This window comes from Leptodactylus fuscus, chromosome 1, assembly GCF_031893055.1.
Source record: "Leptodactylus fuscus isolate aLepFus1 chromosome 1, aLepFus1.hap2, whole genome shotgun sequence".
NCBI lineage: Eukaryota > Metazoa > Chordata > Amphibia > Anura > Leptodactylidae > Leptodactylus > Leptodactylus fuscus.
In genome coordinates this window covers 297,642,603-297,714,691 of record NC_134265.1, presented here as the reverse complement: position 1 = coordinate 297,714,691, position 72,089 = coordinate 297,642,603, and positions in this window count along the sequence as shown.

Genomic DNA, 72,089 nt, shown 5'->3' with positions numbered 1-72,089 from the left:
TAATGAGTTACAGTAGTCAAGGGCAGAATGAATCAGAGAGACAATAAGTGTCTTTAGTGTATCTCTGGTGAGGAAAGGGCGTATTGTGGAGATGTTTTTGAGGTGGAGGTGACATGAATGTGCGAGTGATTCAATATGAGGGGTGAAGGAAAGGTCTGCGTCAAACATGACCCCGAGGCAGCGGTCATACTGTCTAGGAGTTATAGTAAGGCCTGAGACTGCAATGGATATATCAGGGACAGATCTATTAGATGGTTGAAAAAGTAGTAGTTCAGTCTTAGAGAGATTTAGTTTCAGATAGAGTGAAGACATGATATTTGAGACAGCCGAAAGACAGTGGCTGGTGTTCTGTATTAGTGCAGGGGTGATATCACAGGAAGATGTGTATAATTGGGTGTCATCATCATAAAGATGGTACTGGAAGCCAAATCTGGTGATGATTTGTCCAATGGGGGCTGTGTAGAGAGAGAAGAGCAGGGGGCCTAGGACTGAGCCCTGAGGAACCCCAACAGCAAGGGAAAGAGGGGAAGAAACAGAGCCTGCAAATGATATAATGAAAGTGCGGTCTGAGAGATAAGAGGAGAACCAGGAGAGCGCAGTGTCCTTAAGGCCGACTGAGCGGAGCATAGTGAGGAAGAGTTAATGGTCAACAGTGTCAAAAGCTGCAGAGAAGTCCAGAAGAATAAGAAGAGAGAAGTCACCATTAGATTTAGCCATTAGGAGATCATTGGAGAATTTTGTGAGGGCCGTTTCAGTAGAGTGCAGAGCGCGGAAACCAGATTGTAAGGGGTCAAGCAGAGAGTTAGCAGAGAGATAGGGGATTAAACGAGAATAGACCAGGCGTTCCAAGATTTTAAAGATGAAGGGGAAGTTAGAGACAAGTCGATAGTTAGCAGCACAGGATGGGTCCAGGGAGGTTTTTTTTCAATAGCGAGGTTATAACAGCATGCTTGAAAGAGAATGGGAAAATTCCAGAAGAGAGAGAGGTTAAATATTTTAGGAAGGTAAGTCGTGACAGCAGGCAACAGAGATTGGAGAAGGTGTGAGGGGAAGGGGTCACTACTGCAGGTTGTAGGGTGAGATGAAGAAAGTAGCTGAGAGACTTCCTCTTCTGTAACAGGTTCAAAAGATGAGAATGGACAGTCTGAAGTGCGTTTGGTGAGGGGATCAGTACTATGGTAGGTGTGGGAAACAATGCTACCTGGGGATTGGGCAGTTATTTCCTGACGGATCTTATCAATTTTATCATGGAAATAAGTGGCCACGTCATCAGCACTAAGGTCTGTGAATGGCGTTTGCACCTTGGGTGTGAGTAAGGAGTGAAAAGTTTCAAAAAGCCTTTTAGGGTTAGGCTGAAGAGAGAAGAGATGAGAGCCGTGAAATAGTCTTGTTTGGTGAGGTAAAGGGCAGATCTATATGTATATATAGATCTATAAGATAAAACATCACCAAATCTATCTATCTATCTATCTATCTATCTATCTATCTATCTATCTATCTATCTATCTATCTTAAGCTTGTGTGAATAATGTCTCTGATTATACCGTCCCCTTAGGACAGTAGGATGCTCATTGTAAGGCTTATTTATTTTAAAGGGGCTGTCCAGCCACTTAATTCTAAAAGATACTGATTGGGGGCTGCCATCTTGCATGAGCGTCTCCTGTCTACTGTTGACAGCAATAAACTAGAGTTGAGTCTTTGCAATCTATGGGAGAATTTTCCAGACATTGTCTGCAAAGAGAGGGGAGTAGATAAGCCATGGACTCATCTATTGTCATTAAAGGACACAATATTAGGTCAGTAGTGTTAATTACAGAGATGCTAGTTTCTATTATAATCCTGTGTGTGATGTAACTGAAGTGTATGTTGTAAAGAAAACCCCTACAAAATCGTCAAGTGGCAGGCTACTATTCGGCTTAGTGGCCAGAGTGAATTTATTAGGCACTTATTAGGCCAGACTCAAAATTGCAGTATATAGTATGTTTTTAAATATAGATGATAGTGACATGGAAAATTAAAATAAAAATCATCAACAATTCTCAAAAAATATGTTTAACATATAAACTTTTGGTGACACATTCCCTTTATTATATCAATGAAATATAACATCTGTATATGTGTTTCACTTTGCAAATCACAACATTACCAAATGCATGTTATGCAAATTTCTAAAGTGCTAAAAAGCTGATGTAACAGGTCATACATTAGTAACATTTGGCAGCTGAACAGTCATTTTTCAGACTAGTCATAAAACAACCAGAATACAAGCATTGCAGTGTTTCCCTTCAAGCAGGCTATTGTCATGTGACCTCCGTTCATCTGACATCATTACTGATATAGCTTTTGCTGTATAGCATCTGATTAAGGCTCCCAGCCATAGTGGAGCCAAACTAAGTAGCCTAAGTGAGGTTACTAAAGAAAATTAATTTATCAGTGCTACAAGTAGGTGAGTGTTCCTGCTAAGAGGGTTTATGGAAGACTCCATCTGAAATTGTTGTTGGTGCTGTAATGGGAATCTCTGAACATATGAGAAGTAGTTAGAAACTATGACAGAAAAGGGAATTGTTCCAGAAACTAACATTAAGATGATTTGTCCTAGTTGTATGTCAACACATTCAATTTTATCAAGTATATTGTCATATAAGAACCTGTGCCTAATCTAGATTATTATATCATAGTGTGTAAGTAATAGAAGCATGGAAGGCCAGTCGCATTACATTGATAGCAGTAATAATGACAAATTTTATTTCTGCAATGTCTGAGGTTTTTATACATAGTTCATACATTTGACATCATGTTCCTAATCCTAAATCTTCCTCTTCCTAGGTAATGTTACAGGATCACAAATGCCGTGGAGACATATAAAACAAATATCCTTAACATAGATTAATGAATGGCAGGGGTCTTACGCCCTGGACTCTAACTGATCAACTGCTTGAAGAGGCAGCAGCATTCGTGTATGCACTGCAACCTTTTCAATAGTTACCAAGCACAGTACCATACATTTGTGCAGTGGCTGTGCTTGGTATCACAGCTCAGCCTATTTGCTTGAATGGGGCTGAGCTGTGGTTAGGACATCAGATTGTTAAATGTGATGTCATATAGCTCATGAGGCGAAAGCGGCACTTAGGGTGCGCTTCAACCTGCTGATCCATGGGGGTCCTATATGTGAGACCTCCAGAGATCTTCAATTGATGACCTTTCCAAATGTTAATTGTGTGGGTGTGTCACTGGGCCATGATTAAACAACATGGCTGGCATATGGATGACATCCATGTGCTGTCTGTGCCTCCATCCAGGGTCGTAACTTGAGGGGGTGCAGAGGGTGCTGTCACATAGGGCCTGGAGCCACAGAGGGCCTATAAGCACTGGCATCAGTATTGAGATTGCAGCTTCCATCTGGCCCATAAGCCAAGGAGACCCACAGATTACTGTAACCACAATAAGGTTGATTAAACTCCTTAGCACCCACAAACATCAGTATCAAGAATTCGCTGTAGGGATGAGGTAGGGAGCCCCGGACAAAAGATTGCACCTGGGCCCACAAGACTTTAGTTACACCACCGGCTCCATCCATTGAGGTCAGTGAGCACGAGCCACAAAACTAACAGGAATAGGACCTGTCCTGAATTTTTCATCATTTCATTTGAGTATCCCTACACCACACCAATGATTTCTATCGGCTGGCACAGAGATATAATGACTGAGGAATTACTGGTTGTGAAGAGATGTGCTGAGTGAAGCAATATGTTGGCTCTCTTTCCCTAATCCCCAGTCTGTGCCTGACTAATAAACGGAGCAGAGACAGCTCATTGCCTAGGTGTTAGACCACCACTCTTTATCTGGTCAGTGGTCAGGTTAAGTCCACACCTGATCTAAAAGCAGATAGCCACCTATTTTCTCTGCAAAGTACTCTCAGCTGCTGAGCCCTGATAAGGACTAGAACAATGCTGAGCCAGTGCTTTTGTTACTGCTCTATGTAAATCCAACAAAGTATACTGTTCATCTTTGGTGTACTCTGGTGGCCTGAAATGAAAAGTAGGAACTGGAAGGGAGAGGAGACAGGAGGGCAGGAGAAATCCTGAAATAGGAAATTCAATAGGACCTTCATTTTCCTGATAGGTGGAGATTTCAGAAGTGAGACTCCCAACTATCAGACATTTATAGCATATCCTGTAGCTACTGTATGTAATAATATCTGAAATAGAAAATCCCCTTTGATGATTAAGTTATCCATGCTAGTTGCAGAAGTCCCAAATTTTATATTCTATTGTAGGCGTGTCAATTCTTACCGTAAAGTTGTCCTTCTAATACATTAGAACAGAAAATAATATTTAACAGTCCCTTTGTGGGACAGAAAATGAATTATTTACTTGCAAGCCTTTTTTAATGCTGAAGTAGCCTGTTATCTGTATCTCACTACATGTGTCTAAATGTTACTTTTGCAATCTCTTCACTCTGTCACCCGCAGGATGTTCTGGAGCTTCATGTACTGCTATCTGGTAGTGTTGTATCAAACTAGGACAATTGTCCAAATAATGGTCACACTCAAACACCTCATCAACTTCCCTGTCCGCATGACATTCCTATCAATGTAGCAAGTTCCACAAGGCACTGATACTGACTACATTATGTGTTACTTGTCACTAAGAGGTTTCACACCAATAGTGGGAAATGAAATGTTTTATATATACATTTTGTTTTACTTTTGTTGAGTTCTATACATATCATAGTTTTCCACCGGCATTGTCTATTAAAGGACAGCTAATCGTTACGTATCATGATACCCAAAACATTACTTGCCCTGGGCACAAGGGGTCAGTCCTTCAGTTGGTAGACATGAACCACACACCCTTGGAGGCTCCTTACATTCCACGTGTCCTCAGGTTGGGTAAAATCAGCAACATTAATTGACATGATACAGGTTTAAAGGGAACTTGTCATCATGATGTTGCTGCATAATATGCAGGTGGCATGTTATAGAGCAGAAGAAGATGAGCGGATTGATGTATAGTTTTGTAGGAAAAGATTCTCAGTTCTTTCCATGCTTAGAAGGAGTAAATTGAGTGAAGTGGGTGTCCTAACAGTGATTACTAGCTATCTTTGTGGGCACTATCACTGTTAGGACCACCTATTGGACTCAATTAATTCTTATAAACATAGAAATAACAGAGAAATAAAAGGATAAGTGAAACATTATACTAAATATTTTCCCACAACACTATACATCTGCTCAGCTCCTCCTGCTCTATAACATGTAGCCTGCAGATTACATGCTATTTTCATTGTGACAGGTTCCCTTTAAACTCACTTAGCTCTGCAGGTCTTTTACACAGTATGTGAATGAGATTTGTTAAAATCTAATTAGCTATGCTGTAACCAATTCATTAGAATGTTTTATGATTCACAAAACACCTATCCCTGAAAACTGGAAACATTGTAAGGAAGCCCTCATTATATGTATTGTTTCCTGAAGGATACTGGAATACTTCCTGTATAATGGTCGGATACTGTATGACTTGCTGCACTTTACCATTTTCAATTCCAGCGATTCAGTATGTACTCTTCAGAAGTCTTTTTACTGGGAGCACTTGCAGAAATTATTCATACAATGACAATAATTATATAATTAATAGAGATGAGCGACTACTATTCAAAACTCCCGTTTCGAATAGCACGCACCCATAGGAATGAATGGCGGCTTCCATTCATTCCTATGGGTGTGTGCTATTCAAAATGGGAGTTTCGAATAGTACTCGCTTATCCAGGGGCGGATCCAGGGCCGGGCGAGCCGGGCAACCGCCCGGGGCCCCGCGCTCAGCGGGGCCCCGCGGCGCGGCCGGGACCTAACAAAATGGTCCCGGTCGGCACGTCCCGATTCCAACTGAGCTCAGCGTTAAAGCAGGAGCTGACAGCTGACAGCTCCTGCTTTAAACGCCTATGTATTTCAGCTCATCGGCGGTAGGACGCCGATGAGCCGAATGCATAGGCGTTTTAAACAGGAGCTGTCACAGCTCAGCTCCTGCTTTAACGCTGAGCTTCGGCATTTGTAGCCGCGATGTGATGACGTCATCACATCGCGGCTACAATATGTGTATGAGGGAGAGAGCTGCGGGGGAACGAGGAATGGTGAGTGTGTGTGTGTGTGTGTGTGTGTGTATGAGAACGTGAGAACGGCATGACAGTGGGACAGATGGAGGGGGGAGAACAGCATGACACTGGGGCAGATGAAGAGGGGGAGAGAACAGCATGGCACTGGGGCAGATGAAGAGGGGGAGAGAACAGCATGACACTGGGGCAGATAGAGGGGGAGAGAACAGCATGACACTGGGGCAGATGGAGGAAGGAGAACGGCATGGCACTGGGGCAGATGGAGGGGGAGAGAACAGCATGGCACTGGGGCAGATGGAGGGGGAGAGAACAGCATGGCACTGGGGCAGATGAACGGGGGGAGAACAGCATGACACTCGGGCAAATGAAAGGGGAGAGAACAGCATGACACTGGGGCAGATGAAGGGGGGAGAACGGCATGACACTGGGGCAAATGAAGGGGGGGGAGAATAGCATGACACTGAAGCAGATGAAGGGGGGGATGGCATGACCCTGGGGCAGATGAAGGGGGGGGAGAATGGCATGACATTGGGGCACAGACGGGGGGGGGGGAAATGAAACTGTGGGCAGATAAAGGGGGAGAATGGCATGAAACTGGGGACGAAGATGGGGGGGACATGAAACTAGGGGTAGAAGGGTGTATATGAAAATGGGGGGGAGATATAATTTACGGGTGACTGTAGTAGGATTATACTGTGTGGAATCACATGAAAATTGAATGAGAATGGGTGGAGTCAACATAAAAGTGGGTGGAGCCTAATTTGCTGCGGTGCACTGCGCACGCCGCACATTTTGTTCCCTCTTTCTGGTCTTCAACAGTTGGGAAGTACAGGTTAGAAGTGCGAGACCCCCCAGTAAGTAGGGCCCCGCCAAAGTCAATTGCCCAGGGCCCCACAAACCCTGGATCCGCCACTGCGCTTATCTCTAATAATTACCATATATATTCGAGTATAAGCCGACACGAATATAAGCCAACCCTCCCAATTTTACCACAAAAAACTGGGAAAACTTATTGACTCGAGTATAAGTCGAGGGGGGGAAATGCAGCAGCTACTGGAAAATTTCAAAAATTAAAATGGCCGGAGTTTTTGGATGCAGTAGTTGCTGGGGAAGGGGAGGGGGTGTTTTGGTTGTCTGTCTGCCCCTTCCCTGAGCTTGAGGACTGTTTTTTTTTTTCTCCACTTGGAATTCAGTCTGGCTGAATATAGGGTATCTGCAGTGCTCCTATTAACCCCTTCCCGACAGAATATGAGCAGTGCAGATACCCTATACTTAGCCTGGGCGTAGTCAGGCTGAATTCCAAGTGGGGGGGAAGGGGGAAACTCAGTCTCAGGGAAGGGGCTGTAAGATAACACTTTTTTCCCGCTATGGCATTTACTGTACAGGAAAAATATATTTATAGGTAGGTAGAGTGAGTGTTTTGGACAGTGGGATAACTAACATGTATGTGTTTCCCAGTATTAGTATTATATGTGTTCTAGGGAAGGGGGGAGGATTTACATTTTTAATACTTTTTATTTACTATTACTTTACTAATAGAGATGAGCGAACACTAAAATGTTCGAGGTTCGAAATTCGATTCGAACAGCCGCTCAATGTTCGTGTGTTCGAACGGGTTTCGAACCCCATTATAGTCTATGGGGAACAGATACTCGTTAAGGGGGAAACCCAAATCCGTGTCTGGAGGGTCACCAAGTCCACTATGACACCCCAGGAAATGATGCCAACACCTCTGGAATGACACTGGGACAGCAGGGGAAGCATGTCTGGGGGCATCTAACACACCAAAGACCCTCTATTACCCCAACATCACTGCCTAACAACTACACACTTTCCACATTCAAAAAAACCTCTATCAAAGTGGGAAAATACCTGGAAACCTTCTTTACTCCCCAAATGGATGGACACAAACCCCAATTTAAGCTCAACAAACAGTAACAACCACCCCTTTAAATCACGTTCCCCATGACAACCACAAATGGAATAGGCAATGGGAATTCCAAAAGCCCTCACCCTTAACTGTCATTTTGAGTGTGTGTGTGTGTGTGTGTGTGTGTGTGTGATGTGGTAAGACCTTCCAAAATTCACTTTTCTAGCCCTTAACATGAGCCCTTCCAAACAAAGTTACATGACCTTAAGCTGAGCTACCAGCAGAGATTGAGGCCCTTGGCATGAGTAGAGCCTTGCACCAGCAGTGTTTTTGGCACTTAGGGTGAGTTGAGCCTTGTACCAGCGTGTGTCCCTTAACATCAGGCGGGCCCTAAGTTCTGCGCTTTGCACAAAAGTTCCACATTAACTAGGCTGAATGGTACAAAGATTAGTAGGCCCGAGAACCAGGAACAGGTCTTGCAATGGCTGTCGGATAACGCTTAAAGCACATTGTCCACCAGCCAGTCAGCCTCTACCTCCTCTTACCCAACAGTCTTGTCCTCCTTCCACCCAAAATTCCCAATCTTCCCAGAACAATAACCCCAACTGTCCCTGCTCCCCAGAGCTGTTCTCCCTTCCTTTGACTGTACCGCAACCTGCCCCTCCATTTCGCGATTCCACGGACCTAACAGACGAGTATCTGTGTCCAGATGCTCAAACACTAGAGTCTCCTCCATTCCATCTCCGGTCGATTTGGTGGCGGATGACCAGCAACCCACCCTCATCGACGGTGATGAGACGCAGTTGCTGTCAGGGCAGCCAGTTGACATGCGCATTGTGCAGGAGGAGGAGGCGAGACAGGAGTTGGAAGAGGAGGTGGTGGACGACGAGGACACTGACCCCACCTGGACAAGGCAGATGTCAAGCTGGGAAAGTAGTGTGGATGTTGAGGCAGGTGCAGCACCAAAAAGGGTAGCTAGAGGCAGAGACATGTCCAGAGGCAGAGGTCAGCTGCTTTGCCGAAGCCAGGCCAGACCCGGAATGTCCGAAGATGTTCCCTTTTGTACCCAGCCCAGAAAAACTCCCCCATCGAGGGCACGTTTCTTGAAGGTGTAGAGTTTTTTCAAGGAATGCGCCGAGGACAGATATAGTGTCGTCTACACAATTTGCCTCTCGAAATCGAGTAGGGGCCCTGAGAAGAGCAACCTGTCCACCACTTCAATGCACCGTCATTTGGAATCCAAGCAATGGAATCAGTGGCAGGCAGCAACGGCAGGACAAACGTCGCCCGCCGTTCATGCCACTGCCTCTGCTCACAGTGCTGGCGATGCACTCCAGAGGACGAGCCAGGACATCACTTCATCTGCCTCCGCCACTTTGTTGACTTCTCCCTCATCCTCCCCTGTTTCTGTCTTATCTCCTTCTCCTGCACCATCAAAGGCACCATCAGGCGCTTCTTTACAACAACCCACCATCTCTCAGACATTGGAGCGCCGGCAGAAATACACCACTAACCACCCACCCACGCAAGCCTAGAACGCCAACATCGCTAAACTGCTGGCCCAGGAGAGGTTGGCGTTCCGGCTTGTTGAAACTCCCGCCTTCCCGGACCTGATGGCAACTGTGGCACCTCACTATGTCGTCCCTAGCCGTCTCAACTTCTCCCGGTGTGGCGTCCCCGCCTTGCACCAGCACGTGTCACTCAACATCAGGTGGGCCCTTAGTTCCGCGCTTTGCTGCAAGGTCCACTTGACCACCGACACTTGGACAAGCGCCTGTGGTCAGGGATGCTGCAGTGCTTATCTTTAATGACAGGCAGGGTGAATGTGGTGGAGTCTGTTCCCCGGGTGCAAACTGGGGTGGCCTATCTCCTCTCCCAGGCCAAAATTCATGGCAGGAGTAGACTGAAACCCTACGACGCTGCAACCTCCACCACAGCTACTAGCGGCAAACGCTAATACACTGGTGTGGGGAGACGTCAGCAGGCGGTGCTGAAGCTCATCAGCTTGGGGGACAGACAGCACAGTGCCTCCGAGGTCAGGGATGCCATCCTGGCTGAGATGGCATTTTTTTTTCCCTGCTACACCTGGGGCCTGGCATTTTTACGCCTGTGATAATGGCTGGAACCTGGTAGCGGCTCTGGAGCTTGCCAGCCTCCAACACGTTCCATGTTTGGCCCACGTCTAACCTAGTGGTGCAAAGTTTTTTAAAAACATACCCAAATGTACCGAAGCTACTGTTGAAAATGCGGCGCTTGTGCGCCCACTTTTGCAAGTGCACAGGAGTCGCTGCTAGCCTAAAAACACTCTAGCAAGGCCTACATCTGTCCAAACACAGGCTGTTGTCCGTCATTCACACACGCTGAAACCCTACAATACCATATCTTGAGCAGGGTGTGTGAGCTGCACAGACCTTTGATGGAGTTCCATCTACAAAACCCAAGGGTTCCTCAAAGTCAGCAACCAAAGTTTCTGCACCATGAGTTTCCAGGGGTGGCAGAGTTATGGCTAGGGGAAGAGGCATGGATAGGGATGATGTCTAGGGGCAAAAGCAGTGTGGATGTGGAGGCAAGCTAAGCAGGAAAAACTGGGGGTACAAGCTAAGGCATGGACTGGGGTGATGTCTAGGGGCAAAAGCAGTGTGGATGTGGAGGCAAGCTAAGCAGGAAAAACTGGGGGTACAAGCTAAGGCATGGACTGGGGTGATGTCTAGGGGCAAAAGCAGTGTGGATGTGGAGGCAAGCTAAGCAGGAAAAACTGGGGGTACAAGCTAAGGCATGGACTGGGGTGATGTCTAGGGGCAAAAGCAGTGTGGATGTGGAGGCAAGCTAAGCAGGAAAAACTGGGGGTACAAGCTAAGGCATGGACTGGGGTGATGTCTAGGGGCAAAAGCAGTGTGGATGTGGAGGCAAGCTAAGCAGGAAAAACTGGGGGTACAAGCTAAGGCATGGACTGGGGTGATGTCTAGGGGCAAAAGCAGTGTGGATGTGGAGGCAAGCAAAGCAGGGAAAATGGTGGCTAGAGGCAAAGGGATGTCCATAGGCAGCAAGGGCAAAGATGCAAAACTCTCCCGTTTCAAGAATTTTCCTGACTTGTTTCCCCACAAAACATTCCTGGGAGGAGGGCTGAAACATCACCCTCCTCCTCCTCCGCTGTTAGATTGACCCCAGCTACGAGCTGAAAACGCTGCAACGCTGGTGTGGGGAGACGTCAGCAGGCTGGGCTGAAGCTCATCAGCTTGGGAGACGGACAGCACATTGCCTCTGAGGTCAGGGATGCCATCCTAGATGAGATGGCAATTTGTTTATCCCCGCTGCCCCTGGGGCCAGGTTTTTTAGCTTGTTGGAGGGCTCTGGAGCTTGCCAGCCTCCAACACGTTCCATGCCTGGCCCACATGTTCAATGTAGTGGTGCAATGATTTTTAAAAACATACCCCAAATTAGCTGAGCTAAGGGTGAAAGTGCGGCACTTGGACACCCACTTTCCCAAGTCTACAGTACCTGGAGCTAGCCGCAATACACTCCAGCAAGGCCTACATCTGCCTGAAGCACCTACTGTTGTGCGAGGTCACCACACGCTCTAACCCTAGATACCGTATGTTCAGCAGGGTGTATGAGCAGCAGAGACCTTTGATGGAGTACCAGCTACAAAACCCAAGGGTTCCTCAGAGTCAGCTCCCTCACTTTCTGCACCATGAGTTTCCATGGGTGGCAGACTTATGGCTAGAGGCACAGGCATGGATAGGGGTGATGTGTAGGGGCAAAAGCAGTGTGGATGTGGAGGCAAGCTAAGCAGCAAAAACTGGGGGTACAAGCAGCCGGTGACATCATCACTGACAAGCACAGCTGTCTGTCAGCTGACAGGCTGACTTTCACCAAAATGAACAGACAATGGATAGACTCATCATATACATGTCAGTTACATGACAAATTTAGTGCAATTTGCAAGTCCAAGATGGTTTGGAGATCTGCGGAGAGGAATCTCACCACCTCTTGCGGGTGCCATCATTTGGAAGGCAAGCCCTGGGCTCAGTGGGTGAGAGCAAGCGCAGGATAATCGTCGTTTGGCCTGGCGGCCACTGCCTCTTCCACTGTTGACAGGGCTGGCGCTGCAGTCCAGACCAGGAGCCAGGACACCTCCACATCTGCCTCTGACACTTTGGGGAGTTCACCCTTATCCTCACCTTTTCCTGCCATTTCTCCTTTTGCCCGCGCCATCATGCGCCTCTTCCCAGCAACTCCCCATCTCCCAAGCCTATCATTTCATGCTAAAGTACAGCGCAACCCACCCACATGCCCAAGGCTTCAACGGCCTCATCTCAAGAAATCTGGCCCAGGAGATGTTGGAATCCCGGCTGGGGGACACTCTGCCCTTTTTGGGCAGAGTGTCTACTGCGCCACCGCACTGTGCCGTCCACACCAGCACTTTCCCCCAAACATGAGGCGGTCCCTAAATTCAGCGCTTAGCCCTAAAGTTCCATGTGACCAGTTACGAATGGACAAGTGCATGCGGACAGGGACGCTAACTTTCAATTTGGGCACAGTGGTTGAATGTAGTTGAGGCGTGGACCGGGTCGCAAAATGTGGTGGCCTGACTTGTCTCCCCACACAACATTCCTGGGAGGAGGGCTGAAACACCACCCTCCTCCGCTGTTAAATTGACCCCAGCTACGAGCTGGAAACGCTGCAACACTGGTGTGGGGAGACGTCAGCGGGCCGTGCTGAAGCTCATCAGCTTGGGGGCCAGACAGCACACTGCCTACAAAGTGAGTCATGCCATCCTCGATGAGACGGCAATGTGGTTTTTGCCACTGCACCTGGGCCCAGGCATGTTATCATGTGTGATAATGGCCGTAACCTGGGATTGGCTCTGTAGCTTGGCAGCCTGCAACATATTCCATGCCTGGGCCACGTTTTTAACTCATTGCTGCTAATCTTTTGAAAAAGGTACCCCAATGTTCCTGAGCTACTGGTGAAAGTGTGGTGCTTGTGCGGATAGTTTTTAAAGTGTATAGTTGCCGCTGCTAGCCTCTATGCACTCCTACAACGCCTGTACCTGCTGGAACAACGGCTGTTGTGCGACGTCTCCACACTGCTGGCACTAAACATATCATGTGTTGAGCAGAGTGTGTGAGCAGCACAGACCTTTGATGTAGTTCCAACTCCAAAACCCTCGGGTTCGTCAAAGTCAACTCCCTCAGTTGCTCAACCATGAGTGGCCATGGGTGGCAGACTTATGTGAAATCCCATCCCATCCATTGCACTGGACACGAAACATTAGCATGCGCTCAGCACAACTTCGGATATGGCAGATGCGTTAAGCAGGGTGCAGGGTACAACACAGACCAGGCCCGAGCACCAGGAACAGGTGTTAGAAATACTGCAGCATCTGCCATTTCCTTCCAATTTTGGGGTTTTGGACCCGCCACCAACTTGTCTGGACCTAAGTGGGGATCATGAGACACAGTTGCCATCAAGGCAAGCTGTGGTCATGTGCGGTTTGCAGTAAGGGGGCAGTGCGCAATTGGAAGAGGAGTTGGTGGATGACGAGGCCACCGACCCCACATGGACAGGGGTGATGTCTAGGGGCTAAAGCAGTGTAGATGTAGAGGGAAGCTAAATCAACAAAAAACCTGGGTAGAAGCAAAGGCATAAACTGGGGTGATGTTTAGGGGTGAAAGCAGAGTAGATGTGGAGGGAAGCTAAGCAGCAAAAACAGTGGGTAGAAGCAAAGGCATGCAAAACTCTACCCTGTTGGAAGACTTATTCCTAGGTCTGGAACACGTTAATGGCCCCCCTGGACAAATTACTGCCACTCAGGGGCCTAGTGTCACCAGGAGGGACAAGTATAGGCGCATGTTGTGGGAATACCTGGCCGACACCAGCTCTGTCCTCTCCGATCCCTCTGTGCTCTACAGCCTAAACTTATTTTCTCATCTTTTTTTCTGAACTGCACATCTCTTGCCTGCTTCCTTTGGGATCTTAGAAATGGTGGTCCACTTCCACAGATGGTAACTTCAATAGACAGTGTAACGGGAGTAGCTGAGGGATCGCTGTCTTAACCACTTTTTGGCACAAAATTAACTTCCAAAGCCAAATATGGTGCAAGTATATGATGCAAGGACACCTACACACCTATCTCTGACACATTGGGGAGTTCACCCTCATGCGCCCTTTTGGCCTGCACCATCATGCGCCTCTTCCCAGCCACTCCACATTTCCCAAGCTTTTCATTGCAGGCAGAAGTACAATACAACCCACCCCCATGCCCAAGCCTGTAACAGCCTCATCGATAAACTGCTGGCCCTGGAGATGTTGGTGTTTGTTTATGCTTCTGGAGACCCAGGCCTTCCGTCAGCAGATGGCAGCTGGGGCACCTCCCTATGCTGGGCCTAGCCGTTACTACTTCTCTTGGTGTGCTGTCTCTGCCTTGCGCCTGCATGTGTCCCATAACATCAGTCGGGCCCAGAGCTCTGCGCTTTGCTGCAAGGTCCACTTGACCACCGACACATGGACAAGCGCCTGTGGTCAGGGATGCTGCAGTGCTTATCTTTAATGACAGGCAGGGTGAATGTGGTGGAGTCTGTTCCCCGGGTGCAAACTGGGGTGGCCTATCTCCTCTCCCAGGCCAAAATTCATGGCAGGAGTAGACTGAAACCCTACGAAGCTGCAACCTCCACCCCAGCTACTAGCGGAAAACACTGTAACACTGGCATGGGGAGATGTCAGCAGGCCGTGCTGAAACTGATCAGCTTGGGGGACAGACAGCACAGTGCCTCCGAGGTCAGGGATGCCATCCTGGCTGAGATGGCATTTTTTTTTCCCTGCTACACCTGGGGCCTGGCATTTTTGCGCCTGTGATAATGGCTGGAACCTGGTAGCAGATCTGGAGCTTGCCAGACTCAAACACGGTCCACGCATGGCCCACGTTTTCCAACTTGTTGGTGCCATGTTTCTTTGAAACCTACACCATTGTGCCTGATATACAGGTCAAAGTGGGGCCATTTTCGTAAGTGAGAACTAGCCTCTGCTAGGCAGAAAACATTCAGAGCACACTCCTCTCATCTTCGCACCGTTGGCTGGCGGAGGAAGACGAGGGGGTTGGAGTGGCATCTGATGTCCCTATCCCACACGAGGCTAGAGGGTGCACTTCAGTGCATCCCATTGCTTCACCACAAATGGTGTGAAGGGGAGTGGAAAATGGAGGAAATGGAGAGTGACCCTTACAGTTGGGGCCAGCAAAGGCATGCCAAGTAACACACTGGCACACATGGCTGACTTCATCTTGGGTTGCTTTTCAACACATATTTCACATCATGAAGAACAAATAATACTGGATTTTTTCAAGCCTCGAACCCCGGTCTAGGTCTAATGTCTGTTCCTTTCTTATATTAGGGGAGAGGGAAAAAAAATTACTTCAGTGATACGTTTAGCGTACATAGACTGACTATTAATGTGTATCCCACTTAGTGTTGTTAGGGTTACACACCGTCACAACCTGGCTAAAGCTTCTATAGCTGTTAATAAAGTCAACATAACTTTACGGTATCCAAAAAGACAGCTGGTACCGACAGAGAGCAAGACAAATGTCACCCAAAGCTGTGAGCTCTGAACACCCACAGTGACTTTGGCGTCATCATCATTATAAGGGAGCGGGTGGTAATAAATAACTTGGCAGTGCCTAAAACCCAAAAAGCTTATACAACTATATTTACATTAAGATACACAAATGAAACTTTTCAGTAGCATGTCATGAGACAAGCTGATAAGCTCTTCCTTTGTGCAGTGCTATTTGAAAGTTAAACGCTGCCTTTATTTTAATTCTGGAGAAGGTGCAGACATTAGATTTAGAACATGTTGTCTTCATTGTCCAAATCCTCTATATAGGTAACGTGTTTTTCGGGCCGAGCTGTCTGGGAACGAGCTGGTGCAGCACTGACAACCTGGGTGAATATGGCAAGAGCCTGAGATGTAGGGTGAATGAATCCCCAAATTATTTGTGGAATTCCCAGTGAGACAATGGCACTGTATACCAGTAGCAAAAATTGTGGGTGCACGTAACCCCCATATATTCTTTGAATTCCCAGTCAGACAATGGCACTGTATACCAGTAGTAAAAATAGTGGGTGCACATAACCCCAATATATTCTTTGAATTCCCAGTCAGACAATGGCACTATATACCAGTAGTAAAAATTGTGGGTGCACATAACCCCCATATATTCTTTGAATTCCCAGTCAGACAATGGCACTGTATACCAGTAGTAAAAATTGTGGGTGCACATAACCCCAATATATTCTTTGAATTCCCAGTCAGACAATGGCACTGTATACCAGTATTAAAAATTGTGGGTGCACATAACCCCCATATATTCTTTGAATTCCCAGTCAGACAATGGCACTGTATACCAGTATTAAAAATTGTGGGTGCACATAACCCCCATATATTCTTTGAATTCCCAGTGAGACAATGGAACTGTATAGCAGTAGCAAAAATTGTGGGTGCACGTAACCCCCATATATTCTTTGAATTCCCAGTCAGACAATGGCACTATATACCAGTAGTAAAAATTGTGGGTGCACATAACCCCAATATATTCTTTGAATTCCCAGTGAGACAATGGCACTGTATACCAGTAGTAAAAATTGTGGGTGCACATAACCCCAATATATTCTTTGAATTCCCAGTGAGACAATGGCACTGTATACCAGTAGTAAAAATTGTGGGTGCACATAACCCCAATATATTCTTTGAATTCCCAGTCAGACAATGGCACTGTATACCAGTATTAAAAATTGTGGGTGCACATAACCCCCATATATTCTTTGAATTCCCAGTCAGACAATGGCACTGTATACCAGTAGTAAAAATTGTGGGTGCACATAACCCCCATATATTCTTTGAATTCCCAGTCAGACAATGGCACTGTATACCAGTAGTAAAAATTGTGGGTGCACATAACCCCAATATATTCTTTGAATTCCCAGTCAGACAATGGCACTGTATACCAGTATTAAAAATTGTGGGTGCACATAACCCCCATATATTCTTTGAATTCCCAGTCAGACAATGGCACTGTATACCAGTAGTAAAAATTGTGGGTGCACATAACCCCAATATATTCTTTGAATTCCCAGTCAGACAATGGCACTGTATACCAGTATTAAAAATTGTGGGTGCACATAACCCCAATATATTCTTTGAATTCCCAGTCAGACAATGGCACTGTATACCAGTAGTAAAAATTGTGGGTGCACATAACCCCCATATATTCTTTGAATTCCCAGTCAGACAATGGCACTGTATACCAGTATTAAAAATTGTGGGTGCACATAACCCCCATATATTCTTTGAATTCCCAGTCAGACAATGGCACTGTATACCAGTATTAAAAATTGTGGGTGCACATAACCCCCATATATTCTTTGAATTCCCAGTCAGACAATGGCACTATATACCAGTAGTAAAAATTGTGGGTGCACATAACCCCCATATATTCTTTGAATTCCCAGTCAGACAATGGCACTGTATACCAGTAGTAAAAATTGTGGGTGCACATAACCCCAATATATTCTTTGAATTCCCAGTCAGACAATGGCACTGTATACCAGTATTAAAAATTGTGGATGCACATAACCCCCATATATTCTTTGAATTCCCAGTCAGACAATGGCACTATATACCAGTAGTAAAAATTGTGGGTGCACATAACCCCCATATATTCTTTGAATTCCCAGTCAGACAATGGCACTGTATACCAGTAGTAAAAATTGTGGGTGCACATAACCCCCATATATTCTTTGAATTCCCAGTCAGACAATGGCACTGTATACCAGTATTAAAAATTGTGGGTGCACATAACCCCCATATATTCTTTGAATTCCCAGTCAGACAATGGAACTATATACCAGTAGTAAAAATTGTGGGTGCACATAACCCCCATATATTCTTTGAATTCCCAGTCAGACAATGGCACTGTATACCAGTAGTAAAAATTGTGGGTGCACATAACCCCAATATATTCTTTGAATTCCCAGTGAGACAATGGCACTGTATACCAGTAGTAAAAATTGTGGGTGCACATAACCCCAATATATTCTTTGAATTCCCAGTCAGACAATGGCACTGTATACCAGTATTAAAAATTGTGGGTGCACATAACCCCCATATATTCTTTGAATTCCCAGTCAGACAATGGCACTGTATACCAGTAGTAAAAATTGTGGGTGCACATAACCCCAATATATTCTTTGAATTCCCAGTCAGACAATGGCACTGTATACCAGTATTAAAAATTGTGGGTGCACATAACCCCCATATATTCTTTGAATTCCCAGTCAGACAATGGCACTGTATACCAGTATTAAAAATTGTGGGTGCACATAACCCCCATATATTCTTTGAATTCCCAGTGAGACAATGGAACTGTATAGCAGTAGCAAAAATTGTGGGTGCACGTAACCCCCATATATTCTTTGAATTCCCAGTCAGACAATGGCACTATATACCAGTAGTAAAAATTGTGGGTGCACATAACCCCAATATATTCTTTGAATTCCCAGTCAGACAATGGCACTGTATACCAGTAGTAAAAATTGTGGGTGCACATAACCCCAATATATTCTTTGAATTCCCAGTCAGACAATGGCACTGTATACCAGTGGTAAAAATTGTGGGTGCACGTAACCCCCATATATTCTTTGAATTCCCAGTCAGACAATGGCACTGTATACCAGTATTAAAAATTGTGGGTGCACATAACCCCCATATATTCTTTGAATTCCCAGTCAGACAATGGCACTGTATACCAGTATTAAAAATTGTGGGTGCACATAACCCCCATATATTCTTTGAATTCCCAGTCAGACAATGGCACTATATACCAGTAGTAAAAATTGTGGGTGCACATAACCCCCATATATTCTTTGAATTCCCAGTCAGACAATGGCACTGTATACCAGTATTAAAAATTGTGGGTGCACATAACCCCCATATATTCTTTGAATTCCCAGTCAGACAATGGCACTGTATACCAGTAGTAAAAATTGTGGGTGCACATAACCCCAATATATTCTTTGAATTCCCAGTCAGACAATGGCACTGTATACCAGTATTAAAAATTGTGGGTGCACATAACCCCCATATATTCTTTGAATTCCCAGTGAGACAATGGAACTGTATAGCAGTAGCAAAAATTGTGGGTGCACGTAACCCCCATATATTCTTTGAATTCCCAGTCAGACAATGGCACTATATACCAGTAGTAAAAATTGTGGGTGCACATAACCCCCATATATTCTTTGAATTCCCAGTGAGACAATGGCACTGTATAGCAGTAGCAAAAATTGTGGGTGCACGTCACCCCAATATATTCTTTGAATTCCCAGTCAGACAATGGCACTATATACCAGTAGCAAAAATTGTGGGTGTATATAGCCCCAATTCTATTGCTAGGGGACTTGCAGGGTATTTCTGAGGTGAAGGTGGGGGGGCACACCGTTGGAACGGGGATTTGGGGTGTATATATGGGGTATACGGGAATACACTGTCAGTGTGTTCCATTCAGGATCCTGGGAAAGCTGGGTTGCGGCGATTGAGCCCGTCAGTGCCACGTTACACTGACAAGCTTCTCCCTGGAATTGAAGTTATATGTAAGCCCAATATATTCTTTGAATTCCCAGTCAGACAATGGCACTATATGGCAGTAGCAAAAATAGTGGGTGTATATAGCCCCAATCCTATTGCTAGGGGACTTGCAGGGTATTTCTGGGGTGAAGGTGGGGGGGCACACCGTTGGAACGGGTATCGGGGGTATATATCGGGTATACGGGAATACACTGACAGTGTATTCCATTCAGGATCCTGGGAAAGCTGGGTTGCGGCGATTGAGCCCGTTAGTGCCACGTTACACTGACAAGCTTCTCCCTGGAATTTAGCTCTTATAAGAGCTGTTGGTTGTCTTCTCCTTCCTATCTAGCCTGTCCCTGCCTACCCAGAATCTAAGCCCTAGCTAACTGGACGGAAACCTCCGTCCCCGGTGAATTGCAAGCTCAGAATGACGCGAACCTGGGCGGCGCTGTTCTTTTAAATTAGAGGTCACATGTTTTCGGCAGCCAATGGGTTTTGCCTACTTTTTTCAACGTCACCGGTGTCGTAGTTCCTGTCCCAGGGGAATCGAGTAATGGCGCACTTTACCACGCGGTGTTCGATTCGATTCGAACATGCCGAACAGCCTAATATCCGATCGAACATGAGTTCGATAGAACACTGTTCGCTCATCTCTATTTACTAATACTTTATTTTTATTTATTTTATTTTTTTTAACTTTTTTTTTTTTTTTGCATTTATTAGACCCCCTAGGGGTCTTGAACCCCAGGGGGTCAGATCATTAATGCAATGCATTGCAATGCTAATGCATTGCAATACATTTAAAAAAATTGTCATTTCTTTTGCAGGCTGCATAGAGCATAGAGCAGCCTGCAAAAGAGAAGCACTGCCAGCTGGGAAGCCTTTACAGGAGCTCTGAGGGGAATCCTCGGCAAGAGCTCTGAAGGGAATCCCCAGCCGGCCGGACATGAAGGAGAACTGCAGCTGACCGGCGGCAGGAGTGCTGAGGGGAATTCCCGGCAGAGGCGCTTCTGCCGGCGGCCGGCCACAGTTCCTAGGATCGCCCTTGAGAGAGCGGTTGCTCCCGCTCCCTCCTCCCTCCCTTCCTCGTATCAGGACATCGTAGAGCAGTAAGTGTTAGAGAGGAGATGTTCTAGCTCCCCTCCAATCTCTGATTGCAGGCATGATTGCAGGGAGCTCCGAGGTGTCGGTTGGTATGGTGACTGCTCTGAAGCAGAGCAGCGCCATTATAGTTACAGACCCGGCATCCAGACCCAGCATACAGACACCGGGGCAGGTGCCGGGCCGCAGCATCACCACGCTCATAGCAGGAGTGTAGCGATGCTGTCAATTTCAAACTTCAGAAGTACTTACGGTACTTCTGCTAGCAGGGCCAGAATGCAGATACACGCTGGGTGCGGGCCTGAGCTTACGTGACCACGTCACCCGGCGTGTGATGGAATGGGGGGGGCGGGGTCTGTATTCCGGTGTATACCGTACGTACTTCTGCAGTTTGAAATTAGCAGCATCGCTACGCTCCTGCTATGAGCGTGGTGATGGTGCGGCACGGCACCTGTCCCGGTGCCTGTATGCCGAGTCCGAATGCCGGGTCTGCAACTATAATGGCGCCACTCTGCTTCAGAGCGGTCATCATACCAACCGGCACCTCGGAGCTCCCAGCAATCAAGCAATCATGATATTGCTGAATTACCGTAATGACCCGAGTATATGCTGAGGTGGACTTTTTCAGCGCAAAAACTATGTTGAAAAACTCAGCTTATACTTGAGTATATACGGTAATATAGAAATAGTATAAAACATAAATCTCAGACATGAAGAAAATTAAATACTTTATAAACTAGCTTGTCCCCAGCGGCAATTACAGCCTTAACCCTCCGGGGCATGCTTTCCACAACTCTTTGTATGACAGTTAGTGGTATTTTATTCCATTCGGCTTGGAGAAGACAGGTAAGTTCTTTCACCAATTTTGGTTGGCTGCTGCACCCCTTAGTTCGTCAATTCAACTCGTCTAAGAGGTGCTCAATAGGGTTCAAGTCTGAGCTCTGGGCAGGCCAGTCCAGTCGGTTAACCTGATTGTCACTGTACCAAGCCATGGTAGACCTTGCTACATGACAGCTGGTGTTGCCACCCTGGAAGTAACATTGGCCCGACCCATAGAACCGCTATAATGTAGGAAGCACACTGTTATCTAAAATAGTGCAATAGGCGTCGGCGTTGAGTTTACCATGCACTGGAGCCAAGGATCCCAGTCCATACCAGGAGAAACACCCCCAGACCATAACTCCACCTCCACAGAACTTCACATTCTCTGCAGTTCTTTTTTTTAGTTTTTCATTCTATTGGCTTTCACATTTGTTTTTTTAATGAACAATGAACATTAGGATCAAAAGAAGCCTTGGTATCAGTGAACCCCAGATCATGGGCTTGGGGTCCTTAAAGGCTCTACTGCCACACTAGAAGAAAATTGTATAGGTAATAAAAGGTATATAATAAGTGCTAGACCGTTTTATAAGATTTTTGCATTGAAGGTCAGAAGCTTCAAGTTTCACCTCAATGAAAATAATGCAAGAATTTTGGTTTCCAAATGAAGCTCATTTTCTCTTAACAAGTTGTGTGTTGTCTGCAAAAACAACTCCAGGAACTTGAGAATTTGTTATTTATGTAAAGTGACACATTACTTAGCTGAGGCTGCTCTGAAGGAGTGCAATGGTGAGGCATGAATACTTTAGCTGATAAAACGTCAGCTTTTCACCTACAGTACTAGAGTTCAAGACCACTTAGCTGCCTTAAGTGAAATTAATTTGGCAATGTCAACTATGTACTCAATTGATAATAATCCATGTAATAAAGATGCCAGGCATATTTTGTCCTTCTTTGGTGTGATTTGTGTCAAGTGTAAATCCCGTGTCTTTAGGATATCTTTACATTAGTGTAGCGGGGATTTATGGAATAGATTTTACTAATGAGGTCTGTGGTGTTATTAACTATAAACTCACAATGAATAAACAGTAATGGATGAAAAATGAGCTAGATGTGTATTTTACTGGTGGCCACTGGAATGATCAATTTTTCATCTTTATCTATTGCTATGTCTTGGCAATGAAAATAGAGAACTAGGCAACATATCTCCTGTTGCTAGCGATTTTCCTGGACGTCCTGACTTGTCATTATTTAGAGTGCAAATATTGTACAATCTAGCCCAGTTGGCATGATTTAAAGGGGTTATCGGGTATCTAACATTGATGGCGTATTCTTAGGATAGGTTATATGTATAACCACTTCACCTCTATTGTGTAATTGCATCTCCCCCAAGAGAGTTGCCACTGCAGCATAGTTGCCCAGGAGAGGTGAGGGAAGGTAAGTATAAGTGTTTATTATGCTTATGTGCCACAACCCAGATGGAGGGAACCAGAGGCTGAGCACACTCAACCAAGCACTCCAGATCCACTCCTGGGCTGTACATCGCTGAGGGGGGTCCTGCAGCACTACCTGGTTGGTGGAGGTAGTATGGATGGTGGAGGTAGTAGCTTCCATTTGGAAAGGGGAAGAAGAACTGGATATGGACCAACCTAATCGAAGATCAGGCTAAACACTCAGAGCTCACCCAAGGGACATAAAGTAAACCTTTTTTTTATTGTGATACAGCATTTAGACACATCACAATACATTTCAGACCCAGTATGGTTCTTTCTCAAGTGAAAAATACTTAGCTGGATGGCTGGATACTTCACAGCTATGGATAGTGGGGATAGTGGTGCATGGAGTCCTGACAGGGATCTGGTAACTTTTGCTTAGGTCCAAGTCAACTCCTCCTGTCAGTGTCCTCCACTGCTCCTCATGGCATGGAATCCAAAAGTCCAGACAGCTGAACTCCCTTCTCAGGGCTGTCTCTAAATGAGCCTCTCCTCCTAGAGGCTGTACAGATGGCCGTTGAGGTCCAGTCTCAGTGCTAGTGTTCTCCTCTCTACACAGTCCAGCATGAACTGTAACAGGATCACTGCCACAACTGAACTGACTTCTCAACAGTTGCCCTGGAGACCTAGGTCTCCTACAACAATGCGCAGTGGCCTGTGATTGGCCAGGGCTTAACCAAGGGTAAGGTTTGAAACACTGGGGGGAAAACAACAAGAAAGCTGTATAACAATGTATATACAGAGACATAGAACATAAAACACAGTGGACGGGACGTATCAACACAACTCAGAGACACAAAAGACAAATACTTAAAAGCAATAGCACTCTGGGATGCAGCTCCCTTGGTCCTCCACTTATTATACTCAAACCTGAAACTTTTGGAAAATTTGGGACGAATCTGGTTTGTTCTGAACTAGTTTGCTCACCTCTAGTTGACACTTTTTCAGTACTGGATATAATTTACTTATCTATACTTACCTCATAGATTCTGGGTCCTGTCTATGTTCCCGGTCAGCAGAGGTATGTCCCGGATTCAACTCATTTGCATCCAGGGGGATGTAGATGAGTTGAATACAATGGTGAAGCAGGAGCAGACAGCTCCTGCCTCACCACTGTGCCCCCTATGTGCTCCAACTCCAGGAGCTGTAAGCGCTATGTGATAATGTCACTCACATCATGCCTGCAGCTCCTGAGACAAGAGACTACAGACTGCACAGCAGGGAAGCGAGGAGAGTATCAGTGTGTTTTTATGTTAAACTTTTGCAGCTCAAGACCTACATTAAACTGAGAGCGTATATGTGGTGGTGGTGGGGGGGCAATATACTAGGGGGGCTTATGAGGGGGAAATGAAACTCGAGGGCATATAAAGATACATTAAGCTGGGGGCATATTAAGAGGGACATTAAACTTTGGGAACAGATGGAGGGAGGACAATATGGCATATGAAGAGGGACATTGAACTGTGGGTGAAGATGGAGGAAGACAATATACTGGAGGGCATGTGAGGGGAACATTAATCTTAGGGGGCAGATAGAGGAAGAAATTAAACTTTGTGGGAGGGATTTAAACTGTGAAGGCAGATTAAAATGGACATTAAACTGGGGCAACTAGAGGGGGACATTAAACCTGGGGGTAGCTGGAGGAGGGAATTAAAATGGGGAAAACTGGGAGAAGACATTAATGTCCCCCTGTAGTTGCCCCCATGGTTTAATGTCCCCCTCCAACTTCCCTAGTTTAATGTCCTCCCTCTAGCTTCCCCCAGGTTAAACTGGGGCAGCTGGAGGAGGAAATTAAACTATGGAGTAGTTGAAGGGTGACAGTAAACTGAGGCAGCTGGAGAGAGACAGTGAGATCAATTTGAGGAGAACATTACAATGTGGGGGTATATAATATTAGGGTGACTGTAGGAGCATTATACTGTGTGGGGAGCAAAAAGAGAAATTAATTGGAATGGGTGTAGTCAAGTTAGAAATGGGTGGAGCTAAATTTGCCATGTTGTGCTGCACATTTTGTCCCCCTTTCTGTCCTTTGAAAGTTGTGAGTTATGCTATTCTACATGAACTGCTTTATAGTTTTATGATTTTTGCACCTTATAAACACTGCTAGACCTACAGTGTATGAAGATTAGTACTAGTATCATGTAGCAATCATACTGTTCTCTGTATGTTGCGATTCCTATCCTACAGTACTTACTTTAGCCTGCCTGGATTGATGAGGCTGATTTAAAGTGCTGCATTACTGGGAAAGTACAATTCCCAGAATCTGCTGTCACCATAGGAAGAACTGAATCATCTCCACCAGAGTTCTTAAATCTGATTCTTCTAATCCATGTTATCATCACCTGACTAAAAGGCTAGCCCTCATGTCTGGTTACTGGGAAGATAAAAATCATCTGTCTGATCTGTTTGGTCTAAAAATCACTTTTATTGGACTTTTAATAGGTGATCTGTGAACTTTGCTCTTTTCCCTACGCTCAAGCAGCTCAGTATGTGTTTATATTGAGACTTGATGTTTCACAACTGTGAGTTGAGCTCCTAGCGGAAATGCTATCATTGTTGCTTAAACAAGACTAATAAATTATTTGGAAGCCATTAATCATGATATTTTGCTACCGCAATAGATTATTTAATTAATTCATTGTGAAATTATAGACATCACAGATGCTGAGAAATTCTACAAATATTCAGTTTAAGGTAAGGTTTGCACAATATTAATATATTTAACATAATATTTAACCTACAGCAAAAAAAAAGCACTGTAGAGATCTATATAATAATTGTTTAGAAAAAAAAAACACCTGGAAACATTGCAAAGAAGCAAATAGATCTTTAAAATTGCCCTATATGCAGTTCTTTCACACACTGTACTATTTCAAGGACTCAGGACAATAGGAAAAATAGGCAAACATAGGCTAGGTTCTCATCTCATCGCCTCTGCATATTCAGCCGAAAATCAGCGTAGAGAAAAGTCCTGCACAGAGTCTATGGGGTCCGCGTGTGTCCATGGGAAACTGCTGTTTTAGTGGATGGGATTCCATTGCTCTCCAAGTGTGTCAGCCTTCACATTGTACTTGCTTCCCACACCTCTCTAAATATCAGTGAACTGCAAACCCCTATATGACAAAATTTTGAGGGTATCTGCTGTACTTTAGGGTGTGAGAAGGAGTCATATATTTGTCAAGACAGCTCATAAAAAATGTGTGCTAGAACGCAAACACTGTATGTATGTAGTCAATGAGGAAGAGCACTTAACAAGAGCTAGTTACAGTGGGGAAACGTCTTGAATTGAGATCCCCATTAACAATGTGATATTTCTACTAATGTCTACTTGTGTTTTTTCAGGACCTTTAAAGTGATGATGACCCATCATTTGGATTAGAACATTAATTTATGATCTATCTTGGTTCAATACCCCATAGATCATCTGCTGGAAGCAGCAGCAGTGCTCTAGGAGTGCTGCTTCTACTTTACAAGTTATGTATTGTCATGTTCATCATTTACTGGGCCTGATCACAGCATAGTCCTATTCAAGTGAATGGGCTGAGCTGCAAAGCCAAGTACAGCCATTGCAGAAATGTTGTGGAGCTTTGCTTGGTAAGTACTAAACAGACTGCAGTCCTCATGCTACAGCCTCTCTAAACAGCTGATCAGCCAAGGACTCAGGTGTTGGACTCCCGAGAATCTTTATCTATTGACTTATTCTTTATATATTCATTCCTTTTCATGCAATCTTCACACCTCAATTGGAACAGTATCACGCTATGCACAACTCGGCGCTTTCTTTTTCCTTCTTTAGCACAATCTTCACAAGTCCTCAATATTCTTTCTACAGAATTATTATATAAATGGCATATTTTTTTTCTTGAGGCCTGCACTTATAATATAATTCACTGACTTCTCAATATAGAGTACTGATCTATCTCACAAGATTCACTGAGGGGAGAAATATCCCAAAGAAAGTACCATAGATAAATATAAAATTTCACCTTTATTGTTTCCAGATTAAAAAAATCACAAAAAAAGGTAAAAACAGAATTCCGGCACAACAGGCAGTTGTATCGCCAGATATTCAATGGGTGTGCACCGACTTTTGTGCCACAACCCTAGGGGGGTAGGACAAATCGGGGCGAGATACACCTATTCAGCCCTTTGTTCAAGAATCCTGTCTCCCTATAGACAAAATATGTCCGGAGTATATTGGAACTGAATAATAAATTGTCAGCCTCAAAGACCCAATATTACAAAGTGTGGGAGTATCCACTTCCTCCCTGAGGATACTGGCCTAACGCCACACCAACAGGGAGGGATAGCGGAAAAACTACACCACCGGGTCTAGAGGATTCAGTCCATAGCTCCCAGACATACATATAACTGCTGCGATTTTAGCCCTACGCGTTTCGTCTCATACGAGACTCATCAGGGGTATACAGTTAGAATGATGTTGCAAACAAGTGGCGCAGAGCCACATGATAATATAAACGTCTGGCGGTACGATGCACTGACCACCGGCAGGACCGCTCCTCAAACTTATAATATACTATTACTAGAGTAGCCTCTTAATCTGACAGATCCATTTTACATAACTTGTCATGAAATACATTTAAGTCCTTTTCTTAAAGGTTTTAATGAATCAACTAAAAAACATACTGAAACCATAGTCGGAAATCTTTGTTAATAAAATCATTCCATAGCTAGGTCTATTCCTAGGGTCCATGTTTTATCAACCCATCATTACAAAACACTCAAATAGAGAAATCACCCGGTCCAGATGGAATACACCCCCGAGTTCTGAGGGAATAGACTCTTGTATCTAATACGTAAGGATTCAGTAATGACTGGGTCTGTTCCACAGGACTGGCGAATAGCAAATGTGGTGCCAATTTTCAAAAAGGTGTGTAAAAATGAACCTGGAAACTATAGGCCAGTAAGTTTAACTTATGTGGTGGGAAAGATATTTGAGGGCTTTCTAAGAGATGCTATCCTGGAGTATCTCAATGAAAATAATCTTATAACACCAAATCAGCATGGGTTTAAGATAAGATAAAATCATCCTTTAATAGTCCCACAATGGGGAAATTTCAGTGATACAGTTTCATAGATGGTACAGTAGTATATAACAAGAGAGAAAAACACATACAAGCTCATGGCAGATAGAGAAATCCTAGGAATCATAGCAACTAAAAAGAAAGAAACACAGACACACTGCAGGATCATTTAGTTCTCTGTGCGGAGTGATGAATAAATTAATACGTGATTGGTGAATACAGCCCGACTGTGGTTGGAGGACACGAGGAGGGGGTCACAGCATGTAGGCAGAAATGTTTTTGCAGAGATGGGGACATATGCAGCTATCACAATAACATGTGGTAGGTTTTTGGTAGGTAGTGAGATCTCATGATCACAGCTGATAGTTTGGTATCTTGCATCAGCACTATTGTCCATTAACCACAAAAAATGCCCGACATGTCCTTCATCACAAGCCCTCCTCCTCTTTTCTTCTTACCACTGTGTTCTACTGCCCAAAGAAGTCTGAAGCCATCCAGGTAGACAGGGTGCTGCTCTCTTGCCAAGCTTCCATAAACACATGGGTAGGTGGGTGATGGTAGGTTCCCAGGTTGTAACAGAGTCCCACGAGTCCACAGTAAAAGAAAGAAATACCAGTCAGCTGTAGCATCTTCATACATCAGCAATAGACACCAAAAATCATCTCCTTGAAAGAAGAAGTCCACACTTTCATGCAGGTTTCTCCTCCATGCTCTTTAGCTCATGGGGGGATGATAACAGGCACATGTGTACACAGGAAACTCCAGCTGAATCAGGTCTTGAGTCTTGTCCATGCTTTAACAATAGAAACAAAAGGAAAAAAACAATCCACAGGGTCTTTCATTCGATTTGTAGTTGCTAATTCATAGTCCTAGTTTGCTTGAGTAGAGGATTCTTGAAGATACACATACAAGTTTATGAGGAATCGGTCCTGTCAGACTAATCTGATCAGCTTCTATGAGGAGGTCAGTTCAAGACTGGACATGGGTAATGCAGTAGACGTGGTGTAGCTAGACTTTTCAAAGGCTTTTGATACTGTTCCACATAAATGGTTGGTATGCAAAATGAGAATGCTGGGACTGGGGAAAACATATGCATTTGGGTTAGCAACTGGCTCATTGATAGGAAACAGAGGGTACTTGTTATGCTAGGTTCACACTAGCGTTCACCTGTCCGTTCTGAGCTTTCCGTCTTCTGTATGCCAGAAGTTGGAAAGCTCAGACCGGGTCCGCCATGAGCGGCGGTGAGCGTTTTATGCTCTCCGCAGCGAAACCGGATTTTTTAATCCGGACACAGAGTACTGCATGTCCGACTCGGTGTCTGGATTATAAAACCCGGTTTCGCGGCGGAGAGCCTAAAACGCTCACCGCCGCTCACGGCCGGACATCTTTCTCACCCATTCAAATGAAAGGGTGAGAGAGACTCCTGCAGGTTTCCGTCTCCTGCTCTGTTTTAGGCAGGAAACGGAAACCTGAACTACGGAGAGGAGAACGCTGATGTGAACGAGCCCTGAATGGTGAATATTCAGACTGGGTCACAGTCACCAGTGAGGTGCCACAAGGGTCAGTATTAGGTCCTCTCTTGTTTAATATCTTTATTAATGACCTGGTAGAGGGTTTACAAAGCAGTGTGTCCATATTTGCAGATGATACTAAACTTTGTAGGGTAATACTAATCAATAATGAGGAGGATAGTAGAATATTACAAGGGGATCTAAGGAATCTGGAAGCATGGGCGGAGACTTGGCAAATGAAGTTTAATGTAGATACAGTCCTATGAAAAAGTTTGGGCACCCCTATTAATCTTAATCATTTTTAGTTCTAAATATTTTGGTGTTTGCAGCAGCCATTTCAGTTTGATATATCTAATAACTGATGGACACAGTAATATTTCAGGATTGAAATGAGGTTTATTGTACTAACAGAAAATGTGCACTATGCAATAAACCAAAATTTGACCAGTGCAAAAGTATGGGCACCTCAACAGAAAAGTGACATTAATATTTAGTAGATCCTCCTTTTGCAAAGATAACAGCCTCTAGTCGCTTCCTGTAGCTTTTAATCAGTTCCTGGATCCTGGATGAAGGTATTTTGGACCATTCTTCTTTACAAAACAATTCAAGTTCAGTTAAGTTTGATGGTGGCCGAGCATGGACAGCCCGCTTCAGATCATCCCACAGATGTTCAATGATATTCAGGTCTGGGGACTGGGATGGCCATTCCAGAACATTGTAATTGTTCCTCTGCATGAATGCCTGAGTCGATTTGGAGCGTTGTTTTGGATTATTGTCTTGCTGACATATCCATCTCCGGCGTAACTTCAACTTGGTCACTGATTCTTGAACATTATTCTCAAGAATCTGCTGATACTGAGTGGAATCCATGTGACCCTCAACTTTAACAAGATTCCCGGTGCCGGCATTGGCCACACAGCCCCAAAGCATGATGGAACCTCCACCAAATTTTACAGTGGGTAGCAAGTGTTTTTCTTGGAATGCTGTTTCTTTTTGGACGCCATGCATAACACCTTTTTTTATAACCAAACAACTCAATCTTTGTTTCCAAAATGAAGCTGGCTTGTCCCAATGTGCTTTTGCATACCTCAGGCAACTCTATTTGTGGCGTACGTGCAGAAACGGCTTCTTTCTCATCACTCTCCCATACAGCTTATCCTTGTGCAAAGTGCGCTGTATTGCTGACTGATGCACAGTGACACCATCTGCAGCAAGATGATGCTGCAGCTCTTTGGAGGTGGTCTGTGGATTGTCCTTGACTGTTCTCACTATTCTTCTTCTCTGCCTTTCTGATATTTTTCTTGGCCTGCCACTTCTTGGCTTAACAAGAACTGTCCCTGTGGTCTTCCATTTCCTTACTATGTTCCTCACAGTGGAAACTGACAGGTTCAATCTCTGAGACAACTTTTTGTATCCTTCCCCTGAACAACTATGTTGAACAATCTTTGTTTTCAGATCATTTGAGAGTTGTTTTAAGTAGCCCATAATGCCACTCTTCAGAGGAGATTCAAATAGGAAAACAACTTGCAATTGGCCACCTTAAATACCTTTTCTCATGATTGGATAGATCTGGCTATGAAGTTCAAAGCTCAGTGAGGTTACAAAAACAATTTTGTGCTTCAGTAAGTCAGTAAAAAGTAGTTAGGAGTATTCAAATCAATAAAATGATAAGGGTGCCCATACTTTTGCACCGGTCAAATTTTGGTTTAATGCATATTGCGCATTTTCTGTTAGTACAATAAACCTCATTTCAATCCTGAAATATTACTGTGTCCATCAGTTATTAGATATATCAAACTGAAATGGCTGCTGCAAACACCAAAATATTTAGAACTAAAAATGATTAAGATTAATAGGGGTGCCCAAACTTTTTCATAGGACTGTATATGTAAGGTAATGCACTTTGGTCGACGTAATAGAATGTATGACTATGTACTTAATAGTAAATTACTGGGTAAGACTGCCAATGAAAAAGACTTTTGGTGGAGAGCAAGCTTACCTTTAGTGACCAGTGTCAGGCAGCTGCTGCCAAGGCAAATAAAATTATAGGATGCATCAAAAGAGGTCTAGATTCTCATGACAAGGACATAGTTATGCCTCTATACAAATTACTGGTACGGCCACACTTAGAATATTGTGCGCAATTTTGGGCCCCAATATACAAGAAAGACATAAGTGAACTTGAAAAAGTGCAAAGATGGGCAACCAAAATGATTAGGGGAATGGGTGGACTGGAGTACAACGATAGATTAACAAACTTGGGGTTATTCAGTTTAGAGAAAAGACGTCTACGGGGAGATCTAATAACAATGTACAAATACATGAAGGGACAATACAAAGAACTTTCTAAGGATCTTTTTACTCCTAGGCCAGTGACAAGAGGACATCCTCTACGTCTGGAGGAGAGAAGGTTTCACCAGAAACATAGAAGGGGATTCTTCACAGTAAGAACAACGAGGCTCTGGATGTCTCTGCCGCCGGAAGTGGTGATGGCGGATTCACTGAACAAGTTCAAAGAGGGCCTGGATGCCTTTCTTGAAGAGAAAAATATAACAGGTTATGGACTCTATATTTTAAGCACACGTTGATCCAGGGCTTTTATACTGACTGCCAGATTTGGAGTCGGGAAGGAATTTTTTTTACCCTGAAATAGGGCAATTGGCATGAGCCTCATGGGTTTTTTTTCCTTCCCCTGGATCAACACTGTAGGGATTGTAGGGTTATAGGTTGGATTTGATGGACTAATGTCTTTACGTAACCTCATCTACTATATATCATGATATGGCATCCTCCAGAGTCCAACAAATACCACTACATACCATGAATGTCATATTGTGACATCCGTGAATGTGAAAACCAGTTATTAAGAAGATAGGTGGAAGTGCATGTTAAGAAAAGGGTTAGAGTCCTACAATGCTATACAAGTTCTTCTAGGCTGCTAAAAGATAATTCGCTCAAAGGTGCATTGATGTCTTTGGAGCTCATTGTACAATGGATCTGCCATCAATGTGATGCTAGGTTCCTGAGCTGAGGTTTAAATTCTTAGGGTCTGCTTGGGGGCCTGAAAAATGGAAACCCAATCCACTTACAAAGCGGTTACCCACAGAACTGCTGCTTGCAGGACTTTTCTCTCTACACTTTTCAAGTGGATTCGGGGACAGAATCCCCAAATGGAGACTAGGTGCAGGTGTGAACATAGACTAAGTGTATGGTATCTATCTCTGCTATTTGTTTCCTTTTTGAGCATGTGCAGCCTATGGTCTAGGATATTATTGATTATTTTTGATAGGGAACATATTTATTCATCAATATTTTACTGTATCTAATAATAAATGTTACATTTAAATACAGGGAATATTGCGATTTTTCTTTTTTGGATTCCTGTGGTTGTATTGTTTTATATTTTTCTTTTGAAGTAATCCACAACAATGCTGAAACATCACTCAACTCTTTTAGTCTCTACTAGAGATGAGCGAACAGTGTTCTATCGAACACATGTTCGATCGGATATCAGGGTGTTCGCCATGTTCGAATCGAATCGAACACCGCGTGGTAAAGTGCGCCAAAATTCGATTCCCCTCCCACCTTCCCTGGCGCCTTTTTTGCACCAATAACAGCGCAGGGGAGGTGGGACAGGAACTACGACACCGGGGGCATTGAAAAAAATTGGAAAAAGTCATTGGCTGCCGAAATCAGGTGACCTCCATTTTAGACGAATAGTGGATTTCAAATCCGGGTCATATGAGAATGTGAACTTTGTGACTATGAGACAGGGATAGCTGTACAGGCAGGGATAGCTAGGGATAACCTTTATTTAGGGGGGAATGTTATTAAAAATAACTTTTTGGGGCTCTATCGGGTGTGTAATTGTGATTTTTGTGAGATAAACTTTTTCCCATAGGGATGCATTGGCCAGCGCTGATTGGCCGAATTCCGTACTCTGGCCAATCAGTGCTGGCCAATGCATTCTATTAGCTTGATGAAGCAGAGTGTGCACAAGGGTTCAAGCGCACCCTCGGCTCTGATGTAGCAGAGCCGAGGCTGCACAAGGGTTCAAGCGCACCCTCGGCTCTGCTACATCAGAGCCGAGGGTGCGCTTGAACCCTTGTGCACACTCTGCTTCATCAAGCTAATAGAATGCATTGGCCAGCGCTGATTGCCCAATGCATTCTATTAGCCCGATGAAGTAGAGCTGAATGTGTGTGCTAAGCACACACATTCAGCACTGCTTCATCACGCCAATACAATGCATTAGCCAGTGCTGATTGGCCAGAGTACGGAATTCGGCCAATCAGCGCTGGCTCTGCTGGAGGAGGCGGAGTCTAAGGTCGGACCTGAATGGAGACTGGTGTGGAGCGATCTTAGACTCCGCCTCCTCCAGCAGAGCCAGCGCTGATTGGCCGAATTCCGTACTCTGGCCAATCAGCACTGGCTAATGCATTGTATTGGCGTGATGAAGCAGTGCTGAATGTGTGTGCTTAGCACACACATTCAGCTCTACTTCATCGGGCTAATAGAATGCATTGGCCAGCGCTGATTGGCCGAATTCCGTACTCTGGCCAATCAGCACTGGCTAATGCATTGTATTGGCATGATGAAGCAGTGCTGAATGTGTGTGCTTAGCACACACATTCAGCTCTACTTCATCGGGCTAATAGAATGCATTGGCCAATCAGCGCTGGCCAATGCATTCTATTAGCGTGAACTGAGTTTGCACAGGGGTTCTAGTGCACCCTCGGCTCTGCTACATCAGATTGCTACATCTGATGTAGCAGTGCCGAGTGTGCATCAGATGTGTAGTTGGCCAAAACTGACTCAGCACTGCTAAGTCTCTGCATTCGCATAGGAATGCATTGGCCAGCCTTCGGCCAATCAGCGCTGGCTCTGCCGGAGGAGGCGGAGTCTAAGGTCGGACCTGAATGGAGACTGGTGTGGAGCGATCTTAGACTCCGCCTCCTCCAGCAGAGCCAGCGCTGATTGGTCGAGTTCCGTACTCTGGCCAATCAGCACTGGCCAATGCATTTCTATGGGGAAAAGTTAGCTTGCGAAAATCGCAAACTGACAGGGATTTCCATTAAATAAAGTGACTTTTATGCCCCCAGACATGCTTCCCCTGCTGTCCCAGTGTCATTCCAGGGTGTTGGTATCATTTCCTGGGGTGTCATAGTGGACTTGGTGACCCTCCAGACACGAATTTGGGGTTCCCCCTTAACGAGTTTATGTTCCCCATAGACTATAATGGGGTTCGAAACCCATTCGAACACACGAACAGTGAGCGGCTGTTCGAATCGAATTTCGAACCTCGAACATTTTAGTGTTCGCTCATCTCTAATCTCTACCCATGTTGCTGCCAATTTTTGGAGTTTGGAAAAATTTGTGAACCTGCTTTTAATGGATATGGCTAAAACATATGAAGTCAATAAGGGTTGTCCACACAATTTTGAGCATAAAAAAGTTAAACAAAATTTTTGCAAACTATTATAACAGGCATAGAAGAGAAGTAAATGCAGCAGTTCTGTTGTATAAGTTAACAAAATCCTTTATTTCATATTCCAATAAAAAATGATGTTGCCAGAAGTTATATAGAAAGAGGAGTCGCAGACACTGCTCGGATGACGGCACGTTTCGGATTTCACGAAGTTCTATTAATAGATTATTAGTCTATTAGTAATTATTTCATGTTATCATCTATTTATGTAGTTTGTACAGGTCAATACTTATAGAAATGTTAAAAACTGAATTATTGTTCTTCTCTAGTGACACTTTTGATCCGAGATGTTTCTCCTTTCCTGGTGGCCATTTAGTTCACTTAAGGAAAAAGTTAACAGCACCCAGAAGGCAGATGAACAGAAACAGAGATTTAGCAAGTAATATTGCAAACGACAATCCTGTTGAGATCCAGGGTAGCTGGTGAAAGTTTCTGTTTCTTGACATTTGTCAGGATCCCCCCCTGTGTGCAGGTGGAAGGATTGCTAAAATTAGAAACAAGTGTTCCAAGTAAGTATCTGATGAAGAAAAAGTGTCCATTTTGAATTTCTTCATATATATCTTAGCTGCTAATTTTCAACAAATATATGAATCAGATGGTCACCACATGATTTTTTTTGCTTTTACTACCCATCAAAAAAGGATTTAGGGAGTTTCGACAAGTCTCCTGCAGGAACATAGGAAATGAATTGGAAAACATTATTAAAACATTTGGTAACACTTTATGTTAAGAGCTTCAGCACTGTATTTTCCTTGTAGACACTCTGTAAATATCTTTGTAAGTCAAGCTGTATCATATGGGGCCATTGCTTTATGTGTGTCGTGTGAGATACATCAGTTATCGGAGTACAATGACTGACATTATATAACTCGGCAAGCAATGTGACAGCAACTATAAGCATGCCATATGGTAGACAGATATATATCAGATGGATTTATGACCCTGTCGGCTTATGGAACGGGACTTTATTATTACATAAACTCTTATAGAAAAACCACTGCATGAAAATAAGATAGACAAGTGAGACCAAAAAGCTATATAACAGAATGTAATCTTATAATCATATCATTACGACTACTCATGTTTCTGCTACTGCTATTATTACTACCCATAAGAATAAGGAGACTTCAGAATACGATCTATTTGACCGAGCAAAAGAGTTACCATTTTAATTTGCCCCATCTTACCAGACTTCTGTATTAGTTTTACTTCCATTTCCAATCACCTCACACTGCAGCAATGTTAGATCTACTCCCCCAGTGCCGCGCTTCCCATGAGGCGACCTGAAGCTGGACTGGCTTAGCACCGAGCGGTGGATTGGGGAGGCCGCTGAAGCAGCTCTGTTCCTCTACCTGCCTGCTCTCTGCCTGCAAATGCCGCTAAGCCCAGCCCCTTTGCTTCGCCACCCCCTTCACTCCACCACGCCCCCTCCGCTCCGCCCCCTCCTCCGGGGGGGGGGCAGCTTTCTGTCGTTCACCTCGGGCGGCGAAAGGGGTAAGTTCACCCCTGTACTCCCCACATCTAGTCTCCTCTTAATCTCACTGTTACTGTCAGCACTGTCCCAAGTATGGGGCACAATCTATATTCCCTATCAGGATATGTTTGTGAAGTATGGGAGGAAATTGGAGTACTCAGAGGGAACCCATTCAAACATACATGGTCCTTGGCTGGATTCAAACCTAGGACTCCAGCACTGCCGCTGAGCTGCCTTATTTACCTGACTAGATAAGTGTCAAATGACTGAAAATTTGTTAGAGAGGGGTCACATTACTGCACTGAGAGAAGCAGGATAGTCATTTTGATGAATTGGCTGCCATCTAAGTTGTGAGGAGGTGTTGGGAGAAACTGCTAGGTCAGGACCAGTGGCATATCTAGAAATGGCGGGGCCCCCCGTGGCTAACTTTTGACATGGGCCTCCTTTCCTGACTGACGCCGAAGACCCCCCCCTTCCCGTTCCTACATGCACTATTATGCCCCAATGCCCCATAGTGGTCCCTGCACACAGTATTATTTCCTCTAGTGTCCCATGCACACAGTATTATGCCCTATAGTGGCCCTTGAACACAGTATTAGGCCCCATAGTGGCCCATGCACATGGTATTGTTTCCCCTAGTGGCCCCTGCATAAAGTATTAGGCCACATAGTGACCGCTGTAGTAAAATAATTGGAGACCCAGGGGACTGAACAACCATAAAAAAAACACTGTTACTTACCTATCTCTCACTCCTGTGTGGTCCTTGCTGATGTCGGCCATCTTCAATGTTGTACGAGACACCACTTGACCCAGGCCTTTGTCGCGACACATAAGGATGCAGGCCCAGGCCATGTGACATCAGGGACATCACACAAGTAGGCCTGAAACCAGCCAGGAGAGGTAGGTAAATAGGGCCCATTGCAGGCCAGAGTAAGTCCAGATGGTAACGGGCTATTAAAAAAAAAATTGCAGCTGTAGCGGCTGTCGCCGGGCCCCCTAATGTTCCAGACCCTAGGGCAGCGACTACTGCTGCTACCCCGATAGTTATGCCCCTGGTCAGGACCAAATATGGAGGTCTCATAAGGAGCGCTTCACTCCTTATGGTCACCCCTAGTGCAGTCTATGTGAGGGACCTAGTGATATATGCAGGACATCCTGCAGCCACATTTATTGTCTCTCATAACAGGGCCTGCCCGGTAAGCAGATTTATCACCATTTGAGTATTTATAGGACCAGCTGGAATGTCAGCTTCAGAAAACTACAACTGTGCAAGGTCTACAGGACCAGCTGCAACATCTGTGAGCAAATGTGCCATAGGATACTATACGAGACCTATAGGCGTCCATGCCCAAGCATATCTCCTCCCATATCCAGCCTAGAGGCAGCCGGACAGAGTAGTGGAGCCTCCTTTTAATTCTACATTTTCCCTCAATAAGCTTACCTTTTGCCCTAATATTATATTCACTTACATATATCATTATTACAGTCACGCATAGAAAGTTTCCAACAATTATTTCTTGGGGAGGTGGAGGTAATACTTTTTTTTGTCAAGGAGTGTTTCACTAAAAAAAAAATATATATATATAAAACTAGTTCAAAGGCAAAAAAGTTCTTGCTCTACCTCAGAATTCTTTGTATATTTCTGTATCTAGAGATATATATTCACATTGATTTTTGTTCCAAGAGATGTAATGTTGCATGTGTATTTATACACAGTGGATAAAGGATTACCCTTATTAGAATTCATTCCCTATATTCACAATGTGTAGCATTTATGTAGTGTACATGCAGACTTTTTATGCTTCAAAAGTAAAGAGTAAAACTAATGTGCATCAGAAAATATAGTATATCTCCTAGTCTGATAGTATTGTCATCGTGTGCCATGTACAGATTGGAATACCTGGAGCATAGGATGAAGTATAAATGCCGTCTATTCAGCTGTCAGATGATGGTAGCGAGTGATGGATGACTGCTGAGAGGAGTATTTAGGGTGAAGTGTTTACTGTATCTGTAAAATTCCCATGCAGTTAGTACAGTAACTTCCCAGACGTGGGAACACACTGGCATGTGAATGGCGCTGCTAAGTGATGGAAGTTTATTCTTCTGCCAATTCTTATGTAACAAATTGCAGATTAGCCCCCTATACTGTATACATTATCACATGGATTCCAGTTAACAATTCTATGCTTTTGTCTTTGAATTTAAATTACATGAAATATTTCCATTCAGTAGTTTTAGTAATAATATTAATAATATTGAATTGATAATTCATCTTGTACGGTACTTTATAGGAAATGTTATGCATTCTGTCTTATTGTGTTTGACTATTTTGTAAAGATGGCAGCCATTCCTCCTTCATCCAGTAGAGTAGATATGAAGTCAGTGATTGATTTTATATCTGGAAGAAATTGCCTTATTGCTGCCCACAGTATTAAAGGAGCTCTATCATTGGGAAAAGTCATTTTTAACTAATCACGTCCTGGCATAGTCTTTAGAAAGTCTATTCCACACCTACCTTTAGTATGTAGATTGTCTTAGTGGTTTCTGAATAAGTCAGTTTTTATTCATATGCTAATTAGACTCCTCTCCTATTGTTTCCTATGGGAGACTGCTGCTGCTGATGATGATGACTCAGCTTTCTGTTTGCACACACACACACACATAGGAGATAATAGGAGAGACGAGTGCTGTTGGGAACGTCCTGTGCTAGCTGGAAGCTCATTAGTATATGAATAAAAACGGACTTATTGAGAAACCACTGGATTTTCTAAAATTTTACTCTTTTAGTAAAAATACAGATCAAATTATACAAAAAGTGAAGAAAGAAAAAATAAAAAACACAAAAGGTGAATTAAAAAACGCTAACGCGTTTCGAGACTTGATGTCTCTTAATCATAGCGTGGTATGATTTGTATTCACTGTAAAAGTTAGACAATTTCATTTATCTACCTTAATGTCTTTTTTGTAGCCAGATACTTGTTACTTCCATGACCTTTTGGAAAACACAACATGTTAAATGTGGCATTATTTCAGGTATTTTCCTATTGAATTTTCTATAGGGAAAATACACAGCTGTTTGGAAATAGCTACAGGTAGTCAAATAGATTTTCATGCAGTTTTTTGAGCCAAAACAAGAAGTGGATTCACATGAATGGAGAAAATAAAACACTTCTACTTCTCTTTCCTGCTGGATTCACTATAGTGGTGTTTTCCAAAAAAAAAAAAAAAAAAAATCTGTGGTCCAGATTTACTATTGTGGTTACAAATAAACTCTGATGTAAAAATCAAAAATCAAAAAGGTCCTGTAGAGAAAAGGTATCAATTAGAGATGAGCGAACGGGGTTCAATCGAATTGATTTTTGATCGAATATCAGGACGTTCGAGGTATTCGATTACAATCGAATACCACGAGGCAATCGCACTAAATATTTGTATCCCCTCCCACCTTCCCTGGCGCTTTTTTTGCACCAATAACTGCGCAGGGGAGGTGGGACAGGAACTACGACAATGGAGACATTGAAAAAAATTGAAAAAACCCACTGGATGCATAAATCAGGTGACCTTCAATTTATACGAATAGTGGATTTAATATCCGGGTCATATGAGACTGTGAACTATGTGACTGTGAGACAGGGATAGATGTACAGGTAGGGTTAGCTAGGGATTACCTTTATTTAGGTGGGAATGTTACTGAAACAGCTCTTTGGGGCTCTATCTCGTCGGGATCCCTGTCAGCTTGCGAAAATCCAGCTTGACTTTTTCCCATAGGAATGCATTGACCAGCATTGATTGGCGGAGTCTAAGATCAGTCCACAGCTGTCTCCATTCTGGTCCGATCTCAGATGTAGAAGTGTTGAGCAAAGCTCTGCTACACCGGAGATGTAGCAGAGCTGGCCATGTGCTGAGCTCTGCTACATCCAGAGATGTAGCAGAGCTGAGTGTGCGCTGAGCTCTACTACATCCATAGATGTAGCAGAGCTGAGTGTGTGCTGAGCTATGCTACACCAAAGATACATTTCCGGTGTATCAGAGCTCAGCACATGGCCGGCTCTGCTACATCTCCGGTGTAGCAGAGCTGTGCGCTCAACACTGCTACATCTGAGATTGGACCAAAACGGAGACTGCTGTGGACCGATCTTAGACTCTTCCTCCTCCGACAGAACCAGCGTTTATTGGCTGAATGCTGTACTCTGTATGGCATTCGGCCAATCAATGCTGGTCAATGCATTCCTATGGGAAAAAGTCAGCTCCCGCATATCGCAAGCTGACAGGGATCCTGACGAGATAGTGGCGTAATACAAGTACTTGGGCATGTTAAATGTCCCCAGGCATGCTTCCTCTGCTGTCCCAGTTGCATTCCAGGGTGATGGCATCATTTCATGGGGTGTGATAGTGGACTTGGTGACTCTCCTGAGTCGAAGTGTGTCTTCCCCTGAAACTAAGCATTTTCCCCATAGACTATAATGGGGTTTGATATTGGTTCGAATAGTCGAATATTGAGGGGCTATTCGAAACGAATATCGAATCTTGAATATTTCACTGTTCGCTCATCTCTAGTATCAATGTTTTACCCCATACCAAAATCTATATTTTGAAAGCACAGATGTATCCTTCCTTATCTTATCTCATGTTTGGATGTGTCCAGATATGTGTGCCATGAGATGACTAACTTTCAAGACAATATTATTTAGTAATTTTGTGTGGAGTTCTATCCTGTACGTGTGTATGTGCAGCCACCCAATGGTTGCAATGTGAATTGCAGCCTTTTACACATTAGATTTAACAATACGTATAATCACTTTAAAGCAATTCTGAGTCAGACAATAGCCAAACTGCTACAGGCTAAGTAAGATACATTTAGACTGCCATTATAGGGGAAGGTTCAGACTACACAGCCGTCTGTAACTTCAGATTACACTGCCACTGCAATCATAGATGACGGTAGAAACAGATATCAGAGAGGACAGGTTCAGACTGTTGCTACAGCACCAGATAGCAGGTGCAGAGTACAGATCTAAAGAGGAACATGACTTCTTAGGTGCAGACATAATGGATCTGAGAAGAAAAGTTGAAGCAAAGTAGTTAGGACAAGACAAAACATGCACAAGAGAAAAGGTACAGTGTGTAAAGCTGGAATCGCACGTTGTACAAATATAACACTCAGGTGAACCAGACAAAAATCTGTAACCAAATCTGAATCACAATTGGATTCTGTTAACGTTTTGGTGGGGACCAATATAGCTGTAGATTTCATCTATAGTATTGTGACTAAATAAATCTGTTATGAAAATCCAGACATTTCTTTGCAAGAACTTAAGAAATGAAATAAAAAAAGATGTATGAGAATGAGACTGACTCATCTTTAGATGCTCATTAAGTTGCACATTTCATGTTTTACAATGACGCCTAGCTGCTACATGCTATGTTTTATACAAACTGCTTTTTATTGGGCTGGTCACACGTTGGCCATAGCTAGGCAGCTATTAATGGAGGTAGGGGTATATACAGGAATCATAAGGACCATTAGCAAAGCTTAGCATGGACTGCAACCCTCACTGACAGCTCCGATAAATACATAATACTGTTATAATGTTCAGTCTAATTTTATACTGATGCAGAGTACAGATGATCAGAGATGTAAGTACCGGGGTATCCACCATTAGTTTAAACTTGGTGCATATGATATATAGGCCTCACAATAGTGGTGTGGTCTGCTTTTATAGTGAGTACACAACGCTGAAATTATAGACTATACAGTGAAACGAAACTGCTCTTATAGGAAGTGGCTCAGGCCCGGTTCACATCTGCGTTCGGTTTTCCGTTTGGGGAGTCCACTTGGGGACCCCCCAAACAAAAATCTATATGCATTAAAAAGCAGTTACCTTCAGGAAACCCGCGGACCCTACGGAGACTATAATGTGGTCCATGTGTGTTCCGCATGAAACATGCAGAGAGAAAAGTGCTGCTTGCAAAACTTCTCTCCACATGTTTCGTGTGGAAACTGAATGGAAACCACACGGACCCCATTATAGTCTATGAGGTCCACGGGTTTCCCAGGTAACGGCTTTTTAAAGGGGTTGTCCCATCACAAGGATCCTATCTATAATACTTGTTAATGTGGATGTAAGACTTTTCCTAAATACATTGCTTCAGCAAAACTGCTTTGTTTGTCCACTATCTTACTTTATTCATTTTTTTGTGGCCACAGCCCTGACCTAGCTGCTCCTGAGTCAAGTGATGTATCTGCTGCTCTCAGGGGGGAGGGAGGAGGGGCTAAGTGCAGGGAGCGAGCCTGTGTATCTAGCTATTCCTGTGTCTACACCATGTGACCTAGGTCCTGCACTCAGATAGAGGAGAGGAGCTGCTTTCATTTCTTCTGTTCTCCCAGTTATCAGGCTAGCTAATTCAGTTGTGTTCATTATGGCAGAGACAGGCAGTCTCTGTATGTAACACAGAATGGAGTTGCTGCTGCCTGTACGTCATAGTCCAATATGGGTGGGCAGAGCTACATGCAAATTTGGGGGCGGAGCTAAACGGCAGGTTGCCTGTGAAACCCCGCCCACCAAATGATGCAAGCAACCAGGAAGAAAGAAGATTTTACAAGAGTGAAGACTGCTGAGTATGTGAGGTGGGAATACCCCTTTAATGCATATAGGTTTCCGTTTGATGATCCCCAAGCGGACTCCTCATACAGAACCCCAAACACAGATGTGAATAGGGCCTTAGGCAAACACCAGACTACATAGCCAGGCTGCTGATATAGGGGAAGTCCAGGCTAAACAGTGGGATTGTCCATACTTTTACAGCCAGACTGCTCTTATAGGCGAGGTCTGGTCTATACAACCGGACTAGAGCTATAGGGGGTTCTCAGACTACACAGCCAGGTTACTGTTACAGTGGGCTTCAAGAATACAGTCCGACCCTGGCTGTTATCGGAGGCTGTCAGGGCTATATAGGTTATACAGCTAGCTTACTCTTAGAGGGTAGGTTCTGACAACACAGTCAAATTATTATTATAGGGGAGGTTCAGACTACACAACCAGATTTCTGTTGTCGGGGGCTGTCCAGACTACACAATCAAACAGGAAGATTTTAAAAAAAATAAAATAAATTAAGTTAATTCACATTTTAAGTGAATAAGTTTAACAGAAAGATACCAAATAGCTAAAACATGAAATCAGTTCTATGAATTCCTTTAATGCACAATACCAGACAAAACATAATCTGATGAAGAAACTGGCATGTAACCAAAGAGAGTTCAATGTCTCTGTATATACAGTTGTGAGATCTCATTGAGGTTGACTACACAGAACACAGTTATTTTTTTCTGGCTCACCCAATGACCTTAGTTTGAACCACATGAATCAAGTAACTTCTGAAACGTAGTAAAGATCTGCTGTACTCTGGTTTCTGATACAATGTTTGACTAGTTTTATTGCATTGACTGTAAACTATCCCATGCACGGTATCACTGCTCATGGCGGCTGACTATGTTTTCCTCAAATGGCCTCACTGTATCTGTGACCCTATTATGACATTTCGTTAGGTGATTAATTACAATTCATTGGCAGTGCTCTAATTAAATGTCTCCCATGGCAGCAAACAATGGCACAATTCACTCACATTAACCTATATATACAAAAGTAGATGCGGTAAATTGGAATTTGTTAGGGATCTTGTGGTCAGATATCTGCCATACATACTCTAAGATGTAAAATTAAGTTAAAAAAAAATAGAAATCGTTAGAAAAAATTTATTGTGAGTTCAATTTCCTCTGTAGATTTATTACATATACTGTTTATAACATAGGAATATTTTATGATATAATTTACTGGATGATGAATAAACCAGTAAATGTTATTTAGCATAAGATGTATCAGTCTTGTGAATTACTTGAAGATTTTTGGGTCACAGCCTGGAGCTATCTGTAGACCTATAGATAAAGGACTGGTGGTGACGGACTGGAAAGAAAGAATCTAAGAATATGATAATTTTATTCATTAATACATCTACACCAGTTTTCTGACAAGGTTGTCTGAAAAGGAGCCGCAGGCTGCAACATAAAGATGCAAAACGTCCCCCATTCTAAGCTTCTTCATAAATCATAGCGTCCTTGCGCCTATTGGGTCCTTTATTAAAACTGGTCTAATTCACTGTACGGTGTGTGCCATCCACATATAAAACATTAATTCATGGAAGAGATGGGAAAATAAAAAATTATTACCAATGGATTTGGGTTTATCCATTTACTATATACCATTGATTGCCTCCGTAATTTTTTTAAGCTCTTGGTTACTTTAGTTTATGTTTAATCTGATGTTATTAAAGGGATCCTATCATTATAACACAATTTTTGTGTGATTAACACAGAGGAATATCCTTAAGAAAGGCAAGTCTTCTCCTACGTTTAGATGTCTTCTCCGCGCCACCGTTCGGTAGAAATCCCGGTTTCTGTTAGTATGCAAATGAGTTCTCTCTCAGCACTGGGGGCGGGCCCTAGCGCTCAAACAGCACTGGGGGCATTCCCAATGCTGCAAGAGTGCTGCCTCCATCTTCTTCAGGCACGACCTCGTCACCCGTCTTCTTCCGGCACTGGTGGTCAAACTTCTAGGCCTCGGGCAGAGCCAACTGCGCATGCCCAAAAGCCACAAGAAAATGGCTGTTTACTTACTGTATGGCGGCGCTGGAGAGTTCTCTCACAGCATTGGGGACACCCCCAGTGCTGTTTGAGCGCTGGGGCCCGCCCCCAGTGCTGCAAGAGAACTCATTTGCATACTAACAAAAACCGGGATTTCTACCGAACAGCGGCGCAGAGAAGACATCTAAAGGTAGAAGAAGAATAGCCTCTCTTAAGGCTATTCCTACATGTTAATCACAAAAAAAATGTGTTTTAATGATAGAATCCCTTTAAAGTTTTCAAATATAACAGAAAAAACAAAAACAAAACAAACCCGAAATGGCTCGCAGGCCTTGTGTATGAACAAGAGGATGTGGAGTGAGACCCCAGCCGACATTATTAAATATGCTAAGATAATAAAGCGATGGAAGGTCCAAAAGTATGGAGCCATGAAAACAACATTGATACAGATATGGAGGGGAAAAAAAAAGACAAGGGGAACCCACATGAGTAACTGCATTCAGAAGTACAGGAAAAGAAAAAGGAGGTGGGGTACAATAGAGGGAGCGAAAGATAACCAGCACCCTCCTCCAGGGCAGGGAGACAAAGGATAAAAATGTAATACTACATCAGGAGAAAAAAAAGGCGAATTCAGTTGAATCCTGGAACACCACCCAAGGCCGCCAGAGAGCCCCTAACTTGGAGAGGTCAGGGGAATCCTCTGCCACCACGGCCTCCATTCTCTTTATTAGGAGAAACTCCTGTTGAAATTCTACCAGGGTTATTTTATTTTAGATCGATTGTTTAGTACAAAATTTAAAGGGTACCTGAGCTTGCATGAAAAGTTGAAATATCTGCAGTCATATGTTCTATGACTGTACAATCCTATATACATGATGTCCTATCCGTTTTTCTGCTTCTAATAATAAAACACAGTTTATATTTGTCTCTCAGCCAGGGGGCCTGTACAATAAGGAGCAGGCTGCCCCCTTTCCCTATCTATTACTACATTATGGTCAATGGGGTCCACTGGTGTCCACAGGTAAGCAATGTTTTAATGGACCAGCTCTCTGTCCTTTGGGTCCCCCAGCAGACCTGAACAATGAAGAGCTTAGGGTGAACCTTCCCTAACATTATATGCAGTGAGATTTGCAGAACCCTCAGGCAGCAACCATTTTCAGGCATGTTTGTGCAGGCTGTGGGCAGAATCACCCCTCCCCCTTCATTTGATGTGTTAAGAGAAAAATGGAGGGCCCCCTACACTTACTGAGATAAGCAAGACCGAATGGGACAGACTTCCATATCACCTAGAAAATCTTAATAATTTAATGAGCCAACCTGGGACATTTTGATGAGTTTGTCACAAACATACACCAAAAACAAGTAAAAATCAGAAAATTGGCATAAAAAATCCCCTCATGATAAATCAGCCCATTATTTTATCACGTAGGAGAGTACACATGTATATCTGGTAACAGAACATATTTTTGATCTTTGTACGATTATTTTTGCTTATGGATTCAGACTGATTCTATGAGGGAAAAATAACATTATTGGTATGTGGAGATACTGTTCAGAGCCTGGTAATCTATGGACAGTTTTTACATTTTTTCAGCACTATATACAGTAGTTCCATTGTAAGTGATTGCTGTGACTGTCACCAGGAATATCAGCATCAAACTTATGACACTGCCTTATAGGGAGGCTTCTACACTTTCCAAGGAGACCTTTCTTATTCCGCATTGCAGCTCCATTTGCATGAAAATTAGCATTTTATTCTTATGCATATAAGCAGAAAAGGGTATTAGGTGCATTTCTTCTTCTACTGGAGATTCGCTCTCTTTTTCTTGATAACTGACTCTGCCAGACAACTTCTCCCCCATCTTCCACTTTGTCACACATTGTCTGCACCTAGGGAGGTCATCTAGAGTGGAGAGCGATGCCCTGGAAGAAGAAATGCCTCTAATTTATATAAAAATAAAACACTGATTTTGCATGAAAATGGAGCTGCAATGCAGAATAAGAAAGGCATTTTGGAAAGTGTAGAATCCGCCCTACATGGTACTCTCTGTGATTTAGGTGACAGATACTTTTTAACCTAATAAATTCAGGCTCACTTTGAGAAACAATGGGGTAGATATATGAAAACCTCTAAAATAAAAAGAAAGTATTTGTTGCCCACAGTGACCAGTGACAGCACAACTTTCACTTATTATAGTGGTCTTGAAGTTGTTCTCTGATTTTTTTTTTTTTTTTAGACAGTTCTGTAAATCTGCTCAACTGGTTTTGTTGTTTGACTACATGACATAATGGTAGTAAATAGCAATGAATGAGAACTAGTCACATATTCTCCAAATTCAGTAAAGAAACAAGAGCTTTGTTATGGAATTGCTAGGACAGCAATTCCACAGTAGCTGCTGGAAACCCTGGGGCAGGGCACAAGAGTCAGTGAGCCCTAAGCTGAAGCCCCCCCACTGTCCCTTTCTATTGCCAGGCCCTATCCTATGTAATAGGCGGCAACTCGAAGACAATCCCTTCCTATATATGTGATACACAAAACGCAGACAAGATGAACAACAACAAAGGGAGGTCAGCTAGCCAGGGTTCGGTAACAGTTGAGCAATGCAGTGCCAAATCAAAGTCCAAAAGAATAGTCAGTAGGGAAAGCAAGAGGTCAAGGATTAGAATACAAGTAATAACAGCGACAGAAAAAAGCAAGTACACACAAGGCAATAGCAAGCACCAGTGTGAATGTGAGCCAAGACTAAATAGGGAGGAAGAACCCGCCCAGAACCTGATAGGAAGGCAGGCTGTCAATCACAGGGCAAGGCAAAAATTAACCACTTAATGGACAGAGGCAACAAGGGCAGAAGACGGGTGTGGTGCAAATTCAATTAGAGAACTAGAGCCGTGTTCACACAGTGCAACTAAAAACACTAAGCAAATTATCAAACTGCACACGCCTCCTGCACCGCTGCATTCGAGCAGAGGGTGGCGCAAAGACCCGAACCGGTAGAGATATTACAAGCTTATAAAAATCACATTACAAGTGTCCCCTCTTTGGATTTTGCTACACTGCGTCCCACATAGAAATGTCAAAACCTAGTGTTGGTCTGCTTTCAGTGTGCCTCATGGCTTTTGTGATTTTACAAGCTGTTGTTTCCTAATAGGATTTTGGGTCTGCTGCATAGTCCTCCTATTCTTTCCAGGATCTGGAAGAACTGAAAAAGATCCAGCAGCAGACATGATGTGTACTGTAGATTAAAAAAAAACATACATACATTACAGTGACTTTATGTACCGAAAACTTATATCCTAAAGGGGTCTACTACAAGAAAATTATTTATTCTCGTAGACCATTCAAAACATAATACGTTTTCAAGTGAAAAAAATGGTAAAAATATGTTCCTGTGTTTACTTCTGTTACATACGTGTCATGGTGGCCATTGGTGTTTTTTTTATTCTCTTGTTGAACTATCTACACAATTTGCCCAGTGCAAATGAGAAGAAGAAGAAGAACTGTCTTCTAGTACACTGATACTTAATGACTGAACTGCACAATATTCAGAATCTTTCCACTGCCAGTATACAGTAGATCAAAGTGATCTGACTGATCTACTGAGCATATGTAATCACCAACACTGGACACATTCGTTGTCCTCTGGAGCCCTGATCATTACATTTAGGCCGGGGCCCCACGTGTTGGAAACGCCATAATTTGCCTGCGGCGGAAACCCCGCCGGAAAAATCTGGGCATTTTACAGTAATTACAAATTGGATGGGATTCTTGTGAATCCCATGCCCACTTTGCAGGTAAAACTGCAGTGTGGACCGCAATTTCCAAAATTGGTGTGGTTTCAAAAAATCGCAGAATGTCAATTATATCAACGGAAACGCCAGCAGCTTCCCCGTAGATATAATTGTAACAGAAAGTTCGTGGAGGAAAACTCTGAGAACTTTCTGTTTAAAGCGCTGCAGGAAGAATCGTGATGCGTTCCCGCATCATCCCGTGGGGCCTTCGACTGACGCACTACATTGCAGAAATGCAGCTTCTTTTGTTGTAGATTTTGTTGTGGTTTTTTGGGCCAAAGTCAGGAGTGAATTAGGCAGAAGGTAGAAGTATAAGAATTTTATATATTTCCCATTCCACTTGTAGCCATTCTTTGCTTTGGCTAAAAAAAACGCAGCAAAATCTGCAACAAAAAAGCTGCATTTCCACAGTGTGGGGCCTTAGCCTTAGCCTCACACTGCATAGCAGAGTGCTATTAATCTCTGTGCTGCCTTCTCTACTACTCTCATTTCAATGACTCTGTTCTACTCCTGCTACAGGTCCATAGAGTAGAGTGTAGCGGGTCATTCGATTGAGACTCTGCTCTATTCCTGCCACTGGTACATAGAGTAGCATTAGCATCGGAGGCAGAAAAACAAAATTTTCAGCATCCCCAGCTGTGCTCCATCAGGTTCCAGAGGACCTGCTCATATTAATAAATTGTATCCAATGTAAGGAATGCTCCTGTATGGTTTATTTTCTCTGCATAACCCCTTTAAAGTATAAAGAATTCCTTTAACGTTTACATATTATATATCTTGTTCCTTATCCCAGCTGACTTATAGGATGTATATACTCACACTGGCTATCTATTGTAGGTTTCCTTTTCTTTGACATGATCACGCTCCGTGTAGAATGATCGCTTTGTACATGGGATATTCCTTTTCCTCTTCATTCTCACTAGAAATGATTAAAGTGGCATAATATTTGGACAGGTTGACCAGTGTTACTTTTTAGCGCTAAGGAGAGCGATGGTTATTTTTTTTCTTTTCCTGACATTTGTAATACATTTGGTGTAAATAGTGTAACAAGCTAAGGTCACTGGAACAGCACAGGAAGAAGATACATGAACCAGCTGTCATACAAGATGTCTTACAATGGTAAAAGCCTCGGTTATTGAGCTTCACTCCAGCGAATAGAACGATAGGACTAAACAGCTGGGGCATTATTATCCCCAATAATACTGGACTATAAATTCAATTATTGCAGGGGTCCAGGTTTTACCAATTTAATACATGTTTATATTCCTTTCCTGCAGTATCATTACTAAATGTGTGTTTCAAAGGGAATTAGGTCATTGGACGTATACTTATTCAATACAGTTTTTATACAAGGTGCCAGGTCATCTCATGATAGGAATATATAAACATGAAAAAGAATTGTTGCAAAAACAATTAAATTCAATAACCACTGCAATATTTAAAGTAACCATTACATAAATAACACATAACATTGAAGCTTATTTTTAGTAGCACATGTATGGAAATGAGAGTGGTACCGTATTTTCCGGACTATAAGGCGCACATAAAAACCTACGATTTCCTCAGAAATCATAAGTGCGGCTTATAGTCCGGTGCGCCTTATATATGGATTGAAGCGGCGGCAAAGTCTGCGTGCCGCTTCCATACATACATAAAAGGCACCGTAAGGGTGCATTCACACTACGGAACACCAGCGTGTATCACAGCTGTACACGCCGGCGTTACAGCAGGGCTGCCGGACACTTCCCATTCATTTCTATGGGAGCCGGCATGCGAGCGCTCCCCATAGAAATGAATGGAAAAAAGCAGTCCATTCATTTCTATGGGGAGCGCTCGCATGCCGGCTCCCATAGAAATGAATGGGAAGTGTCCGGCAGCCCTGCTGTCACGCCGGCGTGAAACAGAACGTGAAACTTACCGAGCGGTGCAGGGCGGGCGGGCATTCAGACCTCCTCTTCCTCCGATGTCCTGACCACTTCCTCCGGCGCTCGCGAACTGATAATGGCCTGGGCGCATGCGCAATATCATAATGCTTCTTCTACGGCTACTGCGCATGCGCCCAGGCCATTATCAGTTAGCGAGCGCCGGAGGAGCAGGACGGAACATCGGAGGAAGAGGAGGCCTGAATGCCCGCCCACCCTGCACCGCTCGGTAAGTTTCACATTCTGTTTCAGGGTTTTATTTTAAAACGGAGGGGTAGTTTAATATAACTTTTACGGTTGGGCTCTATCAGCATGATTTTGCTGATAGAGCCCCTCTTCGCCTGCCAAGCGCTTCCAATAGAAGCGGCTGGCACGCGGGGGGTTAAGCGGCCGCTGGCAAAGTCTGCCTGCCGCCGCTTTCAATAACATATAATGCGCACCGGACTGCGGCTTATAGTCCGGTGCGCCTTATATATGAACCGAGACGGACTATAAGGCGCTCATGGGTAATGCGCCTTATAATCCGTAAAATACGGTATGTCATATTTAGTGGAAATGCTATTTCCCTAACTTTGCAGTAGTTCCTCTTTATGTGCCTGAAGGGTCTAGGTAGATGTTCCAGAACCTTGTCAGTCACAGAAAATCAATCAATCTAAACAGTAGATAGACAAAGGCCATGTAGGTACAAGCAAAGAGGGCATAATAATATGTGAGGGTCCAGAAAAGGGGGTGTTATACCATGTGAGGAATGCCCTCCCCCCAGTACTAGTCTGTAGACGAGTACTGTCAGGAGAGGAGGGAGGCGTTCCTCACCGTTCAGCGTCATCGCAATAGACGCTACTATGAGAAGGGGTATTCCTGACTGTCAGATCGCTTTCTGACACTGAAGAGCTCCGGTAGCGCCACCGATAGCTCTTCAGTGGGGGCACAGAGCGGGAAAGCCGAAAGGCTTACAAGTATAACAGCTAATTTTCAGATATACAAGAAAACTTCTTTTACTAATCTTTTAGGTACCACTTCACTTCTAAAGGGAATTATAAAGGCCTGTATGTTAGAAAAAAAAAACATAAATTAACCCATTTTCAAAACTGCATCCCTGAAATAATTAAAAAGAGCATATTCGAAGTATGTTAGGGCTAACAAACTTTCAAAATGCTGTTTTAAATTATTTTAGCATTTCACGGGAATTAAAGCAATTTAAAGGGGTGGTCCGGGATAAAAACTAATCCATACACTAATCTAAACACCCTCCTCCTGTCTACTTTCTAAATAACATAATTTATCAAAAATGTATAATTACCCATATCCTTTGGGTTATCTGGTGATGATCCATTTCCTGGTTTCTGGAAACGGAAGGTCACTACTATTCCTCTCCATCCACTCCATCATACTTACATCTCTTCCTTCCAGGCTTCTTCCTGCGAGATGGCTCCTCCCTCTTTTATGACTGCCGCTATAGACCCAGCGCTGCTCTGTGCTATTCAGCCGATAATCCACCTCTACTGCGCAGGGTTGCGAGCAGCTCCCACAAATGCACAGTAGAGGTGGATCGTTGGCTGCAGAGCACCGAGCAGAGACTATAGTGCACATTGGCAGAATCAGAAAAGAAGGATGGGCCGTCCCAAAGGAGGAAACCTGGAAGCAAAAGGCATATGGGGTCGTATGGGGTCAAGGGTTTGGCTGAGTAGGTTGGGAAAGGTTAGTAGTGGGCGGGATAGCTAGAGAGACAAAGATGGTATTAGCTCCAGGTCTCTGCTTTGCATTACATAGCTATGGCAGCCACCTTCTATAGAGACCTGACATTGGCCGTACTATAACAGCAGATGTCGGTAGGTGGTTAATACATGGTCTACTTAGGAGGATCTCTAAGGGCACAGTTATTAGGGCCTCAACATTGGCACTATCTGTATAATTTACAAGAAGTTGTGTAAAATGCATATGGAAGGAGACAATAACATGGCGCAAAGTTTAGTAGAGAAAGAGCCAAGAAGGGGTGAGCAAGGCTTAAAAAGTACCTTTCACCACCTTCACTAACTTCAGTTCTTAGGCTCATAGGCTCCATATGTGCTATACCATAAGGCAGTCCCTTAGAACCCTGTAATATGACCATTGGGCAGTCACAGTGGTGAAAGGGGACGCTCTCATCCCCTTACCATCCAAATCTCATGATTGCTCTTGACCATGGCATCTGTAGGGTTAATCTGATGCCAGGTCCTGGCTATATAATACAGCCAAAATCCAGAGGTAACAGGTAACAGCCTTAACAGCCATGTACAATTATGGTGCTGGGTGTTAACTATAAACTCAACGCTGGGTAATAGTATGGAATTGAGCATAATTTGTGATTCTTTGTGTACCCTAACATTTAATGCTTAATTCCTATTGACAATTAACTATTGATTTATGATATTGTAGAGTCTAAGGTTGCAGTGAGGCAAGTATACTGGTGGTGGCATGGTTTACTAAAACATTGCAAAAGGGACAATACTTGGAAAGCAGAATTCCAGACAAAAATAACAATTTACGCAAAAGAACAAGTTATACTAAGGAACAAAAACAATTTTTGCAGCTAATGAACTTTTATGAGTTTATCTCATGTAGTGTCCTCATCATATAAGAGTTGAATAATACAGTGTATACAATACCATGACCACAAGCAAAGAAATTTGGAAATAATCTAAACAGAAAAAAATAATACAGTTCAAAATAAATGACCGCAGCGAGTCCTGGAAACTTGTGTTATGACTTGATTTTGCTTTATGTGGGATTTCCTTTTTAAACACTGACAACTTGCCTAAAATCTAGAGGAACATTATGAAAGGCCAGTGTCTCGGCCAAATAAGCTTTTTCTTGTTTCCACTGGAGAAGTCAATGATATCTCTGTATAAATACAAAACACTTTCTTCAAAAGGGAAATTTGTGAAGATAAACTGCACAGTGGCTGCCCATTACAAGTCAGACTATTACTTTAGAAGAAGTAGGTGAAGGTTATCAGAAGAAAAATATGGAACAGAAGATAAAGCTGCCCACTATGAGGGATTACTCTATTCAAGGAAAGATACTCCATGTGGAGATAACATAGAAAACAAGAGGCCAAACAGGAATAAGAAATAGTTTTATCCACTAACTATATTTCTAAAAGCAATACAAAAACAGGTAGGTTAATACTATTAAAATAGCTAATGCATGATTGATCCCATTTACATTGGGACTTGTGCACATGACTATTTTATGGTTCCATGCAAACTCCAAGTTGTATAGAGCTGTACTAGAACATCTATGTAGCCAGTGGTGTAACTAAAGTCTTGTGGGCCCCGGTGCAATCTTTTGTCCGGGGGCCCCCCTACCTCATCCTTACAGTGAATTTTTGATAGTGATGGCTACGTGTGCTAAGTACTTTAACAAACCTTAGTGTGGCCATTAGAGTAATCTGTGGGTCTCCTTGGCTTATGGGCCAGATGGAAGCTGCAATCTCAATACTGATGCCAGTGCTTATGGGCCCCATAAGGCTCCTGGGTCCTGGTGCGACTGAACTCACTGCATCCCCTCAAGTTACGTCACTGTATATAGCCCCCCCCCCGGTATCTGTTAACCTTTTATTTTCTACTATATTATGGATTTACTGTTTCCTAGAAATAATGGCTTTGTGAAGATCACATTTCAGTAGTCATCTCATTGCCATTACAGGCAAGATCACAGTGAAAGGTTAAAGCTCATTTATAAACCTGGATGCAGACATCACAGTTGTTTATCATTGGCAGTAGGTGATGGGGACAGTTTAGCTTCTCCCCCCTTCTTCCCCTCCCTACTGAGTCTCCTTTTCCCCTCTATTTCATATGTCATGCTCCATTGTATGTCATACTGGAGATCACAATGTTCATTTTGCATGTTGCCACAGGGTGTACTAACCACGCCACAAGTGCTAGGGTGGTGGGTGGTTTTACGTAAAAGCATTAACTGTTTAGCTAAATATGCAGAGGACAGCGATGAGGAAATGCTTATAATCGATTAGTGTCTCACGTATATAAGCACTGGTATATGGGAGTAACCGGTTGCATGGAAGAACTTCACTCATTGGAATGAATAAATAAATAAAACTTAACCTGTAATGAAACAAATTCATAATTGAGTAAAAAATAACTATTGAGTACCAGCAAGGTCCCTAAAAATCTGGGACTGGATAGCAAGGGTCGTAGGAAGGGTCAATAATAATAGGCCTTTTAACTATTGAAAGATAATTCTTGGATCGCATATAACACAGAGTGAACAGATTGTCTAAAAGCCCCTTCAGTATGTGCACCCCAAACATTGTAGATAGCCCTGTCTGACCAATATAACAAACAGAGAAGGAGTACTCCGTTGGTAGTAAGTATGTCTATAGATTTCCAATGCAAGAAATTACTTGCATTGTTACTGTTCATTTCTTGATAAAAATTATATTTTGTATTTGATATATTTATACATATACAGTGGCGCAAAAAAGTATTTAGTCAGTCACCAATAGTGCAAGTTCCACCACTTAAAAAGATGAGAGACAGGGGCCACACGGTGGCTCAGTGGTTAGCACTGCAGCCTTGCAGCGCTGGAGTCCTGGTGTTCAAATCCCGCCAAGGGCAGAAAACCATCTGTAAGGAGTTTGTATGTTCTTCCCGTGTTTGCATGGATTTCCATCCCATATTCCAAAAAAAGACGTACTGATAGGGAAAAATGTACATTGTGAGCCCTATGTGGGGCTCACAATCTACATTAAAAAAAAAAAAAAAAAATGAGAGGCGTCTGTAATTTACATCATAGGTAGACCTCAACTATGAGAGACAAAATGAGAAAACAAATCCAGAAAATCACATTGTCTGATTTTGTAAGAATTTATTTGCAAATTAAGGTGGAAAATAAGTATTTGGTCACCTACAAGCAATCAAGATTTCTGGCTCTCACAGACCTGTAACTTCTTCTTTAAGAGTCTCCTCTTTCCTCGACTCATTACCTGTAGTAATGGCACCTGTTTAAACTTGTTATCACTATAAAAAGACACCTGTGCACACCCTCAAACAGTCAGACTCCAAACTCCACTATGGTGAAGACCAAAGAGCTGTCAAAGGACACCAGAAACAAAATTGTAGCCCTGCACCAGGCTGGGAAGACTGAATCTGCAATAGGCAACCAGCTTGGATTGAAGAAATCAACTGTGGGAGCAATAATTAGAAAATGGAAGACATACAAGACCACTGATAATCTCCCTCGCTCTGGGGCTCCACGCAAAATCTCACCCCGTGGGGTCAAAATGATCACAAGAATGGTGAGCAAAAATCCCAGAACAACGCGGGGGGACCTAGTGAATGAACTGCAGAGAGCTGGGACTAATGTAACAAATCCTACCATCAGTAACACACTACGCCGCCAGGGACTCAGATCCTGCAGTGCCAGACGTGTCCCACTGCTTAAGCCAGTATATATCCGGGCCCGTCTGAAGTTTGCTAGAGAGCATTTGGATGATCCAGAAGAGTATTGGGAGAATGTCCTATGGTCTGATGAAACCAAACTGGAACTGTTTGGTAGAAACACCACTTTACGTGTTTGGAGGAAAAAGAATACTGAGTTGCATCCATCAAACACCATACCTACTGTAAAGCAAGGGGGTGGAAACATCATGCTTTGGGGCTGTTTCTCTGCAAAGGGGCCAGGACGACTGATCCGGGTACATGAAAGAATGGGGCCATGTATCGTGAGATTTTCAATGCAAACCTCCTTCCATCAGCAAAGGCATTGAAGATGAAACGTGGCTGGGTCTTTCAACATGACAAGGATCCAAAGCACACCGCCAGGGCAACAAAGGAGTGGCTTTGTAAGAAGCATTTCAAGGTCCTGGAGTGGCCTGGCCAGTCTCCAGATCTCAACCCTATAGAAAACCTTTGGAGGGAGTTGAAAGTCCGTGTTGCCAAGCGACAGCCCCAAAACATCACTGCTCTAGAGGAGATCTGCGTGGAGGAATGGGCCAACATACCAACAACAGTGTGTGCCAACCTTGTGAAGACTTACAGAAAATGTTTGACCTCTGTCATTGCCAACAAAGGATATATAACAAAGTATTGAGATGAAATTTTGCTACTGACCAAATACTTATTTTCCACCATAATTTGCAAATAAATTCTTACAAAATCAGACAATGTGATTTTCTGGATTTGTTTTCTCATTTTGTCTCTCATAGTTGAGGTCTACCTATGATGTAAATTACAGACGTCTCTCATCTTTTTAAGTGGTGGAACTTGCACTATTGGTGACTGACTAAATACTTTTTTGCCCCACTGTAGCTGTTGGCGTTCCATATTCTGTTACCAGTTTCTTATCTTAATCTGTTACAAACACAGATATAGAAAATAATAAAATAAATTATTAAAAAGCTTTGTCCAGCTTTTTTTTCAGTCTACATTTTACATTCATCGTGTTATTTTTCCTTAAAATTACATAGATGTTAAAATAGTTGAAATGGGCAAATACTTACATTTTGAGTAACATTTTGTAAAAGTCATGCTTGCACTATATGCTTTAATGTATTTACATTTTATTTAGCGTTAAGTAGTAGGAAAGTCATTGTTAGCTATGCCAAGGTTTTCACTTACTGCAAGTGATGCAGATTTTCCAGTACTTTACTGAAGAACCTTTTAGGCGATCTGTACTTCACCATGTTGATTATTTTAGTGTTACATTATGTACATTTATATTTAATTTCCATTTGCAGCCACTTTAGTTGCCATGTATGGTGGTATTTTATATAGTTTATTCCATGATGTGTGACTAGGACTTGGTGATGTACCGAACTGTCTAAAACTCTTTGTTCTTCTTAACCTCTGGAGCAGATTTTATTTTAAAGCTATGGGCCATAGACACAATGGTTTGGAGAATATCTTGACTTCATTGGTAGAGTTTCCTAGACCTGTGCAGAGAGGGGAGTGCATGTGCTCTAAAATCCTCCATTGTGGATTCTGTGTCATATCTACAGTACATATACATGAGAACTGTGACCATCAGTGTTCTGATAAGCGAAGTGACTGCTGCAAATAAGTCTCCTACAGTCTCAGCATAATATATGGCCTATTGAATAAAGTCAGAACTGCAGGATTATTTTTAATATAGATAATAACATGCACCTTTTAAAAAAAGAAAAAAAAACATCTCACTAACAATTCTTTAAAAAATATGTTGAAAATTAAGTATGATTTTTTTTTTAAAGTTGTTTTCTGGTGATGCATTCCCTTTAACTATATATTTCAGTTGCATTAAATATACTAAAATAAAATATCCTTTTTCATCCCTTGTACTCTGTCTACTTTCAATTTCTAATAGATCTGATGTTATTTTTCATTGAAAGATCCATTACTCTTTGTTTCCTCATAAAGTGACCTCTGTGTGTCTTTGGGGTAGCATGGTTAATATCAACAAGACTGGGGCTCCCAGAGATTCTAGGCAATGTTTAGGAAGTATATACTCGAGTATAAACCGACCCGAATATAAGCCGAGGCCCCTAATTTTACCACAAAAAAACTGGAAAATCTTATTGACTCGAATATAAGCCAAGGGGGGAAATGCAGCAGCTACTGGAAAATTTCAAAAATTTAAATGACCGGAGTTTTTGGGTGCAGTAGATGCTGGGGAAGGGGAGGGGCATTTTGGTTGTCTGTCTGCCCCTTCCCTGAGCTTGAGGACTGGGGATTTTTCCCAGCACTTGGAATTCAGCCTGGCTGAATATGGGGTATCTGCGGTGCTCCTATTAAGCCCTTCCCGATGGACCTGCAGATACCCTCTATTTAGCCTGGCTGTAATCAGGCTGAATTCCAAGGGGGGGGGGGGAACCCAGTCTCAGGGAAGGGGCAGTTAGCCAACTTTTTTTCTCGCTACAGCATTTACCGTACAGGAAAAATATTTTTATAGATTTGTAGAGCGGGCGTTTTCAGATACAGTATTAGTTTTATATGTGTTCTAGGGAAAAGGTGGTGATTTGAATTTTTAATACTTTATTTTTTTTACTTTTTTAAAAAAAAATTTTTTGCATTTATGAGACTCCATAGGGGTCTTGAAACCCAGGGGGTTTGATCACTAATACAATGCATTACAATGCTGCATAGAGCAGCCTGCAAAAGAAAATCACTGCAGGCTGAGGAGCCTTTGCAGAAGCGCTGAAGGAGATCACCTGCCGGCAGAAGCGCTGAGGGCGGACCTGAAGGAGGACCTCGGCCACCGGATCTGAACGGGAACTGCAGCCTGCTGCCGGCAGAAGCGCTGAGGGGAATCACTGGCAGAAGCGCTGAAGGGGAACCTCGGCTGCCAGGCTTGCACCCGAGGACGGCATGCACAGGGGCGCAATGCCAGCACCGGTGTCACGGTCACGGGCGACACCCAGACCAAGGGGCAGATGGTGCCCCTGTGCATGCCATCCTCGAGTGCAATCCTGGCAGCCGAGGTTGCCCTTCAGTGCTTCTGCCGGGGATTCCCATCAGTGCTTCTGCCGCTGAGGGGAATCTAAAACATGATGAAGTTCTGGATCAGCAACTGAGGGAGCTTGACTCCACAGATGTGTCACGCTACTAGTGATATGGGAGCAGGAGTCCAGTAGTCAGGTAAGACAGAGGAGGCTGCGGACAGAACATGGATAGCCTGCAGGGAGTTGCAGTTGCAGTCTGGAAGCAGGTACATAGAGACCAGGGTAATAGTCCGTCCATATTTCAGGAGCTGAAGTGAAGCTATAGAAAGCTTGCGGCCAGCAAAGGTGACGTTTCAAAGAACTGAAAGAAACTGAAAGAAGATCTCCTGCAAGGAGGTCTCCTACGTGTACAGCCTGTACTCAGTAAACTGAACACAATACTAACACAACCAGGAAGTGTCAGGGTCACATATATATAGGCAGTTCAATCAGGATTAACTCAGGGTGGGTTCTAATCATTAGCCTCACGAGTAGATTCAACACAATAGTCCAGCAAACAACTATTCAACCAGCTGCATAGCTCAGCAAAGGAGACACAGAACAAGACACCAGGACACAGATTCAAATCCTGACAAGATGAAGAGGAATTCAGTGCAAAAAAGTATAATGACTGTGGTGTACCTGTCATGGAGTCAATAAGTAACAGTCATGAAGCACTTGGTGGGATGAGGCCCAGCACCTAGTTAGTTGTTGGCCTCATCTAGGCTGGGCCTCACTAGGGGTAGCCCACTAAATGAATGTTGATGAAATTCCTATCAAGTTCATTGCTAATGGTTTAGAGCCAACTCAACGCAATGGTGGCTACATGTAGTGCGAATACCACTATACTGGTATACAATGCAATGAATCAGAACAGGATTTTGGACTTTAGCTTTGGACAGATCAATGACAGTGTAGTGCATTCATCAAATCTCTCAGTGGGTACCATATAATTTGTCATGACTGGATAATGAACTGCGAGAAATACTAAAGTAAGGATAACCCATCTATTTAGTTGACACAATTAACACTAATTTAGATCAGGGATCATTATAAGGGTAAATGTTATGTATAGGATATAATGCATACTTAAACTATGAAATAATCCCAAGATACTTGTAGTAATAATAAGCCATAAATTGAGTCAAAAAATATAAACATTCCCATATTTAATATCACTCACCATATTTATGTATGTTTATGGGTATGTCTACACAAGGCACAATCCATAAACTTTCCATCGCCATCTCTGATCAAGGCCTAAGACACGCATATCTATACATTATTAAGCACTGTGATCTTACTGAAAGCTCCGGACAGGATGTGGAATTTATGGGGGAGGATACAAGGATTGCATCTGAACTGTTGAGGGAGGATATCCCACTCATTTTTCTAGATGTTCATTCTCTTATCATGGGTGATGAATAAGCTCTGAAAGGAGATAAGTCCGCATAAAGTTGTAAATACTCATTAAATCAGACATTGTGAAATAGTGGAATATGGTAATATTAAATAACCGTATGGTTTATGAGTGGAATCTATGATGTCATTGTCAAGTGTAAAGACTGATCAATTAGATAAGGAATCACTCCCTCAACAATGAACAAAGCTATCAATTGTTTTACTGTAGAAATTTGCTTAATCTACTGTTGTCCAGAATGGTTCATGTTTCATAGAAAACCGAGGACATACGATTGGGGAATGGAGCCCTATCTCCTTCCTTAACAACAGGATAACACCATAGCAGCAACTTTCTACTGTCTACTAGATTATAGGCAAATGCCTTAGGTAATGAACTTCATACCGTAGCAAACAACTACTGATGCATTGTTAGAGAGACTGACGAGGGGGCTCTGACCTGAGATTTTGGAAAACCAGGTGACCATAGCTGTTCTTGCACATCGGTCTGTGTTCCCCATTGCTGTATAATGGACTTAAAGCCTGGTTATTACATGTTTTTGACATTCCGTAGGGTTCTTGTGAGTCTCCTCGTGTCTAGAGGATATTTTGGTTAGATACACAACCCTCTGTAAGTGTGTCCCTTGTCAGATATTTGGCGCATTCTCTGGCAACGCAGTGTACAAAAAGTGTAGGTTGCTCTCCTCCTTCATGTCTTCACTCGGACTGTTTCTTTATATAGAGTCCCTCTCTGTATCCAGTTCACACACAGAAGTTTATGGAGAAGGGAGGGGTGAGAAGATGGTTGTTAGTTTATCTATTATCTCAGTATTAGTCAGTATTACATCACTTTAGCAAGCCATGAAAGCCACCAATAATTTTAGAACAATTCTTTAGTGAAACCTCCGTTCTTCCCTTCCCTCCATTGCAGAAGGGGTGGAATCTTTTCTGCCACCAATTTTTCGGGCTTTTAAAGCTCTCAGGATCTGAATTGAGTTTCATAGGTTATCAACAATTAAAAGTTAAGTTTTATTTGCAAAACTGTATATGTGCTGTATAAGGAGCAGATCATTGACAATAGGCTAATAGGAGTGTTTAACCAATGCAAACTATGTCATGGGCCCCTATTTATCACACAGTATGTTAGTATTCCCAGTAAAAAGTGGTAATCTATGGAGAAACCCTTGCACAAGTGTTTAATTCCACTACAGCACCAGCACAGGGGAAATAAAGCATTACATACAGTCGTTCCAATTGTAGTTAATATAAGTATAGACAGGTCATAAGTTAATATGTTTACCAGTCAAATTGCAATGTATTCAAGAAAAAATCATTGGTTTTGTAATTTAAGTACAGCATAACATGACTAACTGCTGTTAACATGTATTACAACGAACCATTTGCTAGGACTAACCAAGTTTCTGTACTCAAGGTGTATATAGCTAAACCAGATGGACAGTATACAGTACACTACTTAGTCTTCAGAATATTGCTATCTTGTCTTATCTAAGTAACAGCTGCTTTCCTGAAAAAAATAAATTCATTAGAGAACACTGACGCCATTGTTAAGCAACACTCTAATGCTGGTCAATGTTGTCAGGTCCTTCTGCTTAGAAGCTGCCCCAGTAGTCAATTGGCTTATGATATATGAAGAATAATCATTTGCTGCAGTTTCAAAAGAAATACACATCAATGTCATCTGAAAAGTGACATTTCCTTTTATTTCTATAAGAGCCATATTTTTTTTCCATGTTTTACTAATATAGAAATAAGCTAAATAAATAAATTCAATGAAATAAAAAACCCGAACTACTGTGTAACTAGTATGGCAATTGTTGATCATTTAAGCCACATTGGCATCTGCCAACTCCTGGACAGTCTGTGGCGCAACGTGGCGTTGGTGGATGGAGCGAGACATGATGTCCCAGATGTGCTCAATTTCCACTGATGATTTTTGTGCGATTTTGTTGTCATCACGTTCAACTTTTTGCAGAACAAAGTATTCAACGAGAATACTTCATTCATTCAGATCTAGGATGTGTTACTTGAGTGTTCCTTTAATTTTTTTGAGCATTATTGGACTTATGTATCTTCATACTTCATAAAACTATAATTATATATAATCTGTATCACAGTGTTTGGATACATGTTCAAGAATAAATGCAGATAAAAAGTTCTGCACACATGGCTTTTTCATCCAATGCTTTCAATTTAAAAACAATGGACACCCAATAGTCAGTGGGGTCCATCAGGTTCCGTATGTGACCACTATTAAAGCAGTCCGTGTGTCCATTGTTTTGGTTCTTTGATGGACCAGAACAGATAGCCAACACGAGTGTGAAGCTAGTGTAAGACTGGCATATTAAACACAACCTTAGAACAACTTCCCTAATGTCTTTAAAATACAGTTCATATATGAAGTACTGTATGGCAAAAAAGTGATGTAAAGCTTAGTACAAATGGGAAGTACATATTAGTACATTTTATCATTCTGTGTTTTAGACAGAAATAGGCTTGACAGGCTGATCAGGAGGGCCAGTTCTGTCCTGGGGAGCCCCTTGGACGCAGTACAGGTGGTGGGTGATAGAAGGATATTGTCCATGGTGACCTCCATGCGGGAGAACAAATCCCACCCCATGTATGAGACCTTGATAGGACTTGGCAGCACTGTAAGTGACCGTCTGCTTCACCCCAAGTGTGAGAAGGAGAGTTATTGGAAGTCCTTCCTTCCAACCGCGACCAGGCTGTATAATCTACATCAAACCAAGCATAGATAATGATTATGATGATGACCATGAGGTCTTCCTCTTTCTCTTCCATTTTTCCTTAGCTGCTATGGACTCCTAGTATATCTTCTCTTCTGAGCACATGTATGCCTACGTCTGAATTATATTACTGTGTATTATCCTGTACCTGTATTACTATGCTGCTGTAACATGCTGAAATTTCCCCAATGTGGGACTATTAAAGGATTATCTTATCTTATTATCTTATCTTATCTTAAACATAAGCGGATTGTTATTACAATAGCGCTCTTGGTCGTCCAATTTTGCCACCAATCCTTTTCCACCTCCAGCTTTAGGTTGTGTTTCTTCTCTATTATGCCCCATAGTTAATATTCTCTAGTCCTGGAAACTATAGATCTGATCTAATTGAATTATCTGAATTTGTGTAGAATTGTTTTTATTTTATCTTTATATGTATTTTGTCCCTACGGTAGTATATTGAATAATACAGAACAGTTTACATAAAGCAAAGTTAGAAAATCCTCAGTCTATTATATTTATGTCTACAAGTTATGACAGCTTTTTTTTCCATTTCTCGTTCTACATGGTTGAATTTTTTGGGGGGGAGTTTTTGGCTGCACCCAGCACAAATGATAAACAGTTTCGTTGAAAGTATCTCACAGGAAAATTTGTGGAAACTTTAAAAGGAATATTTCAAAGATCATCATAGATTACATTGTGACACCATATTTATTCTTTGCACATTAAGTGACACACTGCCAGGCAGGTTATTAGGGCAGTCGTCCATTTTTATAGAAAACCTGCTTTGTTTGGCATTAATTGAGTTATTGAGGCTTTTAGAGTCGGAGTGGAGCTAAAAGACTACCAGGCAGTAATGATCGTGTGAAATTTGCCGTCATGGTCTACATGAGCGTCTCGTAACCAATTTTACCGTCGCTCTCGCATTAAACTATAAAACACAACAGAAAACATATTTGCGATTATCTTTTGTACTTCGATGTAATCTAAAGATACATTATATGTTTCTAATAATCTATTATTTTTTCCAACTGAATCTTTGAAAGAACAGCTTGCATTTATAATCGGTACAATTTATCACCTATCCCCAAAGTACTCTGCCGTTGAAATGCCTGACATATATATTAGGTGTTGTGGATTTAGCAAAAATTGAATTATAAATTGCCTTGCCAGCTTTTGCCTCTGGAAATAATGAAAAAGTGAGCCTAAAGAACATTGCCTTGAAGGATTTATTTTTAAGTGGCTTTTGAGAAAAACACAACTAACACGGATTGATCAGACTGAATCTCAATAAGTTAATGTATACTTGGCCTCAACAACATAAAAACGCTCTAAGATTTGTAGATGAAAGGCCAAACTGGTTGCATGGGAATTTCCATAAAAATAAGCCTATTGAATAAAGGATCAACAGACCTAGCAGTGTGCTTGTATTCCAGGGAACCGATCCCAGTAACATGTGCAATAGTGTTGCCATTTTTTTTTTCTAACTTAAATAAATGTCATCCTAATGTTCTTTCTTTTCTACCTCCATGAAATATCAAGTCCCAATAAATAAAGAAAAAAAAAAAGAGTTTCCTCTGGCTTTTTACAGTTACAGATCCTAATGGCACGTCATAAAAGGAGTTTTATTAACAATGGTAATGGCTTGGTAAAAGATTATTTTGCTCGAGCATTAAAAAAAGGTCAAAATACAGCTTGGTGAGTAACACTCAATCATTAACCAAAACCTTAACCAAAAAGCTTGATGCGTTCTGTTTTTAATGGTTAGATTAAACAAAATGCATCTTTACACAATAAGAAGGCCTTTGAAAAATATAGAGAAACAATGTCGCTTTCACAAAATAATCTGGCCAAGATGTTAGGAAAACTTGGAGAGTGCGCCATATGCTTCGAGAGTCAAAGCCGACATGTTTGAATTGAGTCTATTTATTGTTATAGGAAGAAGGAGAAAAATCTAGGCTTGTTTTAGAACTTTTTAAAATGGAAAATGTATGTAGATAAATATAATTTATTAAGTAGAATTAAACTAAACCTTTACATTTTTCTAAGATTTACTCAGCTCAGTGCTATAGAATTCTAGCAAATTTTGCACCAAAAATGACATGCATGTCTTGCTTTTATTATATGTTTTTGATACTTTATATGCCTTATTGGGCTAGATGGCTTAGAGTAAAGAGGCATAAACTAAATTTTTGAGATTTATATTGGCACAAAGCAAGCCAAAAGGTGGCAAAAAATTACTCAAAAGTGACTAAAGATTCACACAAATAATCACACAGTGTGAGTCACCATAGACAAGATAAGTAAATCTGCCCAAGTGATTCTAGTAGTTTATGTAATTCATATAGTGATGTGTTGGAAATTAATTTTATAGGTCATAAAAAACATTTCCAGTTGATGTTTTAACCACTTCAGTACCGGGCCAATTTGTGGTCCAGGACCAGACATATTTTAGGTTTATTTTGTATGTGCAGTTTAGAGGGCTGTAACATTTTTCTCATACGTCTCATTCAACTAATTTCTGCTTTTTTTTCGGGGACACATAGGGCTTTACCTTTATGTTGTTTTTATTTTCGAATGTGTTTTAATTTTTTTTATATCCGGGAAAATATAAACAAAATAGGAGGGAGATTGTGTGTGGTTTTCACTTTTTTTTATGTAATAACACAAATCGCTACTGAAAAACTTTATAAAATAGTTTTTCCTCTCCGTTATGGTAATTTTTATTTTGTATGGTGTTGTCTGGGGTGGGGCTACAACCTTTAATAGCGGCATTTTATTGGCGTATTATTGTACTTATTTTTTAAATTATTTTATTTAATTTTTTTACTTTTTTAATATATATATATATATATATATATATATATATATATATATATATATATATATATATTCCAGATGGTGTCCCCATAAGGTCATAAGAGACCTTTGGGGACATTTGATCACTTTTTTTTTCATATTGGAGGCTGATTTCCCCTGCAACTAGGGTAGTACATTTAGCCTCAGTTGCAGGAGGAATACAGCCTCCTGAACACTGTATACACAGTATACAGAGCTGATCTGGGTCCTGTAGGACCCAACAGCTCTTGTAAGACACTGACACTGGTGGATCACGTGACCGCTGGGTCAGAGGGCAGCCGCATCATGGCAGCACCCATAGCTGTGTATACACTACAGCGCTCATTGAGCGCTATATACACAGCGATCAAGAAGGCAGGGAAGGGAATAAACTTCCCCTGTCTTCTCTCTGGGAGCTCCGGCTGAAGTTACAGTCAGCTCCCAGTATCAGGAGCTGCATGATCTTGTGCAGCTGCTGTGTTCTGACAGGACGTACCGGCACGTCCTGTCAGAGCAAGGCAACCACTTCCCAGACGTGTAAAGTCTATGGCGGTCTGGAAGTAGTTAACATTGATTTCCATATACAGTCTTTCATGCAGCTTTCCATTCAGTTTTTTAAACAAATACATGTTTTTGCAAATATCAGCCCTTAATGGACACTTTTTCTTCCCCTTTGAATACTTGTGTTTGATTGGAAAAAAAAAAAAATGTCACCAAAATTTGTGCCAAAACTACTTTTGAAACTGATCCCAGGCAATGTCAAAATGGCGTTCAGAATTCATGGAACAAAGTAAACATTGGTTGAGCCACTATCACAATCACTAGTTTAGTATACCATAGGCAATTGGTGCAGTTCATCAAATTTTTACATTGTAGTTTTCTTTACATAGCACAATGTAATAATAACCATCTTGAATTTTTCCATGTATAAATGATGTTGGCAGCCATGTATTAACTGAGTGTATCCTTATTAGAGATGAGCGAGTACTGTTCGGATCAGCCGATCTGAACAGCACGCTCGCATAGAAATGAATGGACATAGCCGGCACGCGGGGGGTTAAGCGGCCGGCTGACGTCAAAGCGGAAGTACCAGGTGCATCCATTCATTTCTATGGAGCGTGCTGTTTGGATCGGCTGATCCAAACAGTATTCGCTCATCTCTAATCCTTATGTATTGGAATACATACATGATTACTTGTAAGGACTAAGCATTATCCAATAAGATGATATGTGTAAAGTTTGCTTTTGCCTTAATTGCTGTTAACAGTCTTTAAAGATATACTTTACAGCAGCCACATGGACCATATAACTTACAGTGTGGAGATATTCATTGACTCTATTAGAGAGTGTTCTAGGCAGATCTGTAACCTGTGCAGAGATCATTGTGGAGACAGGAAGGAAATGAGCTGTGCTATCTTTATACAGGTGTTATCTTTCTTTGTGATCCTGTTTCATTGTAATATTGCCCCTGATGATAATGAGATGTTTACTGAAAACAGCACCTTGTCACTCTGTTATTAGACCTAGGAGACAGATTTTTGTTTTTTTTCCATATAGATATTGACATGGAATATAAAGAAACACCACCAACAATAGTTATTAGAGATGAGCGAACACTAAAATGTTCGAGGTTCGAAATTCGATTCGAACAGCCGCTCACTGTTCGAGTGTTCGAATGGGTTTCGAACCCCATTATAGTCTATGGGGAACATAAACTCGTTAAGGGGGAAACCCAAATTCGTGTCTGGAGGGTCACCAAGTCCACTATGACACCCCAGGAAATGATACCAACACCCTGGAATGACACTGGGACAGCAGGGGAAGCATGTCTGGGGGCATAAAAGTCACTTTATTTCATGGAAATCCCTGTCAGTTTGCGATTTTCGCAAGCTAACTTTTCCCCATAGAAATGCATTGGCCAGTGCTGATTGGCCAGAGTACGGAACTCGACCAATCAGCGCTGGCTCTGCTGGAGGAGGCGGAGTCTAAGATAGCTCCACACCAGTCTCCATTCAGGTCCGACCTTAGACTCCGCCTCCTCCGGCAGAGCCAGCGCTGATTGGCCGAAGGCTGGCCAATGCATTCCTATGCGAATGCAGACTTAGCAGTGCTGAGTCAGTTTTGCTCAACTACACATCTGATGCACACTCGGCACTGCTACATCAGATGTAGCAATCTGATGTAGCAGAGCCGAGGGTGCACTAGAACCCCTGTGCAAACTCAGTTCACGCTAATAGAATGCATTGGCCAGCGCTGATTGGCCAATGCATTCTATTAGCCCGATGAAGTAGAGCTGAATGTGTGTGCTAAGCACACACATTCAGCACTGCTTCATCAAGCCAATACAATGCATTAGCCAGTGCTGATTGGCCAGAGTACGGAATTCGGCCAATCAGCGCTGGCCAATGCATTCTATTAGCCCGATGAAGTAGAGCTGAATGTGTGTGCTAAGCACACACATTCAGCACTGCTTCATCAAGCCAATACAATGCATTAGCCAGTGCTGATTGGCCAGAGTACGGAATTCGGCCAATCAGCGCTGGCTCTGCTGGAGGAGGCGGAGTCTAAGGTCGGACCTGAATGGAGACTGGTGTGGAGCGATCTTAGACTCCGCCTCCTCCAGCAGAGCCAGCGCTGATTGGCCGAATTCCGTACTCTGGCCAATCAGCACTGGCTAATGCATTGTATTGGCGTGATGAAGCAGTGCTGAATGTGTGTGCTTAGCACACACATTCAGCTCTACTTCATCGGGCTAATAGAATGCATTGGCCAGCGCTGATTGGCCGAATTCCGTACTCTGGCCAATCAGTGCTGGCCAATGCATTCTATTAGCTTGATGAAGCAGAGTGTGCACTAGGGTTCAAGCGCACCCTCGGCTCTGATGTAGCAGAGCCGAGGCTGCACAAGGGTTCAAGCGCACCCTCGGCTCTGATGTAGGAGAGCCGAGGGTGCACTTGAACCTTTGTGCAGCCTCGGCTCTGCTACATCAGAGCCGAGGGTGCGCTTGAACCCTTGTGCACACTCTGCTTCATCAAGCTAATAGAATGCATTGGCCAGCGCTGATTGGCCAATGTATTCTATTAGCCTGATGAAGTAGAGCTGAATGTGTGTGCTAAGCACACACATTCAGCTCTACTTCATCGGGCTAATAGAATGCATTGGCCAGCGCTGATTGGCCAGAGTACGGAACTCGACCAATCAGCGCTGGCTCTGCTGGAGGAGGCGGAGTCTAAGATCGCTCCACACCAGTCTCCATTCAGGTCCGACCTTAGACTCCGCCTCCTCCAGCAGAGCCAGCGCTGATTGGCCGAATTCCGTACTCTGGCCAATCAGCACTGGCTAATGCATTGTATTGGCGTGATGAAGCAGTGCTGAATGTGTGTGCTTAGCACACACATTCAGCTCTACTTCATCGGGCTAATAGAATGCATTGGCCAATCAGCGCTGGCCAATGCATTCTATTAGCGTGAACTGAGTTTGCACAGGGGTTCTAGTGCACCCTCGGCTCTGCTACATCAGATTGCTACATCTGATGTAGCAGTGCCGAGTGTGCATCAGATGTGTAGTTGAGCAAAACTGACTCAGCACTGCTAAGTCTCTGCATTCGCATAGGAATGCATTGGCCAGCCTTCGGCCAATCAGCGCTGGCTCTGCCGGAGGAGGCGGAGTCTAAGGTCGGACCTGAATGGAGACTGGTGTGGAGCGATCTTAGACTCCGCCTCCTCCAGCAGAGCCAGCGCTGATTGGTCGAGTTCCGTACTCTGGCCAATCAGCGCTGGCCAATGCATTCTATTAGCCCGATGAAGTAGAGCTGAATGTGTGTGCTTAGCACACACATTCAGCTCTACTTCATCAGGCTAATAGAATACATTGGCCAATCAGCGCTGGCCAATGCATTCTATTAGCTTGATGAAGCAGAGTGTGCACAAGGGTTCAAGCGCACCCTCGGCTCTGATGTAGCAGAGCCGAGGCTGCACAAGGGTTCAAGTGCACCCTCGGCTCTCCTACATCAGAGCCGAGGGTGCGCTTGAACCCTTGTGCAGCCTCGGCTCTGCTACATCAGAGCCGAGGGTGCGCTTGAACCCTTGTGCACACTCTGCTTCATCAAGCTAATAGAATGCATTGGCCAGCACTGATTGGCCAGAGTACGGAATTCGGCCAATCAGCGCTGGCCAATGCATCCCTATGGGAAAAAGTTTATCTCACAAAAATCACAATTACACACCCGATAGAGCCCCAAAAAGTTATTTTTAATAACATTCCCCCCTAAATAAAGGTTATCCCTAGCTATCCCTGCCTGTACAGCTATCCCTGTCTCATAGTCACAAAGTTCACATTCTCATATGACCCGGATTTGAAATCCACTATTCGTCTAAAATGGAGGTCACCTGATTTCGGCAGCCAATGACTTTTTCCAATTTTTTTCAATGCCCCCAGTGTCGTAGTTCCTGTCCCACCTCCCCTGCGCTGTTATTGGTGCAAAAAAGGCGCCAGGGAAGGTGGGAGGGGAATCGAATTTTGGCGCACTTTACCACGTGGTGTTCGATTCGATTCGAACATGGCGAACACCCTGATATCCGATCAAACATGTGTTCGATAGAACACTGTTCGCTCATCTCTAATAGTTATAATAAATGTGTTTGAAATTAAGGCCACACATTGTAGAAGTACAGAATTTTTGGCTGTTGCAGAAATGCAGCAAAAAAAAAAAAAAAAAAAAAACACTGTTTTTTACAATACAGACTTGTGAGTAAAACACAGCATGTTAATTTTACCCATGAAAACACTGCATTTTCCCCATAGACTTATCTGGGGCTAGGATGGCAAAAATAAAAAAAGGAGTGAAAACGCTGCATTTTTTTTCCATAGCATTTTTTAGCTGCATTTCTGGAAAGCTTAGATTTAACCTGCAAAAGTTTTCCAGCTCCAAGTATTTTTTTTGTTGTTGTTGTTTTAAAACTGATGAGCTATCTATGGGATTGGTCATCAGTATCTAATCCAGATGATCTGGCCACGACCTGATGCTGGAAGATATTGTACAGGACAAGGCCAGAGTGGCTTTGCTGCTATTCAAGTAACAGATGCAGAGCTGCAGTACCTTGACACCATTGCTGTTCACTGCACAGGACTAAATAACGGTCTATTTTCTGATAGCATTCATTTTATAAGGTATGAAAGGAAAGAGAAATCTATGGGTCAGTTCACACGGTGGAAACTGAAGAAGAAATTCCTCTTCATGTTCCACCGTCAGCTTTTTCATGCAGTGTATCAGCATTCCACTCCTGATTAGGTCCAGATGAATTCACCTCATCAGGAGGCAGTCTCGAGCCGCGGATGTCACCTGAAGATAGGTCATGTTGTTTTTTTTTCTGCTAGCGGAAAAAAACTGCGAGTGACTTCCATTGAAATGAATAAGAGGCATTTTTGTAGGCAGATTCCGTGTCAAAATTCGCAAGCAAAAAACTCAGTGTAAACTGACCCTAGGAGTATTATCCATCTCAACTGACTCTGGCCAGTCTATGACTCTTGAAACTTAAAAGACTTTATGTAGCTTGATCTATATTTTAGGATTTTTTTAAATTTATTTATGCAGGCATAATGGTTTGTAGGACCCATAATACAGAATGTTGCGGTGGCAATGGCATGCCTGTCTTTTGACATTAACTCTTATTTTTCCAAATATTCTACCTTGGAGACCAAAACTGAAAATTTACATTTTTAGTGACAATTTTCATAATATGTGTGTG